The sequence below is a fragment of the Buteo buteo genome, chromosome 5 (genome assembly GCF_964188355.1).
Source record: "Buteo buteo chromosome 5, bButBut1.hap1.1, whole genome shotgun sequence".
Taxonomy (NCBI): domain Eukaryota; kingdom Metazoa; phylum Chordata; class Aves; order Accipitriformes; family Accipitridae; genus Buteo; species Buteo buteo.
Genome location: NC_134175.1, coordinates 45,664,303 through 45,736,391, shown reverse-complemented (window position 1 = coordinate 45,736,391; position 72,089 = coordinate 45,664,303). Strand labels below are relative to the sequence as shown.

At 37.6% G+C, this 72,089-nt stretch overlaps 1 protein-coding gene across 5 annotated transcripts; it reads right to left on the bottom strand.

Annotated features, from left to right (window-relative positions):
- Positions 1-23,995: 23,995 nt before the first annotated feature.
- Positions 23,996-63,605, bottom strand: SLC35F5 (solute carrier family 35 member F5). 5 transcript variants are annotated; one of them, XM_075028886.1, is made up of 17 exons: positions 63,507-63,605; positions 60,631-60,701; positions 58,373-58,459; positions 54,209-54,350; positions 52,914-53,057; positions 49,981-50,043; positions 48,355-48,436; positions 46,856-47,046; positions 45,123-45,204; positions 44,233-44,320; positions 43,600-43,664; positions 43,129-43,212; positions 42,517-42,676; positions 38,859-38,949; positions 33,430-33,584; positions 32,882-32,970; positions 23,996-31,931 (listed from the first exon to the last, which is right to left on the bottom strand). In XM_075028886.1, the coding sequence occupies exons 4-16, from the start codon at positions 54,341-54,343 to the stop codon at positions 32,889-32,891; spliced, it is 1,422 nt and encodes a 473-aa protein (XP_074884987.1). In that variant the 5' UTR covers positions 54,344-54,350; positions 58,373-58,459; positions 60,631-60,701; positions 63,507-63,605; the 3' UTR covers positions 23,996-31,931; positions 32,882-32,888. The 5 variants fall into 5 exon arrangements, with proteins under 5 accessions (XP_074884987.1, XP_074884981.1, XP_074884984.1 ...); XM_075028880.1 differs by having other exon boundaries at positions 43,129-43,233; positions 63,507-63,604; XM_075028883.1 differs by having other exon boundaries at positions 43,129-43,233; positions 60,631-60,698; positions 63,507-63,572.
- Positions 63,606-72,089: the final 8,484 nt, after the last annotated feature.

Here is a 72,089-nt window from a genome sequence, read left to right as displayed (position 1 = left end):
GGCTCAGCAAGGCCCACTGCCTCATGTCAGGGCCCTGTGGGCACAGGGAAACTGCTCCCCACCGGTCCCCAGCAGCTCTCCTGCCCTCCACTTATACTGGGCAATGAATTAACTCCGTGGCAGTGACATACTTCCCTGTCAGCTTGGTATTGACTCATAGGAGGCTTGGATTTTTTCTTCACTGCATTTTAGCTGTCATTGAAATGCAGACGCAAATATTAACAGTGTAATGGGACTATTTGACAATTTAGTACTATATTGGTAAATGTAAGTCAAGCAAAGAAAATATTAAAAAAAAAAGTGAAAGTGAGCTGATCTATGATCTAAATTTAGAGCACACATTTTACCTAGGAGTTAACGTTTGTGTTGCTTGCAATGCTTATTTCCGATGTCCCTGGACAGCGTGTGTGTGGGGTTCCTCATTTGCTTTGGGCATGCAGTTAGGCTTACTTTATCTGTGTAACTTCCTTTACTTCTGAAATTCTTCTACTAAATGTTGACATAAGAAGTGGCTGGTCACTGTCCTACAGATCCAAATCCTGAAACTGAACATGGAAATAAATAGGAAATGGGATCTCAAACTGTTTTTTCAATGGTGTTTTCACCTGCGTTTATGTGGTACCATATTCTGTCCAAGTGGTTGTTAAAGTACAAACAAGACTACTTATCAGTACATATATATGATCAATAAATCGTTATGACCTCCCGTACCAGGTAAGTAGAGCTCTCCTGTTTTCAAAAAATACAGAAACTCCTTTGTCTGGAGCAAACCAACTGCTATTATGTAATTTTTGAAGCATGAATTGTATAAAGTTCATGTGAAAATATTTTAGTTATCACTTTTTTCTCTTTGCTCTCTGAATCTCTAATTCTCTCCCCCTCATTCCCTCCTCTCTTGACAATAGTTTCTATCTTTGTTCCATGGCATACTATTCCTACTAAGAAAATATGTGCTTAAACAGCTATAAATGCCAACCTGCTGCCACAAGGCCTGCTCTGACATCTGACACCGGCACCCCAGGATCACCTGATGTCAGTGAGGATCTTCCTCAGTGGAACCAAGACCTGATTGATGCCATCCTAAAGAAGACATGTAAAATATGCCTGCAGCCCCAGAAGTACCTTTTTCTCTCTGTTGACAAAAAGGGCTCCTAGCACAAATAACAGCTGTAATATCTACAGTGTAGAGACAGCATGTAAAGGCAAGTGAGACAAATCCAATCTTTGTATATATATCAGCTGATATATCCCACATGTTTTGTGAATGTTACTTTGATTGCCCAACTGGTGGGTGACTTTTCTTTGTTATTGTAGCTTCCAGTCTTAACTTCTCTTTAAGAGCTATCAGGAAGAATCATTGCACGCAGAAAAGAGTTAGCAATACAGACTGCTCAAGAGTCATTAGTTTTACAGGACATCCATTCAAATAGATAAAAGTCTTGGCTCTAGGCCAAAGGAAATAATTCTTCCAGGATGGACTTTGCCTGGTTTTCTCCTAAATAAACATTTGATAAGGAATAGAAGTTATCTGGAGACTCTATCCTAGAAAGATAGTCTCTCCAGATATTATCTCCAGATACTACCTGGAAAGAAGGAACTAGAATTTGTAAAAATACAAAGTTTTAACTCAGACTTGTGTACTACCTACAGGAAGAAAAGACTGTCTAGGAAGAAAGAAACCTGGGACTGCAAAACATCAATCAAAATCCTAAAAGGATGCTAAGTCAGGAAGGTGTCCTAGGAAATATTTTGTCTGTAGGAGGCTGCAAGTGTTAGAGTCAGTCTTGGGTTTTGTCTACATGTAAGTGTAAAAAGGCATTTCCAAAATCTGTGTGAGACTTTTACAGAAGTCCCCAAGCAAATGATTTACTCAAGGATTCTGCAGCTGCAGCGCAGCTCTGGAGGCTGTGGAGGACTTAGAAGAAACTGCACTCCAATTTTCAGCATCCATCTCCAAAATAAATGCTTGGTAGAAGATCTGTGCCCAAGACTATGCTTAGAGAGACAGAGCCAAAGACTACTTTTTCACACAGAAAACCTGAAGTGGGTAGGATAGTGCAGTTTCATGAACGTCCTCCTCTCCTAGGTGAGGTGTATGTACACACAGCTTGGTAAAGGAAAGGAAATAAGGAGTGAGCAAATCAAGAGACAGGCTTGAGGCTTGGTGGGTGCCAGAGGATAATGGTTATCTTCCATTTAGACCAGGCTCAACAGACTTGCAGTAAGAGACTCCTACATGCTGAGGTTTCTCTCCTATTTTGGTCCTGAAATGGCAAAGTCTCATGTTACCAACACTGAGGTCAAGCCTGACTGCAGGGGTTGTAGGAAGCCCCAGACTGGAGGTTGTTGCTCTGGAAGTTATGTAGTGCCGCAATAGAAATAAACATCAGTATTAAATGTAAGTACCTTATGTCTTTAACACTACTATGTGATTAATCCAGTGAGAAGGAGCTGAGGAAGCACTAAACATGGTCAAAACAGCCATTTCCTTTTGTTAAGTGAAAATACAAGCACTTTTATTTGCTCACTTTGCTGTTATTGACTGAGATAATTTGCCTCCCACACTGAAACATTTTGGAATATAGTATCACACCTGTACCCTTTCTGTGACTGTGCTGTGTAAAGCATCATTGCTTCATTTCCACTTTGATTGCAGCATCACTCATGGAGACTGCTGTTTCCACGGCGTTGCATCTCTTACTTCTAAGTTGTGAGAAATGACAGATCCAGCTTCTCAAACTGAGGGGAGGCACGTCCTTCCCAGGCAACTTGTGATGTGTCTGAGAAATGCTCCTCTCTACAATGCCTGCCAGAAATGTAGGAAGTGACTCCCATGTACAGGGGGATTTCTCTCTCTCCCTGAGCAGGTGGCCATAAAGCTCTCCCCGCTTTCTCCTGGGATGTGGTATGGGGTAGACAGAGGGGTCAGCTCTGTTTTTAAATGCTGAGAGGAAGCAGGGGAAAAAAGCCCTGCCTCTGCAGTGACATACTGACATGGCTGTATTATTTTTCACGGTGGATCTGGCTTGGTTAGTGCAAACTTGAGGGTTTCTGTTAAGAGCACTCCTGTCTAATATGGCCATAAGCTGACCAAGAGCAACAACTTCATTTGATACCAGTTCGCACAGCTGAAGGCACTACTGTCTTTGCAAGGCCTTCTGTCTGAGGAAGATTGCACCTGTTCCACAGCAAAGAGGTGGCCGTTGCACAAGATGGCAGTGTTTATCTCAGTAGAGAGGTTATCAAAAATCCAGATAGATAATTTCCAAATATTCTAACCTTCCAAATTCTTTTCAAGTATTTAACCTTTGGGAAAGAAGTTATTATGGATTTCAACAGATACGGGAGCTCTAGCAAGCCATTGCTCTTCTTTTCAGTCATAAGATTTTTGAGACCATTTATGTCTCTACTATGTTACAAATTGTTTAATAATTATTTTTGACAGGTTAAACTGCTAGTGAGTATAAAAGAAAATAATCCCAAGATAGTGAGCTGAACAGTTCAGTGATTCTCTGACACATTACAGTACTAGAAAGCCTTATGGAACACAAAAGAGGGGAATCCCATAGACCAAGCATAGATATAACACAGGTTAAAAATGAAAATTACTCCCTAACCCTACAGCACCGATTGAAAACCAAAAGTCTTTAGCAGAATTTTAAATCTGCAACATTAAAAAATAACTGCATTAGAATGCCATGATTTGTATTACTAGTCTATGGAAACACTGTAATTCCTTTTGTCTCCTCTGAGATCCTTCCCATAAGGATTTCTCTAAATTATACCTCCTGTCCTTCAGTGTTGTGGATTAATAATGCTTCACTAATGAGGATTAAATAGCTCAAGAATTCTGTGATGTGTGCAAACAGCAAGACTGTAAGGCAGGATTTGTATTCAGAACCAAGAACTTTGTTCAATTTTCAAAAACCTGGAATTATGCTGCAGTACTTCTCTAGGCAAAATTTAACTGTCTTCAATGAAAGCTGTGCTTTTTCATTCATAGGTTCATTACATTTAAGATCAGAAGTGAACGGGTTAGTTGGATCCCATGACAATTACCCAGTCCCCCTGCAGTGAGTAAATTAGATTCTGTTTGGCTAAAACATCTATACCCTTCTTAACCTGAAGACCTCAAGAGATGAAGACACCAACATTTCTTTTTGTAGTTCCTTAAAAATGTGAGTACAGTTTCTCATGTGAACTTGTTTGATTTTTGCCTCCAGACACTAGTTCTTGTTGTGACTCTAATTTAAGTTAAACAGCTCTTGAAAAAGTATTTATAATCTATTCCAGTCACCTATGTATTGTCACCTAAGCATGGTCTTTCTGATTATTTCTTCCATTTATATCAAGGTACTACCTCTGGCCCTCTAGTCATATTTGTTTGTTTTCTACATGGTATCCAGCTTTTTACATCTTTTAAGTCAGGGTTTCACATCAAAAAACATTATTGCATTTAGTCTCACCAGGATGGTATACCTGGGAGAAACCTTCTTAGTCCTATCAGCTGTTCCTCAGCTTGCACTTCTTTCTTCCTCCTCCTTTCTGCTACAGTATCACATTGGCAAGTTGCACTGAATTTCACTTGATCTCCTAAAACATCTTTAAAGTTGCTGTTTTCCAGGAAATTCTCTCTTCTGCAGGTGTTCTTTATAGCTTGTCTTTTTGCATTGGTTGCATTTTGTGCATGGGCTCAGATTATCAAATAACCTATACAGCAAACTGGGATACCCTACCCTCATCCTGCAACACTGCCCCAGGCATTATTTCACATATTTGCAGCTGGATCATTGATGAAAATGTCCAGTAGTTTCAGATGTTTGAAATACATCCAAGTTTTTCTGTTTCCAAGAGGGGATAACTGGCTCCAGCCCTTGATTAGCCCTAGCTGCTTGATCTATCTGCCACATTGTGTTTAAGGTTCCCTGAACCAAGCTCCCTAGAGCACTTTAAGAGTTCTGTAATAATTGCCAATGATATCTCATTTTTGAGATCTCTCCATTAGGTCATTTCTAATGAATGTTTCACTGATGCTGTAGAACGCAAAATTTTTCACCAGAATTTAAGGAAAATATTATCAAAATCTATACAACCACCATTATCGACACATTTATAATCTCAATCAAAATCAGGTTTGCTGCATAAGCTATATTTTTCAGAAAAACTGTGCTGGTTAGCATTTATTATATTTCTGTGCTCTTAATCTCTATCATTTAAATACCTTATTAACTTTTCCATTATTTTGCCCAGGACTGATATAAGGCTAAGAGTATATTTTCTTACTCACGTCAGGTTTTTTAAGCCTTTGGAATATGTTATTACATTAGCTATTTTACCCCACATTTAATGATTTAAAAAAAAACACATTACAAGGCCAAAGATGCCCTTTTAAAAATACTCTTTTCAGTTTTGTGGAGTGCAAGACATCCAAGTCTGCTGATGTAAACTTGTTTTAGCCATCCTTCTGTGATATCAACCAAGAAACTTCATTGAACATTTCTGAATCAGTACAAGCAATTTTGCTTTCTCGACCTGGAAACAGCCTAACACTTGAGTAGGGTCTGAAAGATTTGGCTGTTATTTGACTGGAATATTCCATTGCATCACATGGCTGTATTTCATTTCTAAGTTCTTCTTTTCTCTGTCTGCATAGTAAAGGGTTGGATACTATAATCCTACCGCAATCAACTGCCATAATTCTTTGACAGGTTTGGGTCCAACCCCACCTGAATTATGAATGAAAAAAGCTGTTGAAATGAACTTTTCCAGCTCCCCCACACCTCCTTACTATTCCTGAACTAACAGGAGGAAGCCAGTATCTGGAAGAGATTAATCACTTCCATTTGCAATTTTAGCAAATTGATATATTAGCTTTGATGTAGGCTTTTTGGTACTTTGGGAGGTGTGTATCTGTGGTTTTTTACTAGGTTTTGGTAGGAATACAAACAGAGAAATGCAGGCTGTGGATGCCAAATTTCTTTATGTTACTAAACTAATTCTAGTTTGACATACATAAATAAACATATACTGAAGTACAAATGGGTAACCTATTACCCAAGAACTGCAGTGACTCTGTGTGGAAGGATTCTTCTCTGTGTTCTGGTTTAGGCTGCTTATAAGGACAGTTGTTTGCTTTTGCAGCAATAAAGGATTAAGACTTTTGCATTCTCCTGAAATAAACCTGCAGACTTTATGCTATAATTTCAGAGCACTTCATCAGAAGGACAGACGTAGCAAAACACATAATAGATGTGTTATCAGTTTTACCTTATCTGAATAGCTAATGTAAGCATGCTGCTAGGAAGTCTGGCTGTTTTTAATGGTACACAGGCTGTGTTTTCTGCACCAGTTTTGATCCTGAAGCACTCAGATTGGACTGGAATGCCCAAAGGATGGCATGTAAGTGTGTCTCATTTATGATAAAGAAGTTGTCAGTGTAAATTCTGAAGCAAAAATTGCAAAGCTGGATTTCATGTCCAACAGTAGATTTCCAAACAATATACTTTGTACCATGGTCATGTTTCAGCAGTGAGCTGTATAACTTATCCTACAGATGTCATTGCACACTCCTAGATTACTGTGAACTTCAGACATTGATATAAACATTTTATTAAGTTGTTCTAATACATTGCTGCCATGACAAAGCTCTGGAAATAGAATTGATTTGGCTGGAATGTTTGAGTAAGATATTTCACAATGACCTCAGAAGTACCTCCACAGTAAAAATACTGTGAAAAAGAAAACTTTCAAAACCTAGACTTTAATGGGAAAGGAAAGATGTTGCATGGAGAGCTTAAACTCAAAGCTGGTCAAGAACTGAAATTCGCTGCCACACTGGGACTCTCAGGGAACTGTATGACACACGATACTGGTCTCAGGGCAGCTCCCTTCTGACAGGGCTGTACCGCAACTCCTGCCCTGTTGCTAAATATCAGAGAGAGACAGGAATTGGAGGCAACCACTCCAAGGCAGGCGAACTTCCCCTTGGACTTAGTGCAGCAAGATGCAGACCAAAAGCTGCTCTTGTCCAAGATTCACTGCAAAGCCAGCTAGGGCAGAAGGAGTCTTCAAGCAATCCTATTGCACAACCTTCTTGCTGTTAAGGCTAGCTCCACACTGCCACAACTTTAACTGCTGTTAAAGTTGATTCTGTCTTTGGCCACACCAACAACTTCCGAGATCCGTAAAGATCCTGTTCCCCAGGCTCCAGTCCCAGCTTGGCCTCTCCTGCCCCTACGCACAGTCTGGACTGGAGGGCTTTAGTTACACGGGATTACAACTAAAATCAACCGCATCCTCTCACTGATGCCAGTTAGCATAGGGAGCAATAAGCATGTTTAACCTTGACTTACATTGGATTAGGTCCTTAGAATAAGGTAGCTACCTAAATGGCAACTGAGCCGTAGCCTTGTAGACGGCTGAAAAACTGGCAGATCTGTGACTAAGCTCATTCTGGGGCACTCCACATTTCTTCCAGCTCCATGAGTCAATCTGGGTAATCCACAGCACTGGGATCTTTCTTTTAAGGTGAAGGTAGAAGAAGGAGGAAGGAAGAGCTGCTGCTGTCTTCTAGGGACATTTGGCTGGTCATGTTAATGCTGACAATTTTAATTACCCTTATCTTTTTTATCCCTCGCTTCCACACTGCAGAAACCCTAGCCAACTCAGTGGAGAAGTGAAAGCAGACTCAGAGCAGCACACACCTGGTTTTCCAGGAGGAGATGAAGAATATGATTTACCTATTGAACAGCAATATGACCTTAAGTAAGACTATGCAGATTCAATTTCATAATCAGCTAGGAAAATACACACTGTCTGAACTTGAAATTGGATCCATACAGCCACTGAACAGTTTAGCGAATTGCTTCTTTCACGTTTGTGTGCATGCGTATCAGTGGTCAGGCATTTGCTAAGACTACTGCTCATTTCAGATAGTTCTTGCCATTTCAGCTCTGGAAAAATCTCACTTTTTGTACCTGTATGAAGTATTATTTAAAAGTCAAAGACTTCTGGTTACCTGGCAACCTATAAATGAAGTCTTTGGAAAAGGAACCTGAAAGGAGGGACCTATTGAATATCAGTCATCTTTCTACATTGTAAATGAAGCTATCTCACAAAAGATGTCAAATATAAATGGTTCTTTCCACTCTGGGACTAGTTTATAGTTAGAAGGATTAGCAAAATACAAAAATATAAATACATTTATATGAATAAATAAAGATGGTAAACCTTTTCACTATCCTGCCCCAGCCTGTAACTTCACCTGAGCTGCAAAAAAGCTTCTGCTTTCTTTGAAATTCTGCAAGTGTTTAAGTAAGTTTAATTCATTTAACTGTATTGGCTAAGAACAGTTAGAGGACTATGCCTGAGTTAACTGGTGCAGGCCAGGCCATTGCAATTTTCTCCATTTCAGGCTTCAACCCTGCATGGAAAAACTGCCCTGACCTCCCATCAGAGATCCATCAGGACCTCAATGCTGGCATCTGTCCAGTTAACAATACATTTAGAAAACATTTTTATTTTAATTGCTTTTGTAATTCTGAAGCATAACCTGACTCCAGATGTGAGCTAGAGAACGTTATGGGTGTTAGAGCAAGCAGGATGAAAACTGAAGAGTGAAATGCCAAACAGACCTTTCTGAATTGGGTGGTGAGCCTGGGCACACAGGCTGCTCTTTCCTCTTGCCATTCCTTGCTAAGCACAGGAGGAAGCTCAGGCTGTTCTCTGCAGGTGCAGCAGCAGCACACTTGCAAGCAGCCAAACACATCTAGCACACAGATGTCTGATTTGGTATTAATATTATTTCAGACGTACATTGGAGGAGCTGATATATAATCTGGGACAACATCCAAATTGTCTTCTAAGGCAGTAAGATAATCAGTAAGAATTTCTTACTTTTTATTGTTGCTCACTCCTCCTCCTCTTCCTGTCCCTTAAAAACTAAAGCAGGGAAAAAGAAGAAAAAAAAACCCAAACCAACCCTTTTTTTAAAAAACAAATCAGCAGACTGAAGCATCACAGTTGATGCAGTTCTATGGCACATCAAAGGCTTGATTATCTGTTGAAGTGCAATGGCTTTTGAAGTAAACAAACATTTAAGCCTGCCATATTGTAAAATGACCTTATTTAACTGAGGATCAGACCCCACTTAACAGCTAGTGCCTATGAAGAAGAGAAGGATCTTAATGTGTTTAAATGTTTCCTTTCACTGTTCCTATCAACAGTTACCCCTCACCCTCCCACAGAGGTGTCTGTTCTCTCTGCACTCGTAGCTGAGAGCACCATAGGAAGGCAGGCATCACACAGGACTTCGTGTTTGTACAGTTACTTCCCATTGATATAAGTAATGAAGCAGAAATGATAAAAGCTAGAGACACTGCTCACCTCCTTGGTAAAATTCAGCAATTCAGAGTAGGGCGGGATGCCAATGATCCTGCATTGTTCCCAAATGCACACATTCTTACAGAAATAACTGTAAAGCCATTAGAGAAATTTTCAAGTATTCCTTTTGAATTATATAGATCACCAGGTGTAAGTGTAGGTAAATAGGTTGGAAGGGGGAAAAAAACCCTGCCTGGCTTAACCCCACCTGTAACAATATTCTTCAGAATGTCTTGGAATAATACAGAATAGATGATTAAAAAAACGAAGCTTCTTCCTGCTACTTCATTTTTACTATACAAACAAGAAGGACAAAAAAGGCTTTGCAGTAGTGCAATCAAAATTCATTCTTCCTGGGGTTTGTTCTTGGAGGCCAGACACAGAAGTTGCTACGCTGGAAGATGCTAACAAGAAAGAGGACTATTGTAAGGTTTGTTATCTGCATTATAACAACAGCAAGTTCATCAGTACAGATGGGAAAAAGATCTGCTAGAGCTACCGTTTGTTACACAGTACTTTCATCCCTGGCACAGAAAGAGAACTACAGAATCTTGTGGTAGAGTAATTACAATAATATCAGACTCTACTTTGTCATCCCTCCAAACCCCAAGCCCCGAACCCAAAGTTGTTTTTCCACAGAAATGTCATATCCCAGAAACATTATAAAGGCTTTTTGATGAATGAGAGCTGTGAAACTGAATTCATGAGAGCAACAGAGTGCTGTCCTGGGTTCCATTATTGGTGAAAAGATGGGAAACAATCAGATCACTCCTGACAACTTGAAAGCTTAGCAGAAGAAAAAACAAAGTACAACAGGATTTCACAAATCACTAGGTCCACAGTGATAAAAATGTTTTACTTACTTATAGAGAAGGAAATAAAATTTTCCTGATCCTGAATCACAGGCTGTTTTCTAGCTGGATGCACTGGTCAGATCCAGCAGACAGAAAATACTCAGGAAAGAAAAATAATCAAATTGGAAACAGCTACAGATTACTGAAGTAACAAGATGAAAGTCCACAAAGTATCATTCAGCCTTAAGAATGCACAGATGAATGTTAAAAAACCCTGAACCCTGTATTATTTAAAGTTACACTCCTAAACCCAAAGACCTTTCATAAGATTCTTGCAGCTGAAATCAGAAATAAGACTCCAGTTAATTTTAGCAGATACCCATAAGTAGCCCATACAGTATAATTAGTCATCTGGAAACTGGGGAAAAAAAAAAAGGAAAAAATATTCTATTGTAATTATTTTCATTTTCCTAAACAAAAAAAGCACGAGCAGATTAAACAAGCATATATCAAATACCATCAGGTACACTTCTTCACAGAGTTCAATAAAAAAATTTAACAGAATGCAGCTGAATGCCTAGAATTTAGTACTTTGCACCACACAGTGCAATAATTATGCACAATTAAAGCCTACTGTGCAATTTTGTTACCATAAAAGCTCACTGACTCACATCAATTGAAAAATCTAAAACAACCTGGTACAGAATCACTTTCCATGATTAAATGCCAATTCACAATTTCATCTCTATGGCCAAAATACGGCTCAATTTGGTCTGATCTTTTCACAGTTGTGGTGTTTAAAGCTCAAGCTCTGGAAAAGTGAACAAGAATTAGCATTAAAATAGCTTAGAGAACACTTCCATGTTTCATTTCTAGGAAATGTGCTTCTTGTTCCACTCTTCGAGGCTCATAATAGGTACTGAATAATTAAGACCATCATGAAGCTTTGTAAAAAAATCTTAGAAATACAGGAAAGCTGTGTTCACACTGTATGAGAACGAATAGTCGATACTCATTTATTTGTATGAAATCCACAGTGTTTAAGTGCATGCTTACGTTTGTTATTTGATGCCTGACAATTCATTTAGCCCACACATTTACTTGGAGTAACGATACTACCAAGGCCAGCTGAACATGGCTCCTTTGCAAAATACATTACAAAAAAGTAAGAAATTTAAGACTTCTAAGTGTTAAATTAAAAATAAAAGTACTTCTAAGAGTCAGAAATTTACACAGATTCCAAAACTTAATAAAGGGGGGAGCTGGAAATGGAGAAATCCCATGAGAATATAACAGCTATTGTAGCCTCTTTTAACAGGTAGCATCTTAGATCTTAAGATGATGTATAAAAAGAGACATAATATATGCATTTATATTTATGGATGTCCAGCATTTCCCAAAATAGTGTTCTTCTACCCCCATCTTTGAAGAAGGTGTTTTCCCACTGGCTTCAGTAAGGTTATAATTTCATTCTTTGTGTCTTTTCACAACTGGGGCTCAAGGGATCTTAAACATCACTGCTCTTGCACAGAAAAAAGCTCATAAAGAGTCAGTTACCAGTGATGACGAATGTTGTCAAATTTTTAGTATAAAAAGATTATTAGGTCTAAATTTATCCAAACAAATATTGCTAATATTACCAAGAACTGTGTTCTGATTAGGAGTAGAAAGCAAAAGGAGGATGAACTAGAAAAGCAGTGGAACAAAGATGGTATGCCAAGATTAAAAATAGAATCTTGAAAAAATATAGTGGTGGTAGTTAGTTATTTACCAATCCCTTTGGGGTAGCTATAAAAGATTTTTGTTAGGCACACATATAAAGACAAACTCAAGCCAATTTGCTGCCTCTCCTGACTTTCATCCTCAAGAGGTCCTGAGATAGTACAACACTATCCAGATCTCATTGACCTATATTTGCAGAAATCCTGACCAGACACAGAATTAAAAATGAAATAATCTGAAATATCTCCATCAGCTTGAGCAACCCACATACTACCAGGTAAATGGATTTTTAATTCCTGATATTGTCCTCTCCCTGATGTGTATCCTTTTCCTTCTGTAAACTACTCTCCTGTTACCCCTTTTCTCTAATGAGAATCTGGCTTAGGCTGCTAAGCCTGTGTCTTTGGCAGCTGTAGGCCAGGAGAGAAGCTTTGAAAAGCAAGAATTTAAAGCAGCCTAGCTCTCATGCAAACTTGCAGTCTCTGAGTGGCTCAGACTATCTGGTCCCTCTGTAATTCTACACCTGTGAGGCTGCAAGCAAGAATTACCTCTAGACAAATTCTTGTTTTGCTGTTCTATTCTATATGTTTGTTTTATTTAGTTTTCAAGAAAGATAATTTTTGGAGCAACAGCAACTCTGGCCATTTGAATTAATTTCCTTTTTTATGCAGAAGAGCAGTTTATACTACTGCTAATCCTATCTGAAAGACTATCATATGTGATGGACACATTCTTGGTAAAAAAAGACTACAGAAAGATGTATGTCATTGCTAAATTATTTTGTATTTAATACTTTATATTTCAGGTCCTTTAGCTCCCCCCTTTGTATCTTCAAAAATTTTTACTGAAGTAAAAACTTGTTGCATTTGAACAAAGAAGCCAATGTCTCTCCTCAGAAAATCATGATCCATGGATCATGGACTCCTTCCACTGGAGCCATTAGGTTTGTTTCACTTTCAGAGTCTACTTATGCAATCAAAAATTACAAAATCCTACCATGTTCAGTCACCTCAGGCCTGGCTTGCAAGACAACACAATGTCCTGCAAGAAAGGATGAGAAAGAAGCTTTGAATTTTAAAATTCCATACACATTTGTACATTAAAGTTCAAATCAGAGAACACAGCAGACAAAAATTCATTTTTTTCTGTTATGAAAAGGCATGGTTTGGGACACTGAGCTCTACCCAGGCAGTCAGAGAACATGAGTAGGAGCAAGTGTGCAGGATGGAGAGAGATCTGTCACCCATTTATCTCTGCTCTTTGAACCTCAGGCTGGATTGCTAGCAAGGGAGTGGACAGGGCATACCTCGTCCAGGGAACGCCTTTCCTCTTACATCCCTGTGCAAGATCTTAACCCAGTGAGGTGCTGTTGACTGAACCCAGATTCAGACTTACGTGTTTAGGGACAGAGGCAATCTCTCTACCTGCAACTTTTAGCCTGAGCCTTAAAATCTTCCCAGCACAGGGCCAAGCTCGATTCTGCCAGCAACCTGCTACCCACCAAACATCTGACCAAGCCGAGTGAATACATTCTGCTGCCACCAGAGTAATAGGTACTGGAGGTGAATTCTCAGGCTTCACAAAGAAAGCACGTACTTGCAAACTCCCCCGTGCAATGAAACCACACCAAGACAAAGGCACCACAGGGCATATGGGAGGAATATAGCTCCCAGTCTATGAAAGCACACACATACTAAGTAAGCAAACTAGTAATTTCTGTAGTGTTTTTCTGAGCTTATTTACATGATCACAGCATGTCAGTTGTGTGGGATGGTATCCTGCTAAAGCCAGTGGTAAAATAAATTTAGTAGGCATTTATGTAGGCCACACTGTAATGTCCAGATGAAACAAAGACAATGTTAAAGCAAGTCTGTAGAGACCGCGTAAGTAGATCAAAATGAAACAGCACCAATATGAGCTTATGTTAATAAGATTATGATTTCAAGGCCGTATTTTGACAGGTCCTTGAGAACCACTTCATGTCATTTGGGCAACAGGCAAAACTCTTTGTCCATGAGAACCCGTGGGTGTGCGGTCGTGACTACAAGGCCACTGAAGGACAAGGTTATGGAAAGACACAGGGAAAGAAGTTTCGTCATGGGGAAAGAATAAACTGGCTGAGCCAGATACCTATTCAATGGCTTAGCCAGCTTCTTAACTGCAAACTGCACCATAAACCCCCCATGCCCCCCCCCACAGGCCCGTGACAGGAGCCTCTGGAGTTTACCTGGCCCTCCTGGTGTCTGGAAGCCGAGGCGCAGCCGCTGGGGCTCCCTCTCCACAGCCCTCAACACCAAAATCCTCCAGAAACGTACCAGACTCGAGACCACAACCCAGAAATCCTGCTGCACTGGGTGTGCATCCCCAGGTGCTGGCTGCGGGAGCTCCTCTGTGAGGAGAGGCCGGGGCTGCCCTGTGCCGGACACAGCCGGTTCCAGCCGGTTCCAGCCAGCTCTGCCACGGCCAGGCCGCAGGGCACAGCTGAGCCCGTCAGCGACGTCCATGGCACCTCCGGGAAAATGTGTTTAAGAAAGGGCAAAACGCCACAGAGGCGGTGAGGAGTGAGGAAAAAAAGTGTGAGAAACAGCCCAGTGAGTGCCCGGGTCTGGGAAGAAGGAGAGAAAGGAGGCGCTCCCAGTGCCTGAGCAGTAAGTTAAATTCATTTTCCCCAAGCTGAGTCTGTTTTGCCTATGAGGGTGACTGGTTAACGATCTCCCTGTCTTTATCATGACCCGTGAGCTTTTTCCTCTTATTTTGTACCCTGGTCCTGTTGAGGAGGGGGAGCAAGAGAGGGTCTGGGTGGGCGCCTGGCCCTCAGCCAAGACCGACCCACCACACCTGCCTTATGATCCACGCAGGCACCTCTGGCTTTACATATGGGCAACAAATTTTCCCTTCATTAGGCAGAACTTAAAACAGTGGTTGTGAACTCCCAGAAGCCTCTCCATCCACACAGGTCACTGGCAATGAACTGCGGCTTCTCACTCACTCGTCTCCCTCTGACATTTAAACCGGGGAGGCTGAGCACAGCCATAAGGATCTTGCTCCCTCCTAAACTTTCTGGAGTGCTGAGTGCGGCACAGCTGGCTTGCCGGTGTGCGCACTCCGCCTACCATCTCCAAGAACACAATAAAAAAAATCAGCCAGGATATGAAAGTGGGGCTAAGATACAAGGACATACATTTATGTAAATTTAGCGAAACAGTCCTCTGAACTCAGTGCTTGAAGTGATTAGAAAAGACGACAGGGTCTAGCAGCAAAGGCTCTTCTTCTCGTTTCTTGATGGAGAGAACACTTGGTGGCACTACTTAGACTAGCACGACAATGGTCAACAAGAGTACCGTGTTAGTACTCCTGCCTGGGTGAGCTCACTTAGTGATAAACTCTACGGCACCGGCACAAACTCTGTGGGCTGGAAACCGTGAGGGCTGTATGGAATACCTAGACAAATATACCTACTTGGGTCTGTCTTTGTCATAGTATTTTTACTTAATTTCTAATACACCATGTAGAATTGCAAATTCTATGCATTTAAGCCCCTCAATGTCAGTCAATATTACATACGATTACTTCGTTATTGCACCTTACATACCTAGACCTGTTTCCTAAAGTGAATTTGAATGACACACTTCAGTATGATGATCCATTAATGCAACACATGCGTCTTCTCCCTTTCTGACTGGCCATGTCTTGCTATCTATAAGGCCAAGGAGGAATACTAAGCAGGTGTTGTGTCAGCTATCAAGCTAGGCTTCCTGCATTTATCTTGAATATTTTAGAAATTGTGCATAATACAATATTACTATTTAGATAAATCAACTCATACACTGTATATTTGATAATGTGATCTCTGGTTGATAACTAAACACCTGAAGAGTGAATCAGCTTCCTAATTCTTGCAGCATACTTCACTACAAGGTGTCTTCACCTTTCTTTCACTTGGGACAAATGATAATTGAACTGAGTGAATAAAACTAGACTCAATACCAGACCAGCCCACTAGCCAGGAAAATCCTGTACTGCTGTCTGAGCAAGATGGACATTTACCAGCCACTGACTGGAGCCAAGGGGTTCATTTAGTTGTATACCTTTCTCTCAAGCAACTGCAGGCATGGAAATTTTGCCAGCCCTGGATTTAAAATAAAAGAACAGACTACCAGTAAGAGATCATCAATAGCCATGAATAAAACTAGCTTTAATTAAGAGTAAATAATGATGCCAGTGTACGCAACTGATTCTTAGAAGAATGCTCTGCAGACAGAAGAGTTAAAATAGTAGCAAGTACCTACCTACTTTACAAAAGGATCGAGACTAGTGACATAAGAACCAGTCCCTACAGCAAAACCAACAATATTAATAACGATAAAGGGCAGTCTCCCCTTCTGCTCTCCTGGCATATTGTGTTAAGCCACATCCAAAAATTTATAACAAGCCTGTAGTCATGAAACTACTAAAACCAAGAAGCTATGCATTTCAGTTACTACATGATTAGCAATAATATAATTACTGTAACATGAATATAATAAAAAACTATTTTTTTGAAACAATATTAAAAGACACCACTCCAAGTACAGTACAGAGAAGAACTGAGGGAGTAATTAAGATAGAAATGGAAGGATAAAATTTCAAACTCTGTTACTTTTGGGGGTGTGGGCAACAAAGAAAACACACTAAGTTAAAGAATTAACTCAAGTGATCCACGTTGCCTCATGCAATCATCAAGGAGGAAGACAAATCTCTGTTCCTCCTCCTACTCTCACTTTGCTGTAACAATGAGCCCCAGGTATATCTCCCTCTTCCAGTCATATAAATTTTAAGTTGCTACAAAAAAAAAATTCTACAGAAAAGTTACAAAATCAAATTAACAGAAAATAAGTACCATAATGGCCACATTTGGAGGCAGTTACTTACCCACTGTAGGGCTTAACTGTGGATTATCCTTTAAAACTGGCTTTTTTAATTGATGTAAATTAGCACAGCTCCATTCAAATAAATGGGGCCATGCCTTTTTGTCCCAGTTGATGATCCAGCCTGTAATGTGGAAGAAGTGGGATTGTGTTCACCTGAACAGAGACTCAGTGGGACGCCTGTGAGCTCAAAGTTGTAAGTCAGTGTTCACAGCAAGCAGAGTTTCACACCACACCTGCTGAGATGTTTCAGCTATTCTGAATTCTCCAAAAGTCCACTTTGTCTGCAAAAGAAAGTAAAAAAACCCTCCCAATACAGCAGCAAATTAAGAAGGGGGGAGGGACACCCTATTTTTAAAGCCCATAAAGTGCAGAGAAATCTCAGCTCGGTGGGAAGGTGAATATGTGGGCGAGGGGTAATTTTTGAGATATATCTTCAGAGAACTACAATTTACATGTAAGTAATTATCCCTTTAGTAAAAGACACACATTTCAGACTCCCCCAACTTCTGGAAGCTAGACTATCTCTGAGGAGCAAGTTTGTGCATACAAAGATGGGGGAGAAGAAAAACACAGTAGGTTTGTGGGACTACCACATGATTAAAAAAGAGACAAAACCCACACCAGGGTACCACTGTAATCAGTCCATTTACCAGCAAAGGAATTTCTCCTACCTAACCTGAGCTTGGTGATTTGCAGAGTGCAGCAGAAGCATTTTTAGAGGCACATGAATAGGTTTAGAGGGAATAAGGTGGCTCAGAGGAAGCAAACATTCAGTCTCAATAGATTGTGGGTGGAGAGTGATGAAATATTATTGCTACCAGGATGTTTTCAAAAGGTTTTTTACTATATGCAGATTTTTCCAAGACAGAAAAATAAATATGCAGACACCTCTTGGGTGTTTTAATACTGCAAGGTGCATCTGAGCTAAGGGGACGCTGACCATAAAAATTACTTCACTGCTTTAAAAAGGAATAGCTCATAGAATAATTAAACATGGAAAACACTGCGTCTAGACTGGGCCTGGTTTTGTCACATTCTCTGTGAGTTATCTCCTGGCTATGAAAGCAGCTAAGTAGGTGGGACTCATACTAGGATAAATCTGTTGTTGAGGTCCAACATTGCAACATTAAAGGCATAGCTGTGCAGAAGGGGATGCTGAGGTGACTCTCCAGAATGAGACATATCTCTGCATGTAGATAAAACCTAAAATCAAAAGTGCCGTGTTCAACACAGTCCAACTGGTATTACAGCATTTGGCTAACTCCAGAACCTGAAGATCAGGCTGTGCTTTACTGCACTTTGATGGGGACTGCTGCTCAGCATACCATGGAGTGCCTTGACTTCATCTAAACATTGCACTATGACCTGTTCAGTTCCTGTGCATTTGATGTAAATGTTATGTCCTCTCCATATATTGATATCTCCACGGATCACCTCATCCAAGTCAAATTAATCTACAGAGATGTCCTGTATGAAGGAGCTGTCAGACTTGGGCTCGATCTGATCCATCTCTTGCAGCTTCAGGAGTTACTGGTAACTACCTTAAGAGGCAGAATTAGAGATAGGCAGATGGAGAGGACTTGCACAGCCTTCACTTTGCATTTGTGCCACCCTATTTACCTCTCTCTCCTCCTTGGCTTATTCCTTTTCCTAGTCTCCTACAGATGTGTTTTTCTGGGAGCCTAGGTCAGTTCCTCAAGCACTGTGAACCTCAGCCATAGTTTCTAACTTTTCTACATCTCCACTACTGTGGCTCTGCTACACTGGTCCCTTTGATACAGGCACAGCTTCTGTAGCAGCAGCAATCGAGATAAACTGGCATTTGTTACATTGAAGAAATAAGTCTTTTAACTGTTTGGAGCAATCCCTACTCTCTTTTTAAACAGCTAAAAGACTTCCTTTAAAAATCTAACAAATAGTAGTTAATCTTCATTGGTGTCTCTCTAGCGGCATCTGTATTAAAGGTCCTGGCCCAGCACTGGCAATAGTACTGATCTATTAGTGTTGGCATCTCTAGTGAGGACTGATTAAGGACTTTGGGAAGTGGACTGACTGCCCAAGTAGCACAGGGCAGGCAGGGCAGGAGGAATTAGGGAGATTTAAGGGAATATGAGAGAAAGATGGCAATGTTGCTGCGGGGCTTGGTCTGCAAGCTGTAGTTATTACTTCCTTAAGAACTGAGGCATTCTTAAGGAAGTATGAACTACAGCTTTCTGCGCAAGCCCTGCAGCAGCATTGCCAACAATTTGTTATCACATTTTTACCTCATAAAAACATAAAATTATAATCACTACCATAATTTTAGGAAGGGGAAAACCCAAACCACTGAAAGGTGAAGGGACTTTGATAGGGAAGGGGAAGAGGTAGTATTGTGTCCACTCTCAACATTCAAAGCATTGCAAAAAAGATCCAGTCCTTGGTACAGGTCACATTCAGAAGGAACACTATGGAGTTGACTGTAAGATGGCAGAGTTTCTTTAGAGTCCATTTTGTTCTGAGTTTACACACAGCAACCTTTACCTTGAAACTATTGTCCTCTACTGGAAACAAAAGTAAACAAAAAGTACAATGTTCTCTAAATGTAGAATAGCAAGCTCCCAAATATTGTTATGCAAAACAAGAAGCTTTGTTAAGAGCTTTCTTGAAGATACACTTCAAGGCCAACATACACTTTCATATTTAAACAGTCTAGTATGTGAGGAGAAATATGCAAAGCCAGTATTCTCAACTCCTCTGTACTTGTGCCTCTTCATTATACTGCTAGGATACCTCTGTTGCCAATTTTGCAAACAATTTAGAATTGAACAGTCTTTTTTTAAACCTGTGAGAGGAAAAAAGAAAAAAGGGAAAAAGGAAGAATTTAAAGGGAGACATAAATGTGCTAGGTTTAGAAATCATCTGCAAAGGGAGGAGGTAGATTGGCAGGTATAATGGCAGACCAGAGCCAGAAAGCAAAGATGCATCATTAAAAGCATTAAGTAGATGTTTTGAGGAAATACTTTGGCAGAGAGCCAGTACGACATTAGTATTATTTTATGACAGACTCTATGTGTCACCAAATGTTTATATCAGTTAGACCCCTAAAAGCAAATTAGTGTTTTTTAAAATAATGAAACACTTCTACCATTTAAGTTCTTGGGTGTTTTGAAACTTTTAATCCATGAGAATTTGAAGCTTATTCATCCACTATTACCAGAACAGTTGAGATTCTCACAAAATTGTTCTGTTTTGAAGCTTTATCAAGAGCTCCACCTCTTACCCTACTCTCAAGTACAAAACAGACAAGGATAGAAATAATTTCAACTCACGCTGACTCCTTTTGCAAGAGCTCAGGTATACCTCATTTACTGGAAATTCATTATGCATCTCCCAGGTCCAAAGGGCTCTCTTCATTCCCTTACCATAGCTCTCCATCAGCTCCTGGCAGATGATCACTTTGTTCTTTTTCTTCTTTAGGTTAGGCTGGTCCTGACTGCCCCTTGGCATCTCAGAAAGGACACTGGCTTAGTCCATAACCATTTCCTTGAGAAAAATACTTTGGTAAGACTCTCTTTTACCCTATTCTAGAACATGTTATTCAGGAGCATCTCTTCCTACACTTGAAATTCAGTATGGCCAACAAAGTCCTGTATGAACAGTAATGAATCCAACTTCATTTTTAAGTACTTCTTGCTTACAAGAATGAGCCACTTCAATTAAACAGCACCAGCTACTTAAGTCAAGACATATTTCCATTCACTGGTGGCTGATCATATGCAAATTATGGGGAAAAAGTCCCATGCAGAAGAGTGACAGATGGAGACAGAGCAGCTTCTAGCCAACAGTGAAGAGGGGAGGCAGAAGTCAGTGTCAACACTTTTGTCAAAATGTGTTTTTAACAAAAGACTTTTGTTAAATTACTAATACACTTCCATAATATTCTTTAAATATTTATACTATGAACTAATGATGTCCTCTCGATTAGTGAAAAGAGTTTTCTGTACATTCCTTTGTGAGTAAGGAAATACATAAAAAGGCAAAGAGGACTTGGGGAAAGGTATGCAGAAAATGAAACTCCATTCATCAGTGGTCCTTGCATCAGACTTCTTCCTCATCTCCCATTCCTCACATCACCACACACCCCATGGTCAGAAACCACTCTTGGGGCATTGCTTGCCTGTTGGCCTGCAACACCACAGCCACAAAAGCCATCTGCTTATAAACTGATTTTTTAAAAATTTTATTATTTTTTCCTTCCAATGGGATTTAAAAAAAAAACCTCAAAACAGATCTACTGGCAGATGAGCTTCTTTCTAAATGGGAACACTGTTACAGATAGACAGAATGCGCCATTATGTTTATGAAGCTTCCTTCGCACTGTGTAAATGCACACTTGCAGTGTAATCATCAGTTTTCCATCGTCATTAGCAGCATGATCCTAGCAGTTAAATCAAAAAAGCCTAGTAAATGACAGAACACTGGAATGTTCCCACAAAGAAGAGCCTATTTAGATAATTAAGGAATCTTTATGGTATGAACATCTTCATGTCACAGCAAATTGTAACACTGTAGATAACACCACCAAAAGAAGTCCTGAAAGCCTGCAAACCCACAAATTAGAACTGGGTTTTCTTTTACATAAGCTTGCAGTAGGGGCTGAGAGCAGAGAAGGGAAAATAAGAGGAAGAAAGGAAGATGAGTTCACATTGAGATAATAAACCATCGTTTCTTTGGAAACCTTAAGCTTTGTCAAGTTTTTTTAAAATCAATATAAATGGGATATACTTGGGTTGCAGATATAAATAAAACCCAAGAATGTCTCCCACATACATACTATTGATAGAAGAAGAATAAGTTTGAAAACAGGGTTTAAATCATCTTTCTCAGAAGCTTTAAACCTCACCTTCTAGCAAGTGACATTGAGCTTCTGGCAAGAGACAGTTTCATGTAGATGTGTCTCCTAAAACTGAGTAGTATACAGAGTAGAATAAGATAATATGCCAACAAATTACATCCTAGAGATTGAAAGCAATCTAGCTAGCCTGCACTAGCTTATCCCATTGTATACAGAAAGAACTAGGTGCCAAGATATCACAGAAAATAGTTTAGATCTTACTAGCCTAACAGAATAAAAATACATTGATCGATATTTTGGATAAGAAAAATAAAAAAAAAAACCAACAAAAACCAAACAACCCCCTTCCAAACCAACAAAACAAACCACAAAACAACTTCTAATCTCAGTCATTTACCCAGTAGCTCCCGTGCTCTCAGGGCTAGTGAACAATGGCAAACCATTGTTGACTCCCAGCATTCTTTATGGGCCTCCACACATCTTTATCAAAGCTTCCACTGAAAAGCCTATTTCATATGGTTTTGCAACCACTTGCCCTGGCCATTTATGCAGGCAGTTGTCCACTTGGCATAACTCATGAAGAACTGATATAGCCTAAGAAAGTGATACATTTTAGGTTAAGTTTATGTTTTAAGGAGAGAGCCTGCCAAAAATAGAAAATTATTCCACATTTTACACATCTCTATGACTTAAAATGGAGGGATCACACAATGACTGGGATTCTAGCCATCAGTTAGGACACTAGAAAGAAGAACAGGCATGTTATTGCCAAGTGGCCTTTGCAAGCATATAGAAATTGTTTAAGCCAAGTTGCTTCAAATTCTTAATTTGAGTTCCAGAATTCCTGTGGCTTGTCAGGGAACACTATGACATGAACTCCATGTTAATTAGTTAAAACATTACCACAAAACTGTAAGTACTGAAATGTACTATAGCCTTGACTAAATTTTACTACATTAAATGTCTCTCTAAGTTCTTTCCCAAGTAAGATAGAACAAAGGCCTTTCCACATTGCAAAAACAGGGGCACATATGATACTTTTCCGTTTGGTGTCAGGAGTAAATTCTTGCATAAGTGACAATTTCAGTGGATTTTTATAAACGCTTTTTAGAGTAGAAATGTTTTTGAAAGCAGTTAAGCAAGCAAGTTTCTTACAATTTATTAGTCTACCGTAAAAAAAAAAAAAAAGTCACAGCCCTATTATTCTTCGATTTTAATAGTTCTTCCCAGTCCTGGAACATTCGCAAGACAGTGCGGTCACTGTAAGAGCAGCTTCAATGAAATAACTGTTTTGATTACATCATCCTTGTTCATTACAAGTTTTCATATTAGACATTAGCACATAGCAGTGGCAGGTAAACCCATGGCTATTCTCAGTGGATTTGTGTAGGTGAAGATGGCTTGGACAGGAATCCTCCCTGCCTTACACCCTCCCAAGTCCTCAGTTAAAATGCCATTTGTTTCATGCACACTCTTGCTTCTCCACATTGTGATTTATATTTGACAGAATGTCTTTATGTCTATGCCTATCATTTTTCTAAAAAACTCTGGTCTAAAACTTAAGATTCATCTATTTGCTACCTGCATTGTCAGTAACATTATATTGCATTTTTGCATATTTTAGATATGGCACAGCAAGTATCCCCTTGTTTCTGTGTAAAAATCTGCTTCTTGCTACAGCTGTGCAGCAACATTGATTATATCAGTAAACAGAATTCAGCTGTAGATAATCCAGAAAACTCAGAAAAGCCTATGAGGAAAACACTTTTTCTAATTTTTCTATTAAGCATTGAGGTAAATGTATATCAGCCCCAAGAGATTTTTAATTATTAAAGACACTGAAAGTTCAGCTGCATGAAGGACGGTCAACATCTAGTTCTGGTTAACTCCAAGAATCAGGGATGATAAACAGATAAGTTAATTGTCTTTTTACTGCTTATATAATTTCTTACACTGGAGTTCAGGAATGCAATAGATAGATGGATACTACAGTAGCTCCCCCTGCTGATGAAACAATCTTCTTGTATATTTTCTAATTCATGTATTCGCAAGTAAAAATCACCTGAAGCCATGAAAATGGATTAAAAATTGGTATTTTACTACTTAAATTACCAGACCAATCTGAGAACAAATTATAACCTTTTGGCATCCTAGCTGACTTCCAGTAAAACGAGACATCCTGAGACTCACTTTTAAGGGTAGAAGAGTGGAATTAAGTGGGTCAATTCAAGACCTTTTTACCACTATGCTATTCTCCCGTGGCAGCCCACCCTTAGTGACCATTCGTTTTTTCTTGATAGTATAAAATACATTAAGCATTAACCCCAACCAAATACTAATTCCTGTTAAGAAAATAAGATTTATAATCTTTATTGTTTACTTACATATAATAAATATAATACAGAACAAAAACATCACACTGATTGATTGTATTACACAGGCTGTTCATCAGAATACATTACATTTTCTTTTCATTAGCCCTTTTATAGGGTTTTGGTATTGGATCTTAAGAATTTCAGTTTATAAACCTATTAACACAAGAACACTCCTCCAATATTCACCTTTACGCATGTTTCAAATTTTCATATATATATATACTTTGTTAAAAATATATAAGCATTGTTCAATATTTGCAATACAGGCCTTTAATTTCCATTCATTAAATCTCTATTAATATAGAGAATTTCAAAACAATTAATAGTTTAAATCTGATTTTAATTAAAAATACTTACTCTATATTTCTCATTTAACTGATCCCCAAAATGAAGTGACAGGAGAAAGACACCCCAGGCAAAAGCCAATGTTCACTTTTAAAAAACAAAGGGTAAAAGTTCTGGTCCTTGCTTCACCTGTATAATTCTGGAATAATGGAGACACCAATTTGGTATAAAGAGGGAAGGAAGAAACTAGAAGCCAGAGTTTCTGAAGAGACATGCATCTTCATTTCAGATTTACTACTGCCATCCTGCTGTTTTCTTGGCTTAAAATCACTGCATCAAGCCATAATTATATGTTTTTCTCTGCATGAATATACTTATCATTAAATGGAAATTAGATAAAAATGCTACATTTCTTTTTTTATCAAAAATAGATCAAGGTTTAACACACTCTGAAATCAGGTATTTAAGTGCAAATGCAATACACATCAGCAATTCACGTTCTGGTCTCACTAAGGAAAATGGTTAAGATTATACATAAAGATGGTTCGTAGAGGATATACCTGGAACTAGCTGTGCACTCAGAACATCTGAATTATCAGCAAACCATACAGACTTCATGCAAACAACAGTTTTCTTCACTTGAAAGTTCTTCAGTTAAAGCAGCTTCTGCTTTAAAAGTGTTATTCAGAATTCACTGAAATTTAGTACAAAATGTAATGCCAAAAAGACCATCAAAACTACTAACTATTGGTTTTGTGCATCTTTTAATGCACACAAGCTTTAGAAGCTTCACAAATCAATCTGTATAAACAACTAAGAAAAAATTTCATAAACCATTTTGTTTTACTAATACCCACTCCAAAGAGAACTTACACAAATTTTAAATCATTACAAGGTCCCCTTTGGCTGTACAATGCTGAAGCTGTATCACATACATTATACTTCTCTAATTCCATTCAGATAATGCCAACTTGAACAAATGGCTAAGCTTTCAATATAGCTTTGTGTAAATATCCTCTCATGATTTTCAATTAATAGAGCATTTATTTGTAACTGGATTGTATGTGGGACTTTTTAACACTTCACAAAAAAAGCCCCTAAAAACCCCAAAACACAGAGGAGAAAACTCCTTAGTATGTAGTCTCCAAATATAATTTTTTCCCAGGTTTTGGTGGGTTTTTTTTCTTACAATCACAGGGCTTAATTTAAGCATTCAGCTTCAATATGAAATGATTATTTAAAATACCTACATTCTATATTGAATCAAGATCAACCAGAGAGAGATCAATCCAATACTTTATTGCCTAAGCAATTCCTATGTATAATTGGGCTATGTAAGAAATTACCCTGATGATTTTACAGCTGATCCTATAAGCTACCCGGTAAGACTGTTTATTTTCAATTAAGTTTTATTTTTTAATTTTTTTTTTCTTCTCCAATAGGAAAGGGATACTATTTGGCTGGAAAGCTCCTGCTGTTCCCCTAGCTAGAGGAAGAAGGTGGCGATTCTAAAAATATTTTAGAAATTACTCATTCTGGTAGACAAACTAGTTTAATTGGCATGCAAAAGGTCAGATTTAGGTAGAAGAGAAGCATCACTTCTAACACAGACAACTGGGCTGGCAACATCAGTAATATATTGAAGGATATCTCTAATGAAAACACAGTAATTTGCATATTATAAAATTAGTTCTATGCTAAATGGCTAATTCCCCTCAGCTTGACAGATGTGGGGTTTTGTTTGGTTTTGGTTGGTTGGTTTTTTTAAAAAACTGTTGAAAAACTTCAGGAACATATGTAAAGAACTATAGAAACACCCCTGAATTATTATTTCTGAGGCCGTTCCAGTATCCAGTCATATTTCTTCTGTGGAACATACACAAAATTTGTGCACCTTCCCTGAAAAAACAGTCAAAAGTTCATTAAAAAATAAAAATAAAATTGGATGCAACTTCATGAACTGAGATGCACTTAAAGAACTCTGCACTTGTAGAACTAAACAGCAGCTTTCTACAAAAATCCTCAGAGAAAAAGTCTTTTATACTTTTAAACAGTAGGAACTGAAAACTAGATGAAATTCTGGATGTGTTCCACATCACAGTAGGCATTCCATAAAAAGTCTGGTTAACTACTAATACCAGATGTAATGATGCAAAACTTTACCTTAGAGGAGAGTGAGAACACAGATAACTAAGCAGAGTCACATTTATATATTAGATTTATGTTAGATTTCTAACAATACAGAGAACTGGGACAGTCAAAATACTATTATTGTAGCTTACCTAGAGAGGAAATGCCCTGTTGCATTCTTTGCAAAGTGAATGTAAATGGAAATGTCAAATCAGAAATCATCAAGAGGAAGTTGATCCTCAAGGCTATGATGACTATGATCACATATTCTCACTATTGACAAAAAATTCTCCTACAAGTATACAACTAAGTGAAGTGGTTAACATTTCTTATACTGCCGATTTTAAAGAAAATTCATGTAGCAAGACAAATTCACCTTCTAAATAATTAAGCTGCATGCTGGCTATAGGGAAATATTTTTGTGACTAGTTACAATAGTATGTTTACCATTTTTACCAGCACTAAAATCCCTCAAATTTATATTACTGAAGTCTTAAAGCAAACCACTCCAAATGTATGCTGCAGACAGAAATACTGCAAAGGCATAAAGGTCAACCTGTGGAGTTTATTTTCAATAAAGTTTTACTTTATTAATGCTGTCTATGACTCCCAAGGGCTTTGGATCAAATCCCAGTGTAGCCAAAGTAACTTTACTAGAAGAACAAACAAAAATCCCCAAAGTGAACAGACTTTGTAAAAATTTAATTATATAAATGAATATATATATATATATGTTAGAAGATTTATACCGGTACTCTACCCCAGAATCAGATTATGTATTACTATAGCATTGCCTAACCCTGAAATTTAATGTCACTGTCATGCCGTAAGTGCAGCTTCGAAATCAGAACTGCAACTATTAATTCATATAGCGCACAGTACAATAAAGTAGATAAAAACATACATAACTTGCAGCATCAGTTTAGAATGGATGTTTGTCCAAAAAGTAAAAAAGTGTTGGGCAGAGTGTATTTTATTGACACCTTTAAATGCTGTTAACATTCTCATCATGATTTACCTGACAAGCCTAAGGAAGTTCAACATGAAAGTTATGTGATGTGAAATGTTTGAAGTGAAACCTTAAAATATTTGTAACAATTTTAAATGCAGGAATTAGTTATCAGCTCTCACAACACATGGTATCATCCGTATTTCCCTGAGAAATCATGCCTTGCAATAATCATGTACAACAAAATACAGCGTTAATGCAATCTTGGATTAGATAGGAAAAAAAAAAATCATGCATAACAACTGTTTATGAGCCAACACTTAAATGCTACTGCAGTTATAACTATTAAATTGCAGACACTACATAAGACATAACAGAAATGGTAACTAACTCGAAACTTAACCCAAATAAAGAAAACTGATTAAAAGTACCATCCTATAGTTAGCCATATAACTCAACGTTGTGATATTAACATTAGTTTCTGTTTCTTGATTTTTGAGTATGCCACTTCTTCATTTACAAACACAAACACTCTGCCTCACCGAAGTCTATTTTCATAAGAAATATGAAAGTGCGTCCATAAACTCAACCTATGCCTAAAATTTAACTTGTTTTCCACCTCCTCCGATAGCTTGGTTTAGCTCAGTAACTTCATTTCCCTAAGACAGGAGAATCTTTTAGTAGGCAATAGGAATGATAACATTCAACACAGAGAGAGATGGAACCAAGAATTACAAAGAAATTGTTTTGCCACCTTATTTAAAGCAATCATAGTTGTGAATAGCAGTACCTAGGCACAATGGGGATTGTGAAAGAGAATGACAATTACAACACCACACACCAAGAAAAGTAATTTGCAGACTCTCCTATTTTTGCTAGTACATTACAAGGAGGTATGCAATGTGTATACCAGCATACCAGGTCAAGTATCACATGCAGCACCATGGTTTGTCACTCCTACAATACCATTACTTAACACCGTATTTCTGCAAAATACTTTAGCATTTGCAACACCACAGTGAGATAATCAAGCAGTGCCTTAGCTTCTGAGTTTCAGTGTGCGGTCCACTTTAGCCCAACTCCATGACAAGCCAAATCAGTCACATACTACAGCTCCCACCCCTTTACATGCAACTCCACAGGCAAAAAGCCAACAAGCAAGATGCAATCCACACTGGGCAACACAAACATCGAGCCCTCAGTGTCTTCAGTGGCATTCACGTACCCCATGCTTTCTAAGTAATTGTTGAGTACTGATGTTGCATGTATTTCAGTCTTTTGCTGAATCAGTGTCACATCTACAGCAGCCCCTTGTAGTGAACACATTTTCACCACAACTGAAACCTAACAGAAAAGTAGCCAGAAAAACTGAAATCCTTTTTCCCCTTTGTTCTGGAGTACAGTACACAGTACATCAAACTACGCAAGACTCACCAAAACCCTGAAAGCAAAGGCATGCTACATGGCATTTGGCAAATTATCATCATTTCCTCCATATATAAAACCCAAACAGCTCCAAAACCTCAATCACATACAGAAGAAATTGTTGGTTGTCTCATAGGATTACAGTAATTAGTTCAACTGTTTGAGAGAGCAACACATGTAGTATTCATTTTCCATTTTGTAGGCATGGGAAATCACTGTTCCTTAAGCATCTAATGACATTCAAAGAAACGCTTGAGATAAAAATTCCGTTATTTTTTTCAAAGTGTATGTGCTTCCTACAAGAAATAAGTTGAAATAAAGGCATTCCTAAATTGAAACAGTAAGAGCAATGACAATTTATGCTAGCACACAGAGGTAAAGCATTTATGAGAGAGCTCCTTCACATTCCAGTTGTGTCATGAGGAAGAAAAACCCAGCATGTCTCCATTACGTCAGAGGTACCTGAGAATCAAAGCTAAATCTCTTGTGCATTTACCAAGCACCCATTAGAGAGCTACGCAATTTACATTTCAAATTAGATAATATATTTATAAAACATTATTGTACTAAAAAATCACATGACTTCATAGAAAAAGCTCATCACATTCTATTAAATGCAGGAACAATGTTACATGTCATAGCTTCTGTAATTAAAACTGTAACACATTTCTTGTAACTACAGAGGCAGCACTGTTTAAAAATCCTTTCAGGAAGGACAGCTTATTCTTTAACGAACTGTAATTTAAAGCAAAAAGACTGCTCAAGCTACCTAGTGTCATGAGACTAAAATATTTAGTATTTGAAAAAAAAAAATTAACACATTTTTTTTAAAAACAAAAACAGTGGGAAGGCCCTAACTTTGAGTTTACCAAACAAAAACATTGTTCAACATTCCTGGGGTTAGAGACAGAAGAATATTCTCCTAGTACCTGGGGACTATGATGATCTTTCGCTTCAAACCACGAACATAAGGGCAAATATGAATAGCAATTGCCCATTATACATTACAGCTCCAATTCTATCAGTATGACCAATTTCAAAAGACAGTATTAGAATATTTCACTAAAAATACTGTAATTGCCCATCCGAAAGCATACTCAGTATTCCCAGGCTTAGTCTGCTGGTTCCACAAGTCTCAACTGATTCAAATTTCTAGTTAATGCCGGTATTATATATTCGGTATGATCTCATTGAAACATATCATTAATTGAAAACAGACATTAGCTTTGTATTGCCAGTAGGCCTTAACATTACTTCTTGGAAAAAAAGTTGAAGCTAACATCCTCTAATTTGTCATAATTTAGAAGAAAGAAAAAAAAAAAAAAAAATCCTTAAAAACCAACTAAGGAAACTCCACTTCCCAAAAAATCCCTGAAAATTCTACCGAAGTCAAATGTAAAATTAGTTCTACATACTGGATTTTCAACCCCTCTACTTGTGGGGTTTGGGAATTGAAATGTGAAGTTTCTCAAAATGTTTATTAAATTTATGTAGGCATTTTGTTTGTTTTGGGTTTGTGGTGGTTTTGGTTTTTTTTAATTCCTATTTCAGGTGTCCAAAGAAGGACTTACTATCTCATCTTAAAGAGATGCCTCAGATCACTGAAACTTGTAGTGTAATCCAGTATTAAAAACTGGAAGGAAAAATTTGAGAAAGGTGCAATATTTGACCAGAATAGCCCCCAGGTTCATTTTTTTTCCTTCTCTACTTACAGATTTTTACATGAAATTCTAGCTGCTGGCTAATCAATCCTTCCAAATGTATAGCTAAGCACGTTGCTTTCCTGCATTCCCTCCCATCTAATAGCTGTATCACCAAACTACCAAAATTTCTTTTGGAAGGATCATTACTGAGTGTCAAAACATGAAAAGGCATTTGTGTTATGTCACCCTTCTGTATTTTTGTGGAAGGATTATTATTAATAAACTTGTTACGTGGAAGAGAATACTGTTGGCCGAAAATCCATCCTACATTTATTATTTAAAAAAAAAAAATCCATCAAAAGCCAAAATTAACTTTAATATAAGTGTCTTATAGCCTAGAAGTTGGAAAATGGCACTGACTAATTTCAAATATTCCTGAATATAATGATTCATAACTTTCAGAATCACATAGGACAGAAGCACTGCACTGGAAGGAAGATACAAGTTATACAGAAAATGATCAATTTTAAGATAAATTTATTAATGCCACTGGAAAAAAAATAATCAATGCAAACACCTTTATCTTTCAGACTGTTTAGCAATTACTGTAGCGCCAACCCATTGACTGAAAACTTTCACAATTAATTTGATCTCTTTTATAACTTGGCAGCTATACATGTGAAAATTTTCAAATTCAGTTTTCCATGTGAGATAACTGGGAATAAGAATGGGTTACAGAATCAGTCTGTTTAAAACAAATATTGATTTTGAGAATGTACACCCGAATGTACTGTAATTAGAAATATTTTGCCATTCACTAAAATTTTAAACATTCCAGATTGTTAGGTAACAAAAGATTTTTAAACATTGGCACCCATTACAAGGCTTCTCAAAATGGCATAAGACAATATATATGTAGTGTTCCAGGACCATACAAAGATCCTGCCTCAATAATTACAAGAATGTACTTAATAAATTATTTTTCAATTTTCTTCTATTAATATGCAAATAGTTTATACAACATAAAAAAGTTAACTTGTACCTATTACAGGTAACATATCTATTTAGCTTTTCATCTGAAAGCCTGTAAGACTTGATGACCTGCAAACTTATTTACATAACTCATTTGGAAGTATTTTTAAAAAATAATATTTTCCAGCATTTAACAAAATTGTGAGTTCGAAAAAGAAAGAAATCACTTAACAGCATTTGTTTTGTTGATTTTGTCAAGTAACTTCACAAGCTCAGTGTTATAAGGCAGGTTGGTTGCTCAGATGGGCTAAGACTCCCAATGGTGATAGGCATGTAGTAAATTTGTTCATTTATAAAACCAGATGAAAGCAAGAAAGAGGAAAAGTTTAGAGTTTCAAAAGAACTGAAACTTCTTATTTCTACTACAAATTCAGAATAGGCACTGAAACATGATTCCTTAGGGACTTTTCCAGAAGATTGCCTCTTCGCTGGGCATTATTCCATTTTTAAACTAAGAAGAAAAAAAAAAAAATTATCAGGGCTACATAATTAAAGATTACAAAAAAGGAATCACCGTATGTATTGCTTCCATCTTATTAATAAAGGAAATAACTTGTGTCTCTTAAGCTTAAGACATCACAATTACTGTTTTGTTTAGAATATTTTTAATTTCATTATTAGATTTAGGCAACATTGGGAAATAAAAATATACTTCTCATCATGTAATTCTGCATGCATTATTTGAAAACTAAGCCCCGAAGCATAGGGCTAAGAAAGTCCTAAACTATGTCTATCTTTATGCTCCAAGACAGTATCAACAAACCATGTAATCTTCCTATTAGATGTTTGTGTAACCTCCTCTTATAGAGGGATATTTTGCAAACAGCCTAGCTATTCTATTCTAGTTTCCCTATCCTCACCATGAGAAATATTTTCCCTAATATTTAATGCAACTTAATAATGTAATTCTTGTCAACCACAAACACAAGGACTCCTTTGCATTTTCTAGACCCATAATGATAAAGTCTGGTCATGTCCCCTACTTCCTTAAATGGTCGATGTTTTTCATGAACTGCAGTAGCCCAAACTAAGACTTCAGTAGCATTAAAAAGAGTGAAATAATTACTTCAGATCTCTTCCACACATATCATACATACCAAGAAGTTGTATGCCTCTTCTGGTTTATTGACTTATGTCCAATTTTTGATGAACGTTCTAATAGTCCTAAGTAAAAAACTACTCTACATTTCAAAACCACTGACCAAGAACTGTATCAAGGTGAGAATAATGCTTGGTCATGAATAATAATAATTTTGAAGGTACCCTTCAAAACTCTACCCATCAATACAGAACAAGATTAATTGTACGCTCTATAAAAATGTGTGCTTATACAACCACAAATGCCATCACGAAAACCAGTCCTCACTTTTCTCTGTATTGTTTGAAGTTTATTAAGCATACCTTTTGTCTACGAACAGCAACTGTCTCCATCTTGTGAAACACTATGCATAGGAATGAGACTTTCACACTGCTCACTTTCTTCTGGCATTCTTAAAAGAAACAAATTTATTTATTTAAAGTTATACAGTAATACTAAATTGGTTGTTATGAAGCCAACATAAGCACTAAGTATACTAGTTGTTTGAACTGCAGCCATTAAAAACATACAAAGACCTCTTAACTTCAGAAAGTATACTCCAGTTTGCACAATCTTCACTGAATGTTCTAGGTACAGCAACTATCATAGAGGCATTAAAGGAAGAAAAAGAAAACTGTGACAGCCACTAAGAAACATTTTTTAAAAGGTAAACAGACTTCACATCTTTCCATTTTCTGAGCATTACATAGGTTAATAAATGGATTGGCAACTACTACTATTAAGAAATTAGTACACCTGAATATAAAATTCGATTAGAATAAACACAGTATGAGTATTGTGGCTTATAATAGAGTATAGGATATTGGAAAGGCTAAAGAAGAGACAGGATAAGACTCTGTGACTGCCCTACCTCTGAATTCGATGTTTTCTACAAATAAAGGCAAAAATTCTTCTGATTCCCACCATCACTGGATCCCAGTTGTTATAGTGACATAAGAGAGTTGCAATGAAAAAAGAAAAAAATACAGGGACTGCCCCTGCAAAAAATAACCAGGAAAACTGCACCTGGAATTAAAACACAAACATCATTCACTCATGAGAAAAAAAAAAAAAAGGCATACTGTATATTTGTAATAATTATTTTAAATTTGAGATGAAGTTTCAGTTCTTTTAAATTGGGTGAAATATTACAAATATTTTTGTTATTTGGTACAATTTCTATAGCCACTGCTACCACTGATCCGTTCTTTACAATGGCACATACTGATTGCGTGGTGGTGTGGATGAAGACTGCTATTTCCAAATAGTCTCATTTTCAGGTTTTAGATGTCTGACTACTACCAGTGAGAAAGTGCCCTAGACACTTCAAAAATTCCTAGTAAAAGATCTCACCTGAAAGATTTGTGCACCTGTTTATTCACTATGAATATACTGTCACTGAATGGTAACTGCTGAAATCAATGCAAACAAAAAGACTATGCTACAGGGAATTTGCAATAATTCTCTTTTCCATTTAAAAAAAGACAGGGTGCATTATTTGCTCAATTTAAACTAAATTCTACTTGTATCTGTACTACTACTTGTATCTATCTACTACTACCCTCAGAAGCGATCATCTGAGGCTGTTTAAAACTTAAAATTACAGAAGGTTAGAGAAACCAAGGGTGCAAGAACAAGAACTGGACTCCGAACTGCCTGCAAGGCTAACAGAGCCATGGACCGTGAGCGCGGCTCCCCCTTGTGGAGAAAACTCCCAAAGTTCAAGACTTGGGAGAAAAAAGGTAGTTCTGGTACCTAGCACTGAGGTTCACTCTCAAAAATCTAGTAAAATGCAAATGTTAGAGCCTCATGTAATCCTTACTGATTTCTAATGGAAATTCATAAACACCTAAGTTACCAAAAGGAGCATTTCACTAGTGTTAAAAATTTGGTTGTAATTTCTTAAGAATCAGATTTATGTCAGATTATTATAGAATAATAAAGACCCAGGAAGCCAGTAATTACACATATTGTATAGTTAACATACCATTTGACAGTCATATGAAGACTGCATATAGTCATATTTTAATATTTACATTATTAGCCATGCCAGTGGCATTGTTACGTAGGTTCCTTTTAAGAAAACTGAAATGTGGTGTAAAGACAAGGCTGGCCAGAAGCACCAACTGGAAAGCTTGAAGTTGGAAGCTTAAATTTCTATCAGCCTAACTTGGACACCTGAGGCTTCTGTGAGCATACGGCTTGGCTTGGGATATTTTGATGTTTGTATTACAGAGACATACTTGCACAAATCACAGAATCATAGAATGCCAGGTTGGAAGAGACCTCAAGGATCAGCCGGTCCAACCTTCCTCAGCAAAAGCACAGTCTAGACAAGATGGCCCAGCACCCCGTCCAACTGAATCTTCAAAGTGTCCAATGTTGGGGACTCCACCACTTCCCTGGGGAGATTGTTCCAATGGCCGATTGTTCTCACTGTGAAAAATTTTCCTCTTGTGTCCCATCAGAATCTCCCCAGGAGTAACTTGTACCCATTAACCTTCATCTTTTCCACGTGACACCTTGTAAAAAGGGAGTATCCATCTTTGCAGCCACTCTTTAAATACTGGAACGTGGTGATAGGGCCTTCTTTTCTCAAGGCTGAACAAACCCAGTATGCTCAGACTTCCTCATATGGCAGTCTACCCAGTCCACTGATCGTCTTTGTAGCCCCTCTTCAGCCTGTCCACATCTTTTTTGCATAGCAGGGACCAAAACTGAACACGATATTCCAGGTGTGGCCTAACAAGTGCTAAGTAGAGTGAGATAATGACTTCTTTATCTCTGCTGGTGATGCCCTTGTTGATGCAAACCAGCATCCTGTTGGCTTTCTTTGCCACAGCAGCACACTGTTCACTCATATTGAGCTTGTCCACTAGGATCCCCATGTCCCTTTCCAAAGAGCTGCTCCCCATCCGGGTAGATCCCAGCACGTGCTGCACTCCTGGATTATGTTTTCCAAGGTGCAAGACCTTATACTTGTCCTCGTTGAACTTCATAAAGTTCTGGTTAGTCCACTCTTTCAGCTTATCCAGGTCTTCCTGCAGGGTGGCTCTCCCTTCTGAAGTGTCTGCTTCCCCATGCAATTTTGTATCATCAGCAAACTTCATCATGGTACACTTGATCCCATCATCCAGATCACTTGCGAAGATATTGAACAGGGTTGGGCCCAATATCAATCCCTGGGGGACCACACTTGTGACAGGTTGCCAGGTTGAAAAGGAGCTATTTACCACCACCTTCTGGGTGCAGCCTGTCAGCCCGCCCCCCACCCACCACACAGACCACTTATCTAGACTCTAACACATCAGTTTCTCTAGGACGAGGCTGTGGGAAACGGTTATCGAAAGCCTTGGAGAAATCCAGGTGGGCCATGTCCACTGCTCACCCCACCTTAACCAAGCAGGTTACTTTGTATACTTGTACAACCAACCTCAAAGTCTACAGGAGGTTGCCTTTAATTAGGGTCACTCATCCATGCTTCTAATACTAGCAATTTATTTTAAAAAAATAAGAGACATGTAGCTTGCTCTTGTGTTACCAACACCAACTGCAAGTCATCCAATAGAACCTTAAAGATGTTTCTGCTTTTTTGAATGCCTCAATATTGCATGAGTACATGAAGAATAAACTAATTTTAAAGATCTGGACTCTGTGTTTACTCAGATTAAATAGCCTAGAGATGAAGTTGTTTACTGAGAATTAGAAAAGCATATTCCATTTTTCAAGGTATTCCAGAAGAAAGTTTAGATGAATCACTTCAGAAGACAACCTAAGCTTTTCATACATTGATAGATGTAACTATATATATATACACAAATATCTAAAAATGTATTTGCACACACACATAAAATATGTATAGATGCACCCATATATACATACAAAATTTTTATTTTTTGCTACCAGCATTAGCTCACATACAAACCTAATTCCCCCTCACTAAAGTGAATTTTTGGGGGAGAAATCTACAGATTTGTTTTCCTTGTTTACTTAATAGCTATCATTAGTTATTTACTTTCTTGTTACAATTTATGTCCCAAGTGTATACTGCAGATACTTTAAGAGCAACAGAAACACAGTTATCTTACCAACGAATGCTTCATTATTGTTGGAATCACTGCAAGGTTTTGCTGTATTTCCATGTTGAAATATTCAGCTAATACTAATATGAAACATACTGTATCTCACATGTTCGTTACACAAGTATTTATTCAGGGTCCGACTCTCCTTTTATTTTCCAATTTGACTTCCCTTTTTTTATTTTTATCCTTTTATTTTTCCACTTTATTTTCCAAAATCCACACTGACATCAAGTAAAAGTGAAATACAAGTTGGTTTTTTTCCCCATTTTGACATGCCTGCCAGCTAATTTCAGAAGTCAAAAGGTTCTCATTAAAATTTACACTTTGCTTGTGAAAACACTGAGCAGTAAAGTTTATTTTTGGCAGGAAACATTCTAAGTGCAAGACTCCACTGATTTCTTGTACATAAGCCAGTCTTACACAAACAAGTACAAGCCTCAAAAGAAAAACACAAATGTAATGACTGAAAACAAGTCATAAATTGAAAAACCACAGATAATGCACAAACCCCACCTGCTGCAGGGAATCAACTACTCAGAGACTGCTCAATTTAAGCTATGTTCCAGCCATAATCAGAATTTTTCTCTTCTCATACTTTCACATTTCATTTGCACAGAGCTTACAAACTAAACATAACTGCATTTGCTACAAGGCTCAAAAGAACATGAAAGCAGTGTAAGTAGCAGCAGCTAGCAGAGCAAGACTGAGTCTATTCAAAATTTCAGAAGTAGTGTTGGATAGTTCTAAGTTTGGTAAGTTTTGCCCACTTTTATTGATATCATTTTCAGCTAAACTATTACATGACTAAACTGCTTCCTAATTCACATAAAGATTTATCATCTCAGTAGAGAACTTCTTGTATTTCAGTAACAAACTATATTTAGGCCAAGGTGCTCAAATGCTGACTAATTCACTGTTTTCAGCCCAGATGAAACGTAATTTTACTCCCTGCTTTCTACAAAAAAAACTCCTGCAGCCTCTCCATACCACATGACTATACGCACTTTTAACATCAATGAAATACAAGTGTCACCAATTGTCAAAATGCACACAAGCACATGATGGGAAATGCTTATACTTTAGCCAAGTGACAAATACACCTGTGTCTACACTGAGAGGTGTCAAAAGGCATAGCCATAGTGGACTATGTGGGGATGCCCTGGCAAAAAAGAAGGCCATTATCACTGTAAGAAAAATTAAGCTTGCTTTAACAATAGATGCATTATAAAATCAGGTTGAAAACTATTTCAAAGAGTTAAACAGGTGGTTTAACTTTCAAATTAAAATTTTAGCAGTAGGGATTATTTCAATCCAAAATAAAGAGCAGAAACAAGTGATCCTGCCTTCAGGAAATAGGAACAGTTATGTGACTTTGATTTAAAGAAAAAAAAAACCCAACCCAAACCCAAAAAAACCAATAATTGCATGCTTGCAGTATATGCTAAATAACCATTATTCACATGAAATTAAGAGTTTGATATTCCTTGCCACTGATTAAATATTAAATTCAAATATTCAAAGTTAGAGTTGAAGTTCATAGATAATTAAATATTTAAAACTGAGAATTCTACCCCACCAGCATGAAAAGTATCTATACAGCTTGAAGAGTAATATAAACTAGCTTCATATAGTTTCTATTCTAAACTCATCAGATTCTTTTCTTTCTTTATATGCAAGGTTTTTCCACAGCTATCAGGGAAACTAGACTAACTTAAAGGAAGACAGTTAAATGGAAGTCTAACGTCCACATGAAGCTAATAATGTACAATTAAGCCTTGTAGCTGCTACATTCCTTTGCGGTAAACCTGCAGGTTTTTGGTTTTGTCACTAATTGAGTATTTTCAAGACAGGCAGTCTGTAACAATTCTATAATTGTAAAGATATTAATTTAAGGTGTGCTGTACTTGCAGTTGTTCTTTAATTCTGGAAAGTGCCTGTTCAAGCTAAAGCATTTGACCAGGCACTGCTGATGACTTTGGGTACTTTTCATACAAGCTGCATCTTAATCAAATATACTTAAGTGTGCAAGTGCACACTTGCAAGTGCAAAATTACTGTAACTGTCAATATCAAGAGAGGATTAATTACGACACAGTTCAACAATTATTGACAAGTGACAGAAGTAAAATACTGTTCATTGTATACATTGTTAAAAATAACACTGCCATTTAATTCAAAGAAACGCTGTTAATAATGCTCAAAACTTAGTAGTACATTACCTTTTGCATGCACATGTCAGCTATTATAGACAGAGGTATTGTAAGGCTTAGCGCAAGTGTGCCTATCAGTGATGAGGTAAGAAAGCAGCCCCTAAAAATAACAAATAATAATAATAGTAATTAATAATAATAATTAATAATAATAATAAAGAGGGCTTATTTAGATGTTAAAAGACAACTAACATAATACATCAAACTGCAGAAGACATTTGATCAAGCTTAACCGTTAGTCATTGTTTGTTTTAATAACAAAAAATTGAGATACCCACAATCGGTCATAAATCTATTTCAGAATTTTATGCAGTTTTACAGACTATTGATGTCTTCTGGAGTGGGGTTTGATTCCCATACTAACCTTTTGAGATGACAGAAAATTCACTACATCCCATGTAGTGACTTCACCTAGAAAAATCTGCATTTTGTTTCCATTTTGAAATAGTTTAATACCAGCTTATAGCAATTAAATGTGTTTTGCCCCAGTCTGGTTAATTAAAAAAGAAAGGTTACCGATGTCTAGAAATCGTACCCAAAAAGAGAATATTTTTTACAAACAGACAATTCTTAAATTAACAGACTCTGCTTTTTAAACCTCACTCTAAAACACACCCTTGAAATCATTCTTTGCAGTCTCAGTAAGACTTCTCTGCGTTCTACAAGTGGTCTCATCATATTTCCTAAGCAGGAACAGTCGTTAGACTTCTCTAAATCATTGAGTCAGAGAAAGCCATTACAATTTATATAAGTGGCAGAACAACGAAACTACATGCATGTCAGAGTAGTACTCATTAACAGCCACAGAAAACTCTTTTTCCCCAAATTCCTTTGCAAGCCATATTTAGTTTGCAAATGACTGATTCACCGAATTAAGTTTTTTTAAAAAATAGTAATAATAAGAGAACCTTAAAGTATATATAAAGACAGACCTAAGAGAACACATAAGCTCTTGAGATCTTTGGCATTTCAATAGAAATATAAGGCTCTATAAATAAAACATGACTAACCTGAGCCATTTTGATACCAAGTGAAGTGCATAACATCCAATATATGCAATTCCCATTTTATGATCAACCAAGACAAAAGTTACCAAGCATAGTGAGGCTTGTTAGCAAATACTCCTCTATGAAATAGCCTATTCTGCCATATGAAGAAAAGAAATACAAAAGGGGTATCTACCCAATTCAAATCAGTAATGCCCACTACTGAGTCAGCCTCCTGTTTCAAAGGCACCCAGAATTTATTTATTAAGAAAAAGGCAATTCTCATCCTTGGCAAGTACTGAAAACGGTACCAGCTATGCCTTTTTGTGGAACTGCAATCAGTTCCACACACAACTAATTTTAAAGAAGGAAAAATCTTACAAGTGCAATTTTTGTTAAGAATTCTGAAATTTGTTTTGTACTTACTCAATCTTTATTCTGATTACTGTAAAAATTAAACAGATGCAGCATCACTGAAACTATATTAATGAAATGTGATTCAGTGAAGAAAATGCTATTCTAATTCACCTCACAGAAGTTTGTTAACACCTTTTAAACACAAAGATTTGAACACACATTTGGAAAACATTTTCTAGAACGTGACTTCATGCATGTATTTCTCTAATTAAACTAGAAGAGTACTCCCAAACCAAGCCATTAGGTCCTCCCATAAGACTGACTTTCAGCCAAGCTAAAATGACCAGCTTGGATATTTGTAATCACCTTCTGTTGTTCCGTGTCTTTAAAACAAAGAAAAATGTATGCAGATGAGACAGGAACAGAAAGGAAACAAAGCATTTTAGATACTCTGCATTTTTGCAAACTTCCTCCCCAGTATTCTAAATCCCCTTCTATACCATAAGAGAATACTTCTGTATCTCTGCACTGACTACTTCTGAATTAGAACCAATCTGTCCACCAGCACACCATAAATGAGTAAATGGTACAGAATCCAATGAAAACTTTTCAGCAGGTTTAGGAAAAAAAAAAAAAAAAAAAAAATTAAGAGTCACATCTACCACTACATTATTTAGTTGGCATTATGTGGTTGGGTGGAATAAACAAGTAGGTTAAATGATATTATTTACTTCCAAAGAAAGAGTAGAGGACCACACTAGTGGCACGCTGGACAGGTAAAAGGATGATGTCAGCACAAACTCTGAAATTAGTCCTACTCCAAAAATCTAGGGAAAAGGAACTGGAAATAAAAATAGCTCTTTAATTGACTGGATTATCATGCTGAGTAATTCCACAAATAGCGTGTGTATAAAAAAGTCTGTGCACACCCTGTACTTAACCCTATGCTAGTACTTGATTTTGGGACAAGAGACAAGTTTGGGGGTTTTCTGGGTTTTGTTTTGGGTTTTTTTTTTTTTATTATTTTGCCTATGCTGAAATTGCACTTAACCTTTTTACCAGCTGATACTGAACTGTAGTCTAATCTTACAAGATGGCATTAACATCACAAAACTATTCCACCAATAAACAAATTAAATTACAAAGGAACATATGCTGCAATGCATTTGTAACTAGGACTGGTCTAAGAGTTTGCCAATAAACAAAAAAATGTCATGATTAAATTTCCTAAATAACTTTAAACTTGTCTGAAAACAAACAACAACAAAACCAAACCAAACCAAACAAACGAACAAAAAACACCAAAAAATGTTTTCATGGAACTTCACCTAGATCTTTTGTCATACTATTGTCACAGAACTTAGGTCCTAGGATTACAGACATCTCCATTTCAGAGTAGCTATCCCATGAGGTTTTCCAGTCTCTCTACCATAGAGTTGAGAGGCTGAACACCAAGGGTTCTCAGGCAAAAACTCACTAACTGCCACACCTATTCAAAATATTGCACCAAAGCTGACATCATTCACTGAGCAACTGTATGGCATTGGAAGCATGTCTCTTTTTGGAAACTCTTCCTCAGTGTTTCCAGAATAAAATAGGACTTCTCAACTTGTAGAATTTTCTGTTACACCCCTATTTTAACCTAATGCTGGCCCAGAAGAAACTCAGACTCCCTGAATTCTCTCAAGCTGGGAACCCTGACTTACCAAACAGTTCTCTAATAACCCTGGCCTTCTAACAGCTACACAAAGGTTTAAGTCTGCTACAGGTTTTGAGCCATTCATGTAGAAGTCGCATGTTCAATCCTCTGTTGCCAGACTATCATAAAATTAAATTACTAAACAAAAGCTAGGCTAATTTATGAATTGCTGTATCTTCATGATTAATGCGTTCTGACGAGATTTAGCTCGTTAAGTCTCTGAAGATTTAAACAAAAGTCAACTATAGAATACTGGATTCTGACTCATATATATCCAACATGCACAAGGCCTTGGAAATTGAAGAACTGTTAATTACTACTGCAATTCTGTATCACAAAGTCTTTCATCTCAAAATGTTAACTCTAGAATGAGCTAAGCACACAGTATCTTAATGAATATTACAAGATCACATCACCTGCTTTTTAAAGTTACCTGTTGCTCTTAAACAGGACATTATGACGTGATGGATAACTTCCTCCAACACAAACTGCATATGTGGACGGGAGAAGGGGGGGGGTGGGGGCAAAAGGCAAAACCCCCTACCTGGACAATTTGACATCTCAACATTTGAGAACACAGGTAAGACAATTTATGTGAAATATATACAAAGCATGTAGTACATACCACAGCCAGAGGAACTCTGACAGAACTGTTCCGATAAGGCCATTAATGACAATGCACATCCATATCAGTTTATTGGGAAACTCAAATGCTTCAAACCCAGTATAGTGAAGCAGGAAAAACCCTGGCCACAGCAGCAACAGATTAAACAGCCCTACAAAACCTGAGTATAAAAACAGTATTAAGTAAATCACAATAAATATCCTTCAACATAACTAGAATCTCAGCTAAACTCTGCTATTTTGACAATATACATAGATAAAAGCAGCAACAAAGCCATATTTTACATCTTTCAGAGGAAAGGAATATAAGAAACTACCTGAAATTCACAAACAATTACATCAGATATTTACAGGTTTGGAAAAAAAAAAAATCCATTGAGTCAAAGGGGCTGTCTGCATTGGAACAGGTAGTGTTATCTTTCACTGTTAAGACTGTAAACAGGAAACAATTCACACAACCAGTCTCTAAAGTACTCATAACCACGGGAACAATAGGCTTTCTCTACTTCCTTAGCTTTTCTGAGCCCCTTTACCACTCATACACAATTCAGTGCCTGAAAGAAAACAATTTAATCACACACTGAATTAAAACTTTCAATATTTTTAGTCTTACCAAAGAACATTGGTATGTCAAGTTTATCTTCTCTATCTACTTTCCTTTTTATCATCACTATGTACACAGCATACAGCATTGCTCCTACAAGAGACCAAAGGGAACCTGTAAAGATGAAAAAACCACTCACTTAAGACATGCCAAACATGTCATGCACACTAGGATCAACTCTCCTAAACATACACCTATTATAAAACTGTCAGAGGTAAATTGTTTATTACAGAATCCATTACTGTATGAAAATGCAAAAAGCTCAAAAATGTAAATAGTTTACCAATTAAGCTATATACCTGGGGGGAAAAAAGCATCATAAATGTCCAGTTTCAGAAGTTGAAACTAAAAAGCCAGACTGTGAAATGTTACATGAGTAAGAAATATATAGCTTGCTAGATGACCTACTGAGTATTGTCAAAAGACCAAAAGATAATACTCATCATTGCGTGTTCTAGGATTAAAAAAACAAGTAAATACCTATTGTATCTTTTCCAGCAGATTTCTCAGATCCAGAAAGGTTAACAAGTACCACACCACCAATGCTAGCAAAAAAAGAAGAAATGCAAAACACTACTTGAACCCAAGAATGTTTTTACAAAGGCAGAAAAAAGGGGGAGAAAAATACAAAAATACAGTTCTATCTTTAGGTATCTTTAGTTAATCAAAACCCACTTTTGGAGTTCTCTATTGCTAAGGCCTGATCCTAAGCTAAAAACAAACAAACAAACAAACACCACTTTTAACTTCCCTGAACAATGCACAAAGCATTTAATGAAACAGGCCAACACCACTGAATGTCAAGTCTTCCTTTTTCCCATCTACACAAAAATAAATAAACCGTAAGTAAATAACAAGAAAATAAGTTCACATATTTCCAACAGAAACCTGACTAATCTGATTTCCTACAGGAGCATGAGATTAGGTAATTGTTCATGATATGAAGTATTTTAAAAGACTTAATTCACTTGCTCAATTTATCTGTGAAACAAGGATTTTTGAAAAAGTGAAGCCTATCATATATTGTCACAGATACCATAGGTATAGTAGGTATAGTTGTCCTCTCACTGTATCAGGGAGTTTTTGAACAAATGTTCCATCCCATTACCTTACCTTAAAATAACAGCTAATAATTTCGACAGGGTAAACCTATCTCCACTGTTACTGGGAAAGACTGCAGCTAAGATTAAAGTAAAAAGCCCTGCAAGAGAAATTAAGAAGAGTTTATACAATCAAGTTTTGCTACTAGTTTGTTCAGAAAACTGCACAGACATTTCCTTCTTTATATTTCACATACTTGTTTTAACTACTTGATCTTAGCATCCCTAATATTAATCAGAACTATTATGAAATTATCACCTTGAGATGTAAATCCTCAGATCAGCAAATACATGTTCAACTTCGAGAAAGGCTAGCCATACTAACAAAATAAACTGCAATAAGCCTGAAAAGTCAGTGAAAAATCATGTAATTGTGCTTTTTAAACTGATTTTATAGAACAACAAAAGTTATTCCTCAAAACATGGACTGTCACATAATTTATATACTTTAAAGCTCATATTACAGCCTTGCATAAAACCTGTAAAGCAAGTGATATGCATAATATTTAGGTGGTTTAAGTTCTTTACCCCTAAAAGCATTTTTTTAAAAAATGGTACTTAGCAAGAAGACTTTACTCTGAATTGTATCTATTTTGATAAAAAGTTATACCACCTTTCCTTCAAAAGCACTACACTCCCAATATATCTCTTTAATACACAGACATAACCGTAGAAGTACACACACACAAACTTGAAAAGCAAAAAGCAGGGGAAGCATGAAGATAGCCTAAACCCCTACAAATACATAATGAAATTTTTAAATGCATATATTCAGTGGCTTTAAGCCCTACTGTTCCCCCCAAACCACAGGTAAATCATTACACAAGTCCATTGTAACAAAAAAAGATTTTTATATTATAAACAGCCTTATAATGCACACCTGGTGCTGTAAATAAAACTTACCAGAGGTTGATGACAAAATATTAACTATAGCAACTTGGGTATCTGACAGAGCTTCTTGGTAAGAAAAATTTGCCAAGAACCACTGGGGGAAAAGAAAAATAATTTTGTGATCACATGGATAGCAATGACAGAGTTTAAGTTTCTCAGTGCAATAAAAACATACTTAAAGGAAAAAAAACCCACAACTATTTATCCAAAAATAAAATCATAAGACTTTTACCTCAAATATATTCCTAACTTCCATTAAAGTGGCAGATACATTAAAAGACAGGCAAAATTAGAACTGGCCCAAACCAACCACATTCAACTACGTGTTTAATAATGAAATAACACTTCAGAACTTAAAAATAATTAAATAATTAAAATGACATTATAATAGCTATTCTATAGTAACTAAAGGTACTTTTAACTTGTTTTGCAAGTGCTTCAAGACCCTAACTGCACAAGGGCTGCAAAGAAATTTCAGAGATAGAAATACATGGGACATTAGTCAGCCTAATGAGTTTTTTTTAGAGTACTTAAAACTGGCACACATCTCTACCCTAAAAAACAAGCATCACTGACATTCAATACCTCAAAAATATTCTGCAAGGATTCATGTCTGTTAATTCCTCCATAAAGGAATCAAATGGCAAGTGTTTTATCATTTCTTGATTGAGATCTCATTAATAAGATCTCAAATATATCCTCAGGGAAGTTACCACTCTCTAAACTCTTAGGTGGAAGTATTTATACAGTCCAAGAAGAAATACATATACATGCCAGTAGTAGCAGCATCCATGAAAAGCATAAACAGGACTTGTTTTGAACATCAAGAGTCTAGCCTAAAAATCCACATGTGCATATATAAATACTCAGACACACAGAATTTTAAATAATTTTGAAAAAAGCTATTTCGTCTGTCCAAAAATCACTAATGAGTGCCTTATTATTCTCTTGCTGCTGTGTGCACGTTCTTTATGTATACCCACAGAAAATTACATCACTGTTTTCTGGCCCATGCATCAACAATACTAATACTTCTTCTTATTATTATTATTTTAAATGTTCAAAGAGCACTACTTCCCGAGGAAAAGCTGTGCTGGGTCCACATTACATATAACGTATTCGGCAGTATCAGTGAAGCTACTTCTGGGAAAGATATCACTGACCTGCTCTCTACATTTTTACTGTCTCTCAAAAATCATGCTACCGTTACATCTCTCTCCCCGTAGAACAGAGGCATGATGCAGAAACACCAGCAATCAACAAATTAATAAGTAAATCTTGCAGCCCTCAATGGAGCTGAAGGACAATCAACTATCTCCTCTCCATACTACTGGAGGGCACAATGCTACGGTAAGGCATAAGATGGCACTCTGTGGTAGCCCAGAAAGAAGTCATAGTGATATTTACCCATTTCATGCCATCTCACTGCAGCTATTAACAGCCTGTATACATCCGATCCCAGATTTTGCTGTACCAAACATACCCAACACTGGACAACATGGCACAGAAGCATGGCATACCTTACAACTGACCTCACAGTTAATTACACACACAGGATCTCTTTTTATTACCCTCCCTTTAAAAAGTTGCACCTTCATGTCCAGCATGAGGAAAGTTTTACTTCTTATAGTATATTTATAAAATGAGGCATAAAGAATACAAGTCATCTTGATACTGTTTCACTACTATTATACAAGTTTTAATTGCATCTATACTTAAGTTTTCTGAAAGAATGGAGAACATACCACAAAGCAAAAGAAAAAGCTAATTTTTGCTACTTGAGTTGCAGTGAGTTTTCCTACAGTTTTTAATATTGATTCCTGCTCCTTAACCGTTGGATATGACATGCGAGACAACTTTGCTTCCAATGCATGGCTTGATGGGAGTTGTCGAATCTCCATAATATTACTGAACCTTACACGAGGCTTTTTGGGAGCTTAAGAAGAAAAGAGAAGAAAAGAAAGAAAGAAAGAAAAAAAAAAGCTGCATATTATCATGAAACTTTTCAAGCCAACACAATATGCAAATAAAACTATGATGATTATGCTGTTCTAATACAGCATTGATTATAATACTTCACAAATAACAGGTTTTTATACAAACAGAAGACATGCCATTATTTTTATTTATTAAACTAGTATTTTGTTATTTGATAGGCCACTAACAAGACAAAGCACAATTACTGTTTTCAAGCAGTACAGTTGTCTACCCACAAAAACCTCACTGAAAAGCACCATCCCCCTTCCGTGACAAAAAAATCCACACAAGGCAACAACAAATTTTTAGGTAGGAATTAGTCTGTATTGATAAATATTACATGTAAGATTTTATTTAATTGTTTAATAGTCAAACAGCCAAAAACTGCACACAACTATACCTAACTGCAAGGACAGTGGTTCATTCGGAGGATGAGTGTCCAACAGACCTCAAAGCTTAGCAGAGATCATAAGGTCACTTGCTCATTTGAAATCCACCCTCTAACTAATCTCACAAACCAGGATCAGATTTTTTTAAATTATTATTTTATTTATGAGTCTAAGTCAATATGAAACAATACCTAAGTTCCTAAAAAAAGTGAAGGGAAAAGCTACAGCTCAAACAACCCTGAAGGGATTGGTGCATGTTATCACAGGACAGCAGAGCCTACCAAAGTGGTTCTTAACATGTGTCAGCTAGAAATCAGCAGAGACTTTCCCTTTTATAAGCAGGGACTCTTTTGCTGAGGATCAGATAACTGGATTCTTTGACAGTCAACTTTTCTATAATTGTCTGGGACAGCTAGGCCTGTTCCAGCTACTATCACAAGATAGTAAGGCTTAAATAAAATCAGAATGCACATAGACTGTTAAAATTCTTACTTTGACTGCTTTGCTCCTGCTCTAAAAAGGACAATAGCTTGTTTTTCCAGAGGCTGACTCACTGCTGCTGGTCATACAAGCCCAGAAGGAAAGAATCACAAGTACTGAACCCAGTTGGTCCCTTGAGATAAACATAGGCTGGATCTGTAGTGACCAAGAAAGGTAAACTGAACGATAGGCCTATGTTTTCTCCACTTGAAAGTAAATACATGAAACTGCAATTCATGCAATAAGAGATTTAAAGAAGGAAAAAAAAAAAAGAAAAAAAGGGGGGGGCGGGGATAAAAGGCAAGTCCTGCAACATGACAGCAGTTATACCAACAAAGAGGAAAGTAATTCCTTCACGAAAGAACTAGTATTTCAGCATTCCAAAAGTCTTTACTCACTTTTCTCTGCATCACTATTATTACTGCCATTTTTTTCAGTTGGCAAATCGTGAAACTTTACAGGAACATATAAAGGTTCACTCTGAAATGAATCAGTATAAGTAAAAATATAGTTAAACAGGATATTTAAATTATAAGCAGTAGAATTAATTTAGCGAATTACAAAACTAAATAAAGAAAAGCTTGGTGAATATTAAAAGAATCAAACAAAGTGGTTTTGCACACAGTGGATAGGCTTGTCAAAAATGCTCATACATAATCTATATTTTATGTTAAACATATTGGTAAAATGCAGTACTCAAAAATAACTGTGCGCTTTTTTGTATATCCTCATGAACACAAAACTCATCCCCAGAAAATTCAAACCTACTGATCCAGAATTAAAAAATAACTTATCAAAATCACAGACATTTCATTAGATCTGTAACTTCTGTCCAAATGAAAAACTAGAAACATAAAATACAGAATATATATACAAAAATGAATACATACTCATTTTCCTCTCATGACCCTAAAAGCTTGTGAACTAGAACTAAAAGTCAAAAAACTTTGGGAAAGGAACTCCAATATATACATAAAGCACTTAGCAGAAGTTTTAATTGCTTAAAATACTTCTAACAAGACAAGTTTTCAGCTGCTTGTTTAAATTAAATTAATAAACTGTAAGAGTGAAGTAATGAAAAAGATCTGGTAGCTGCATTTTCATTAGGCTCCTTGTTTAGGACCAGATTTTTTGTGGATGTTTAAATTAGTGAAAAATTGTCCAAGTTTAACAATGAATCCTGATTCTAGAGTCAGATGACCTTAATGAATTGAGCAGACTAAGATTTATTCTTAAATGTAGATAAATAAAAGTTGGAAAAACCCCGAAGAATGAAATGAAGACTACTTCTGAAAAATCTCTCTTCAACTCCCTATTCAGTATAAAATACCCATATGGTACTTCATCAACAATCAGTTGCCTCCCCCTACTCTATTCCAGAGATGGCGCAAACCTTCAAAAGTTTTGTGTTTTGGATACATTTCTGTGTGACCTCTGATTTAGGTATGCAGATTAAGCAGCAATCTGTGATCAACAGGGGCAAAACAAACTGTCATTTATGGATTATGAAAATCACTACAAAAAAGCCATCTGAAATGCAGCTTATCAGCAGAATACCAGTACTGATATTTGATTCAGTAAACAGTAGTTACTCCACCCACTGGAAGAAGGCAGTCCATTTCTCTGTCAAAATGCAATGCAGGATCACAGTACACGAGATACTCAACTAACTGAATGATTCCATTGTGGATTTTAGTCTTGAAAACTGTTTGGCTTTACCACTAGCTCTCCACATTTTGCTTTGGCAACTACTGAGCTGAATATGTAAAGGTTTCCTTTGTACGACATAAATATTTATTTCACAAACTACTACAGAAACTTTCAAGTTTTTTATTGAGCTGAGAACCTGTATTTTTCATAATAAGCAATGTCATTATTTGCAGCACTTATTAGCAACATACAAGTTACTAATCCCTTTTGGAAAAACTATTGCATTTAAGACCACCATATTTTAAAAACAGTAAGTCAGGATAATGGTGTCATGTTACTGTAAAGTATTGACCTTCACAAATTAAGGCACTTACCAGAGAACTGTTTACAGTGTTATCTGTTGTACAAGGAGCAAAATAACCTTCAGCATCTGCAAACTAATTACAGAACCTTAAATGTAATAAACTATCAAGGCAGAGTTATTAATAACTGAAATTTATTTAGAATAAGTTTTTTAATGCCTTTTCCCATAATTCTATCACAATTCCCTCCCTCCCTCCAGCCCTTCTCCCCAATAAACAAGAGGGCTTACAAGTTCAGTAAATAATTTCAGTAATTCTTTGTACCTCTTGGAGAACCCCACTGAACTCAACTACCCAGATATCAATGCAGGATCAGGCTGTTAGAATGCCAAAACCTGTGAAGTTCAGGCTTCACTAAATTATCATGCACGTATTAACAACAAACCTCGTTTCTTCATTTTATTGAGGCAAAGTTCCTTTGCATAAAAACCTGGAACTCTGCCTTAGTTTTAACAAGGCTTAAATTAGGATGAGGTCAAGTATCATTTTTCCTCTTTCTTTCTGCATCTCAGCAAGCACCACTACCCCTGCTCCCTGACCTGGAGCTTGCTGTTCTACCATGCTGGTAAGAAGTCTATTAACCAAAGCTTCTAACGTGGAAGCGGGCCTAAAAGTAAGGTATGAGTGTTCACCTAAGCAATCATTATAAAAAAAAAAATCTATAGATGTGTAATTTTTATTCCAGATTAATAAACACAAGACTTTTAAAGACATTTGTAATAATTATACAGTTGAATATTTAACTAAACTCCTTGGGGGGTGGGTGGGCGGTATCCTCTACCTGTACACTACAGTCCTGTCTCTGCACTGTTCTTTTGAAATATGCTGTGCTAGTTTTGGCTGGGATGGAGTTAATTTCTTCATAGTAGCTAGCATGGGGCTATGTTTTGGATTTGTGCTGTAAACAGTGTTGATAATTCAGGGATGTTTTCCTTACTGCTGAGCAGTGCTTACCCAGAGCCAAGGGCTTTTCTGCTTCTCACCCCACCCACCAGCGAGGAGGCTGGGGGGGCACAAGAAGTTGGGAGGGGACACAGCCGGGACAGCTGACCCCAACTGACCCAAGGGATATTCCAGACCATAGGATGTCATTCTCAGCATATAAAGCTGGGGGAAGAAGGAGGAAGGGGGGACGTTCAGAGTGATGGCATTTGTCTTCCCAAGTCACCGTCAGGCATGATGGAGCCCTGCTGTCCTGGAGATGGCTGAACACCTGCCTGCCCATGGGAAGTGCTGAATGAATTCCTTGGTTTGTTTTGCTTGCATTTGCGGCTTTTGCTTTACCTATTCAACTGTCTTTACCTCAACCCATGATTTTTCTCATTTTTACTCTTCAGATTCTCTCCCCCATCCCACTGTGTGGGAACTGAGCAAGTGGCTGTGTGCTGCTTACCTGCCAGCTGGGGTTAAACCAAGACACATGTTAATATCAAAAGTAATGGCTATTTCCTACAAATAACTGTAAAAATTACTTTTTGTAGGGTTAAAAAGAAAAAACAATGAGATTCCAGTAGTGGTGCCAGAGTGCCACACACAAAATGTGACAGACTGAGCAGTCTTACTCTTTGCTGTCCAGTTCATATGAGTTCATATTATCTCTTTCTTTGACATAGCACTGCACAAGATTCAGTTGGTCAATATAACCACCACAATTCACACTAATAGCCCCTTATTCTACTCATCTGCTCAGATTAATACATCTGGTCAGTACAATTGCTCTATACAGCTAATCATCCTTTAGTACTTTCATCATCTTTATTTGTCATTACTGCCAGTAAAGAATCTGTAAATACTGTTTATTTCCCGATTATCTTATGAAGATCCTGAATGGCATCAAGTCTAACATGTGCCATACTATGCACAGACACTTGGTATTAAAGGCTGATCTAGCAAAAATTATTTCAAGATATCAGCCAACTCTAAATGTTTTATGTGTTTAACACAATTATTTTTTTTTTTTAAACAAAAGGTTTAGTTGTTTGGGTTTTGGCTTTTGGGGGCTTTTTTGTGGCGTTTTGGTTTTTTTTAAAATAAAAATAATTTGGCTTGATGTCATGTAACACTTCAATTCCAGTATGTTACGCCTACAACTGTCGCTATCAGTGAAGTCTAATATATCCAGAAGAACTGAAGTCAGTTCCTTTCATACAAGCTATTTTCTATAAAGACATGTTGATTAACAGCATGTTCTTGGATCACATTTTCTGTTATTTTAATGTGAGATTAATATCAGGCCACATGCCTTACTGCTTCCTGAGTCCTGCTGTTCAGCATTCTGAAACACTGGCACAGAACAAGCGCTCTTCCCAGCATCTCTTAATTTCCTTGGAAAAAAGTACATATTTCTGTAATACGACAATAATTTTAGACTCTAGCACAAACTATGCCTAGTTCTAGAATGGGCAACAGAAGGTCACTCATGCATAAAGGCTGTAAGAATACAGTATTAACAACAACAAAAACATAATTCTACCATCTTTCCTAAATGTAACTTTAAAAATCTCAAAACCTCTTAGCAAACAGCTCACAGTTCTACCAGAGACAAAAAGAGCCAGTAATAAAAATCAACTACAATACTGATTCCATTGGTTACAGGGAACTAACAGCCAACTGTGGTGAGGCTCATAAGCTCTTCTTAGAAAGAATTATCCTCTGCAACTCTCCAAGATAAAATACCAGGCTAGATGTGCCAATGGTCTGGCTCATTAGAGCATTTCTTATGATTCCTGATACATTTCATATTGCTTTTTCCTTTCTTTTCTTCCCCTCACAAGGCCACTATTATGATTGCCATGTCTTCTTGTGCCATGAATCAGTTTATACTTGCTTTTCTGAAAGCACTACTTCACAAATATGTAAACTTTGCTTTTCTCTAGTCCCTATTTTAAGTTTTTCTATACAAACTTCCACAAATACCAAAACATTTACAGAGTTAAAATACTTACAAAAGTTGCATGCCTTCCACGAAACCCACGAGTACACTGTTGCCTCCATGGTTTCCAAACAATAAATCCCAAGAGGTATAGAACAAACATGGATGTTTTTGCAAACGTACTGAAAAAAGGTTTGTTGTACTTTGTAAAAACATACTGTGGAAAGAAAATAATTGCAGTATCCAAAATTACCAATTAGGTGAGAATTCACAAAAAGAATGAACAGGTTTAAGTATATAGTCCAGAACAGTCAGGTTCACAAAATGACAGTGCTGCAAGTATTGGCATGTATGACCAAAAGACACAAGTGGCTATATCTATTCTGGGGGTACCCTCTCCTAAGCTATCCTAAATGCCAGCAAGAAGGCACTGAGCCATTTTGTAAGATACAATGGCACCGGAGAAAAGCTAGTTATTACTTGTATCTAACCAAGCAACGTATTGATATGCCACTGACCTCAAGTAGGACTGAAAATACATTTATATACAAATATTTCCTAAATGAAAGACCCATTTTAAAAGCAATAGCAGAGTTATCACAAATTAGAGAAGATTGCTTTGTTTAAGTAACATTCCAGTATCAACAGTGATCCCACCAGCTCACTGGAAAAAACGTTTTAATAATATAATAGCATGTTAAGCACAAACATTTTTATATGCTTAGTTTTGAAACTGATATAGAACATAACAACTTAATGACAGTTCAGAAACGTGAACTTGACAAGAATTTATTAAAAATTCTATTGCCACTGCTAAAGCTCTGCTCTAAATCCTAAAACTTAAGATGAAGTAAATACCAGATGAGTTTCAAGATGGTGAATATATGAACTAGATTATGACCAACTTGTATGCAATTATAGGGCTTAAACTCCATGACCTGAGTCCTTTGATCCCAGACTTCTAGATGTTCTGAACTATAAAATCTATCCTACCACCTAGCCTGCAATGTTACAGCTCATTTACTGCTTCTTGGGAAATACATGGGCATTATTTTAATCAATATGGCAATAAACAAAATGAACTCCCTAATTACAGTACATAGTTAAGAGCTTTTGTTGTTTAATTTGAAAGTCATCTGTAATACCTTCTGTCTTGAAAGCAAGAGTCACCAAGTAGAGCTTGTTTGTAACTTTTAGTGGATGCAGGTTAGTTCACTAACCCAAAGGGTATCATCTTCCCCGTACTGAAAAGGTGGTTAAATATTATACCAGAACACTCACCAAGTGTTTGAGTGACTATGTTTCTGCTGCATCTTTCTCTTACATAGGTTTTTATTTTCCTTTTAAGATGCATGGAACAATACTTACAGAAGTGAGTTCTGAAGAGGCAACCCATATCACGTCAACGAGGAGAAGAATGACAATTCCTAGAGCCATTCGCCTACGCTGAGTGGATGAACTGCTCTGGGAGCTCATTCGGTTCATGATAAAAACCCACACCATTTGTAACCTATTCAAGATTGATAAAGACATAAACCCCAAAAGATTACAAACAGTGACAAAAAAAAAAACAAAACAAAAAGCAGCCCAAAACCAAACCAAACAGTGAGGACAAGTGTTTCATGTATATGAAATGGACGCAATATGCCAGGGAACACGTGCTTGTCTGTTAAAAAGCAGATCTTTGACAGACCTGGCACGAGATTTTCCAAGACATTAGGGGCAATTAGAAAGTAAATATTGACTTTCCAAGAATTTATCAACTTTTCTACCATTGAAGTAAGCAAAAGTAGGTAAAACATACAATACCTTTTTGGAATTTCTATGCTACGAATTATGCAAAATTTGAAACCACTATGTTTTGGTAAATTCAGGTACTCTAAGCCAACAGCAGAAATTAGTTTGATGTGTTGCGTCAAATACAATTCTACTAAAGGTAGTCAGAAACATGTTTAAACTTAAGCATTCAGCAAACATTTCCAAAGACATAGCAACACATTTGGGTAAATCATGATCCCTTAATGCATAAAGTGATTCAAGAAAAAAACGCAAAGAGTAGGTAATTGTGAACTTTCAAAATCAGATTATACATGCACTTGAACTCTAAAGATTTATATAACTATTTGGTAATTTATGAAATACAGGCATGCACCAATTCTAGTGAAAACCTATCAAACTAAGAGTAAGTATACAATGTACGCAACAGAAAGCTTTGCCTATTGCAAAAAAACCAAAACATTGATAATGATTTTGACTGTGGCCTGGTATGTTATGCATCAGAATAATAAATTCAGAACACTTCATATTCTGAGAAATCAAAACTACAGCAGTAAGCTAGCTTTAAGCTTGCCATCTAGTACAAAAGTCATGCAGACTTGCCAGAAATTACAGCATAAACAAGTTCAGATTTTGACACATACAAACCTATTTTCCTTTTCCTATACACACCTCACAGCTCCTAGAAGTCTTTGTTCAAGGTAATAATAGAAAGGTGTCAATTTAAGCAATTCTAGTGAATTATCAGAAAAGCACTGCTGGGTTTAATGCTTATAGCCAACTGCTTTTACATACTGGAAGAGTAGAGTACACGGCTCAACAGAAAATTCTGAAGATATGGCTTGAGCTGCAAAAATTAATATTAGGAAGGAGACTATCTGCAGTTAAAACATTAACATTTATGCAGGAGATGAGTGCTACAGCAGTGTAAAAATAGATCATGACCAACCATCTTTCCTTTTCCTTCAGTAGGCAGAGTACTTCTGCTTTATTCAATCCACAGAGCAAACACAAGAGAACAGAACTGATATTGTTTGGGTTGGCCAAAAAAGTGGTACATTGTGATTTTTAGAGGGCTCGACTTTGCACAACTTGCACAGTATTAACATTACTGAAAACACTAAAGTTATGTTAAAAGCTCACTAAAGTACTTTCCAAAAAATAAGAAAGCAAGGCAAACAAGCTTTTTAAAAATGTTTCTTGTGTTTTAACTCAAAAAAATTACAAGATCCACTGGACCTACTGCAAACAAGTGCTAATCATGAGCATACCAGACCTACATGGTCTTATATCCACTAGTGCTACTAGAAGGGGATTCAGATTTGTGATACAGCTTTATGACTGCCCATTAGAAGACCTAAATTTAAGAAAACCTTCAATTTTATTATTAAAAAGCTTCAAATACAAGTGACAGAGACTGATGTCTCATTCATCGGTCTACTTGTATTAAAATTTTTTACATACTCTAATGAACCTCAGTAAGATATGTATATGGTAGTTCTATGATTAACACTAACTTATTTATGTAGGTATTTTAAGAAACAATTTATTAAGAGTTAATTCGCTACGGATTACATAACATACCTTGGTATTTATCATCATAAACTCAAACACTCACTATATTTGAGAGAACTCCTCAAGGAACTGAAATCTAATTCACCTTTATGGAGCAACTCCTGACTCTCCCATTAAATAGAGGTGATATGCTTTGCTAATACAGTTCAGTAAATTTAAATTATACTTTGTCTTTCCCACACGGGTCAACATACAAACATGTACTGTCTTTTAATTATTTACAAATTATTTATGAAAGAGACAGTGCCACAATGTCTTCAGTGGCTACATGTGTTTTTTCCAGACTAGCCTATTCGTCAGATTAATGATTTAAACGCCTCGATATGTACAAGTGCATTTGAGATCACTACACCATTTCCTGCCTTTGACTCATGCATCTCCTTTGCAATACAGCCTCTGCCATGTTCAGATCTTGACAATTCTTCCTTCATTTCTCAAGGGGCTTCTTTCCAAAGAAAAATCAACAGGCAGAGTTCCTGAAGTATAATTATACCACTAGATCTATGCTGATGTATTCCATGTGTGGGCATCAGTTCAGGATAATTATTCTGCTTTTCTGATAAAACGGTGGCATTGACAAAAGAAAGTAGAAGTCTGTAAGTAAGGAGGGGCAAAGTTATGGAAGACTCAGCAAGGAATTGCAGTTCTTATTTGATATGGAATAAAGGAGAAAACATTTGTTCTCAAAAAGAGAATAAATAGGGATATTATCTTAAACTTGAGTTAAGCTAACAGAAAGGTTTTCATGCTTGAAAGCCTATAAGTGTTTTTCCATTTTTTTTATGAATTGGTCTAATAGATACTACATATTATACTCTACCAACTTTGTCTTCATTTTATTATGACTAATAGCCTACAAGCCATTATATTAAGTTACATTATATACAGCCTACAAATTGCTCATGTGTTTGCACAACATGCAGCAAAAATGGAAGCTGGGCATAAAAGAGTTCCAAAGGAGCTAGAAAGAGGAAATCTCATTCCTTGTCAGGCTACTGCACAGCACATTGTCAGGTACTGGAACAGGCTGCCCAGGGAAGTGGTTGAGTCACCATCCCTGGAAGTATTCAAAAAGCATGTAGACAAGGCACTTCAGGACGTGGTTTAGTGGGCATGGTTGGACTCGATGATCTTAAAGGTCTTTTCCAACCTAAATGATTCTATGATTCTATTCTATGATTCTATGAACAGTGGTAAGGTATACCAGAAACAGAAGCCACTCCAGCCTTCCACCAGTTACATGCTGCAGGTAGGAGGGGGAAAGGCAGCTGGAGACAGAAAGGAATTGCAGTAGCCTGATCAATTTGACATCTCTACATCAGATGCTCACATCCCTAGCTCTTCCGTCCTCAGCATGAACTGCTTCAAAGCATATAGCACATACACACTGTGTGTAGAGATCATGCAGATATTGTGCACATTCTGTAGTTGCTTAATATTGTACTGAACTTGTCTACATTAGGCTTGTACAAATCCCTTGCTTTAAGATCCCTCAGCAGGATGGAAGTAAAGGATGATAGAATATCTACTACTTCTTAGATAAGAGGTTACATATGAAGTTATTCAGAGTGTAAGTACACATTGTACCATTTCTTTTCTACCTATGATAAGTAGATTTTAAAATTCTAATTAAGGACCCAATACTTAAGTCTTGAAGTTAAAGTTTTTTATATGTTACAGTAATAGCAGCTATTACTTTCTCATCTGACTACAAAGTGTCTGTTTAACATTTCTGTGTGCCTAATATAGCCCTTTGCTTGGTTCTTCCATAACAAGGAAAAAAAACTTAACAAGAAAGGGTGACAACAAAGTCTTCATCATGCAGCATGATACACCTTCAAGCTAGTAGTTGAGTAGAAAAATTACAAAGCGGCAATACTAAAATGCCTATAACATTCAGCAGAAAAACAGAACCCTATTGAAACTCATATATTAAGTTTTAGGACAGAAATAAAGCCTGTAAAACTTCACATAGAATGCAAAGACAGATAGAAACTACTACTTTGAGAAGTTTTAGACATGACACATTATCCCATTTATTAACAAAGTACCAGTATTCATGAACTTGTAATGAGATACAATTCCACACATTTCTTTATATTTGGCTTCTGTACATTGATGGCAATATGCTCTGATAAAAATGAACACAGAAAGAACAAGATTTACTTTTCTCATACATACCTTCCACAATAACTGTAAAAAAAAAAAACAAAAAAAACCCCGCTGACTAACAAACTTCACACATCATGTCAAAGTGAAGATAATCTCCTAAAAAGAAAAAAAAAAAAAGCAAAGTTTGAAAAATTGTCCATGTGTGTATACTATGCACTTATCTTTGCAAAACATTTTCTAAAATTCCAAGTTCCACAAGTGTCTGCCGCAGCTCAAATCCTAAATGTTGGGGACATACAGATATAGAACCTTAAGAATTGGTCCACATCAAAAATGCTAGCCGGACAGCACTGATATTTCAAAGAACATGATCCCTTCCTTATTAATTGAATGTAAGAGGTTCACATGAGGAAGAAGAACCCGATGATGTTAAGTTCTAACTTTTTAAGCTATGCAGAGAAAGGCCCTGTTTCTTAACCCAACATTCCTAGGGATAGAATTTAAACATTAGAATTAGGAAGATAGTGGAAAAGCATATAAGCTTTCGGACCTTAAAATAATCTAGAAAGATAAGACACCTCCATGCTATTTCTTATGGAAGCTCAGTATCTTTCCTTAATTTGATACAGCATTATTACTGTATCAAAAAAAAGAAAACCACAACACCTTTACAGAAAACTTTTTTTTTTTATTTTAAACTCAGATCCTATAAAGACATTCAATAAAATCCACTTTAGAATTGTTATATAGGGAAAGAAACATTATACATAAAGGACTTTGGAAAAAATGTTATATTAGACCCATCAGAAGCCCATCTAATCTGCAACTCTGCAAATCCAGATGTTGGCAAGTATATGGCGCTCCAAGAGAAGGCACAACAAAACTGGAACTGACAACCAAGAATAATAAAGCCTTAAGTTTTATTGCCTGGAAGCGCTGGAGTTTTTTCTTTTCTTATTCACGTGAAACCTTGCTAAGCTCTGTTTTACAGATATCCTGTATCAACAGGAGCCATACCCTATAATAATGAGTCACAAATTAGCACGCAGAACAGAGGTAACAGTAAGGACAAAACTAAATGTTTACCCTAAATTTTGCCTTTGATTACCTGTCAATCATGGCTGAAAGTTTATAAACTGTGAATAGGAGGCAAAAGTTAAACTGATGCTTTTCATCTACTGCAAATTAGATTAAGAGGTAGACTATAAAGACGGACCACACAAGCCTGTGATTCAGCCCTCACTGAACTCATCAAGACTTACACACTGCTTAGCATCCAGCAAGTTCAAGCCCTTTACTACACAGTTTACCAAATCACTCTAGCTGGTTAAAAAAAAATAAAAAATTGAAGATGTAGTTTTAAGACACAGGCATGTGGTTGTCCATCTTCTCTACCACAAAGCCTATGCTCGCTGTAGAACCTGAACACCTATTTAGTTCAGTACCCTCACATACAAACAGTAGCTGCTGGTCACATTTTTCTTACACTACCAACCTAATTAGAGATTAAGATCAGTATCTCAGATAACCAAAACTTAAACCAGAAGACTTTTATCCATACAAAGCTCAAACAGTTTGTGCATGCCTAATTTATGCACCCAAAAGAACTGAATATAACAATAACAAATACAATTAGAAAGCAAAAAAGATGCTTAAAAATTCTTACCTCCATGCACACTAAACCAAGTATCACTAAGAGAAAGATACTATTCAGTTGCTTACTTTCAGCCCCCACTTAATCCATATTAGCTATACTCAAGTAACCAGGTGCAGAATTTGCACCTAAATTCAGTTATTACGCAAGACATATACCTCAACCTCTATCAGCATGCAAGATCTGGTGTGGGCTGTAATCCTGACTGAGGCTGATCACAGAGAACCCTGTTTAATGCTTATTACCAATAATTAACCCATTTCAGAAGAAGGATAAAAGTTTAGCATATTAATATAACATCTGACACCTCAAATGAGAACTGTACAAGACACTTCTCTCTAAGAACATGGTTTTATCCTTAAAAAACATTTAATTCATCAAGTACACAGAGTTATGATAAATTCAAGACAAACAGGCTGAAACAGAAATTATGGTTTAAAAGTAAATGCCATTTTCTACTCTATTAAATACAGTAGAAAGTTCAGCATATGTTTGCCTTTTGCTTCCATTATTAGGAAATAAATATGCTTTCCACATGGTGTAACTTTAAATATTCCAGTTGAAATATAACATTTGAAGGAATATTCATTTAAAAGGCACTTCTTAATATCATTATAATTTTCAGCAAATAGCATGGAGATCTTTTTAAGTCTTTTTTTTTAATTTTATTTACCATTTTAACAGTGTTAGAGTTGGTGCTGTCATCTTGCAGAACCATTTTTCAGCCAGTTACATGAAGATCTTCTGAAAAAAACCATGAAAAAATATACTTAACTTTTCTTGTCATGACACTATTTTGTTTTTAAAATGTTATGGTATCCTAGATCACTTAAGCTGAGTCACCACTTTAATTTATGATATAGAAAAAAGATAAAAATTGGTCTCACTATGTAGTCTACAGTGTATATTCATGTAGCTGATTACACTAAAGTCAACAGGCTCAATAGCCTGTCCAACTCTAGTGTTCTGAACATGCAATAAGTGACTTCTGAGGACAGGATGTATAACTCCACCATTGATACTTAATGCACAGTCTTATTTCTATTAGCACTAAGTGTTTCTCTGTGCAGATTATCACTTTTTTCATATTAAAAGTTCCACCCTAAAAGAGGAAATCATATGAAGTTTGCAAAATATGAAATAGCTTTTATTGTGTTGACAGTTAGGGAAGAGAACATTAAAAGAACTGCCAAACCATTGCAAAACAGGAGTATTCCTTCTAGCTGCTCTATGAAGAACATACACACACTCCAAAAAAAAGTATGTAATAACAAGAATAACAAGAGACCCAGAACAGCACCTCAGTCACAAACCATGGTGCAAGCAACTCAACTTGAAATTCTTCCTAGTATTTACTCAAGATTATTTCATACACAATTTGAAAGACAACATACCAAGATAAGGTTTGCACACAGAAGAAATGGTTTTAGTTTTTCCAGTTATACCGGCTGCTCCAATAATACAAGTTCTGGGATACAACCCCTCCCCCCCTTAATATGTAATGTCATCAGGTGACTCTCTTTTCATATTTGATTACTTTCGAGATAAGATAAAGAGAGACACTGATTCGACTCTAACAAGAAAAAAGCCGAAAGTAAGCTGACAGACATTTTACACCCATCCTTCTAAATCTGGAAATGTGCATTAAAGACACGTTAATTTAACACAACTTTGACCTCCACTCAACTTCCAAGGGTCATCATAGGATAAGAGCAAAAGCAAGAATCTTCAGAAGACTTGGAAAGGTGAGCCCTATGCAACATGACAATGATATTCACTACAGCCCTGTAATCTTTACTCAGGGAAAGTTTCCTGTAGAATCTGTAGAATATAGTGAAGCAAACGACACAAAAAAAGAAACTGAGATGAAGCTTTTCAAGCCAGTACTGAGTACTGCAAGTAGAGATGACTGTTCCTAGCCAAATAAAAAGTTATACAAGACCAAAGTTTGCACAGAAAACACATTAATTTTAGTACCAAAATAAGATAATTTAGCTTAGCATAAAGGGATGTTTTAGGGATCCGTCAGCGCACAATATAAATCATACTAACACACTTGAAAAAGTTTCCTATTCAGCACTTACTCAAAATTCATGAAACAAGGTTTCAAACAAAGTTTCTTATATAGGAGTAGTAATGCAGAATATTAATCTATTGCATACTTCAGAGTCTTTACCAGCTACCACAGTAACCACATACTTCTCAGGTCCATTCACACAGCACCCCAGCATGAGTACCTTGTTGGACATGAACATCTATGACCACATCCAGCTAGAAACATAGTCGTTTCAGGTTAGCAAAGTGAAAGTTGACAAGTGGAACTGACATTGACCTCCTTCTTGTGCTCTCCCAATAGGATTAGAAGAAAGAACTTCATGTCAAGCTGCCAATGCCTCTAAGCGTTACCATGTACACAGCAATCTCTTAGCCACTAGTAGCTATACATTTAATATTAGCTAAGAATTACAAGTGACATCCTACATCCACATGCTACCCATCTGATCTTGTCTAGTGCAAGATCTAAACATATCATGCTTTGTCACAGGATAAACAGCCCCAGATCTCTGATAAGAACAAGCACAGCAGCCTTCAAAACTATGAGTCACTCTTGCATCTGAAAGCCGAGCCTTCCAGGCACGCTAGAAATCGGCAAAATCACCGCATTCAGAAACGTGCTTTCAGAGTGCATGGGGTCTTCTCCTTCCTTCTCGCCGACAGGTATCTTTGGGGAAAAGCAGCAGCGACACAGAAGAGAAGGTAATCAGTAAATCTCCTTAACACACTCAGAAAAAAGTGGATGCCTGAGGAGAAAGAAATATGGCTCAAGCCCTGGGGATGACAGAGGAAGAAGAACGAGTACCCGTCCTGCACTCGCACGTGAAACAAACACTGGAGATCGGGGGGTGACGGGGGGGGGGGACGCAGACAGACGCGGCCCAAGCCGGGGGAAGCACGAACCTCCTCGCACCGCAGGCGGGACACGACAGAGAACTCGTCACCTGCCAGCTCGCTCCCGGGAAAGCGGAATCCCTCCACACACATCCCCTCCTTCCCCGGGCAGGGCGGGCACCCTCGGCTGACAGGCGGGGAGAGGAAAGCGCTCTCTCCGACACCGCCGGCACGAACGTGTGTGGGACGGGGCCGAGGTCCGGCAGAGGGAGCGGAGGGGAGGACACACGCTGCCTCTGACCACCGCCAGACGCCGGCAAGGGCCGGCGGGAGACGGGTCACACGCACGGGCGCACGGCCGCGGCACTCCCCGGCCCGCCACGGGCAGGCGCGGCCCACCCGCCCACGCGCGACGTGAGGGGGGCAAAGTTCCCTTCCCGAAGCGAGGCGGGGCCCGGTCTCGTCCCTCGTCCTCCCCACCTCAGCCCTGCGGGCCGGGGACGGGGCGGGCGAGGCCTCCTGCCCGCGACACCCCCGGCGACAGCTGACAGGCGCGGCGGGGCTGAGGGGGCAGCAGCCGGCGGAACCCGCGGCCCGCCTCCCGCCGCGCACAGCCGCCTGGGGCTCGCCGCAGCCCCGTCCCCGCGACGGCGGCGGTACCTGAGGCCGCGAAGGGGCCCGGAGCTCCGTCCGGCGGCGGCACCGCCCGCTTCGCTTCGCTTCCCCTCCCCTCCCTCCCCGCCCGCCCTCTAAGATGGTGGCGTGCGCGAGCGGCGGCGGCTGCTGCGCCGAGAATCCATCCCCGAGGCCGCGAGCGAGCGCCGGCCCCGCCCCGCCCGCAGGTCGGGCCCATCGAGCCGCTCGGCCAGCCGCTCGCCACCCCTGCCGGCCGCCCCCCGTCCCTCAGCGGGCGAGCGCTGGGCGGGAGGGCGGCGGGTGTTCCCGCTCGGCGGCCTGGCAACGGAGAGCGGGGTCGTTTGGGGTTTTTTTTTTTGGGGGGGGGGGGGGCTGCCTCCCCCTACCCATCCCTTCTGTCCGTTCAGACGCGGAGCCGAAAGGTTTCGGCGCGCAAAGGCCTGAGGTGCCGGTGCCCGCGCTGCGGCGTAGCCGGCCGCCGGCCCCTCGGGGACGGGCGGCGGGCAGGGCCGCGGGACGCAGCTCTCCTTCGGGGCTGACTGTCTTCAAAAGCCGGAGCGTTCGCGCCGGAGCCGGGCTCGGCTCCGGAGGGGTGGCAGCGGACGGCCCCGCCCGGCAGAGGCGGCCGCAGGGTCCTGCCCGGAGGCGGCGGGCGCTCTCCTGAGCGGCGGGAGCGAGGAACGCGGAGCCGCTGCTTCTGAGAAGGGCGAGAAGGCGCCAGCGGGCTGGGCGTAAAGAAGGGTGGCGAACGCGGGGTTTTGCTCGTGTCGTCAGAAGCACGGGTGGGTCATCGCCCTGCGGCCGGGGAGTTCCGCCTCGGCTGCGGGGAGCGGTGCTGCTGCTGTTCTGTCCGTCTTGAACGAGAGGACGGGTAGAGTCGGTCTGACGGAGGAGAGCTGCCTTCGGACAGGCGAGCCGTCACCCAGCATTTGTACAGGCTTTTTCAAAGCCGCGAGGTCAAGCGGGTCAAAAAAAGAAACCAAAAGATGGAGGAACAGAGAAGGCAGAGGAAGGGAGCCCGAACTGAAGAACTGGAGATGGAGAAGTGGGATGGAGCTTGAAACTAGTTGGTCAAAAAGAAGGAAGGAGTAAAAACCAAAGTGAGCAAGACCCTTGAGAAATGTCCTAAAATGCACTAGACGGTGGAATCTTTTGTTTCACGGTTACCGTAATCTTTACACTCTGTGATACAAAATCTCACGGGACCGGGAGTTAGTGGCAACTAATTAAATTCTCAGGTGTCTGCTTTGCTTTCAACACACTTTTAATAGCATAAAAAAAAGTGAAATTGTATAGACGTGATAGCTACATTAAAGCAAAGTTACCTTAAATTTAATTTTGAGATGCATAAGTTATTGACTAACCAAGCTGTAAAAGGAAATATTAGGCAAAGTTAAAATCTACAAAAAAATAGTGGGTAAAATAAACTAGCATAGGCTTAGATGAAATGACAAAATCAGGTTCTGGTCTTGTTTGTGTTGGTTTTGTTGTCCACTTTACCTCCTTGTAGTCTGTGTTGATTAGTATTTATGAATTGAGCTCATAATACCAACCTAAAGATAACCAATGGTCTTGTAATGTGTTGCAGATTATTCAGTAAATGCATCTTTTTGCAAAATTCAACTCTTAACATATTTTGGGAATTTTAGAGTAAAAACTGCTAGGAAATAATAGTAAGTGATCTATACAGATGAGTGGAAAGGTAAATGATATTTAATTGTAATTAGGTGATACATACGATATAGCTGTGAAATTAAGTGCTATTCACACTTGCAAACTGTTGAAATAAAACATGATACTTAACCCTTCCTACAAGTTAGTGACTGAAGAGATCCATTATCTCTCATATAAAAATGTTATGTCTTATCATCATATGTCTGGATGAGTGTTACTGTTGGACTTGAATTATTTCCTGTATATAAATAAAAGTTACTTCTTGAAAAGAAAAACTGTTTAAGAACTTTTAGCCTGAAACTGGTTTGGGTTTTTTTTGTGAGCCTTCATTGCTTGATGTAGCTGTATTTTTATTTGCATATAGTAGCACTAAAAGACTTCCAACAAGCTTGATGCCTCATAAAACTGGTTGTTAGAAGTAGTAAGATACAATCCCTACCCTGAAGCATTTATAGTCTAAACGACACAAGGAGATGTGGTGAATTATGGTCTTGGTTCAAACTGTCTTTTTTCATGTATTCTGAGTATATATTATAAATGATACTGTATTGATTTGTTGTGCTTCTGTCCTCACTGTCTTCTGCCTTGAAGCCAAAATTGCGAAAATATGCAATGCATACTTTATACTTTACTTTTTTTTTTAATTTTTACTTTACAACTTTGGAAAGAGATTTTAGGTAAAATTAATTTCTTAGACAAAACTGCTGGAAAATAGCAGTCCTCTTGAAATGGTGCTTTCTGTGGAATTTGGAGGAGCTGAAAATTATATAAAATGTAATTACAAAAATGTGTATAAATCTCACAGCATTTAATTTTCTTAGATCTTGCACATCTAGGTATTTATACTGAGATTCAGTAAACTTACATGGCTTATCCAAGATCAGTTAGTTAATAAGCAGCAAAACATGAGAAGACAACCAAAGAGTTACGACTACAGTACTCTGACAGAGAAACTAAACATAATACATTTTATAGCTAATAGTGCTTTTACTAACTAATATCTTGAAAATAATTATGCATAATTTATATTAAAATGGAGTGAATGTTTTATATTTTAAAAAAAGCTGCATGTGTTCTTGTGAACAGGGAGAATAAATAAGGCAACAGGGAAGGTGCAGATTCTCAGCTGCTTCTGTTTTACCTGATCACACAGTGATAGAAAAGCTCTGGAAAAGGAGAATTCACCTCTGAGACCTAGCATAATAAAGCTCAGCTTGGTTTGCTGCCCCTGCCAAGTGCTGTCCCACAGTGAGTGGCAGTAGCTGGTGCTAGGGATAGCAAAATACCTGGAGATGCACAGATTTTTATATCTTTTTTTTTTCCCTTTAGTCTCCTTTGACAGTGGAAAGCACATGAAATCCCAACTGTGAATTAAAACCATCTTTCTGAGTGTAGCTCCACGAGTCCTCTCTTGCATGTGAGTTTTCTTCTTTATTTTTTTATAAGGCTGTGCAGCTCGCATCTCAGTGCGGTCACACAGCTAAATCCAACTTGTTAATGCTTTGATTTTAAACATTTTGACTGAGGCAGGCAAATGGGAGAAAACTCCAGTTCTTGAGGGGGAGTGCTAAGCTTCTCTTTGTCACAGGATGAGGCACTTATGCAGTGATTCCTGAGGCATTTGAAGAAAAATGGGTCAACATTGTCAGAAGCCCAGAAGTTTGTACTTTTCACACTTAGAAATATCACAGGACTCCTGTATTTTTAGCTCTTGACTAAGTAATTTACTTCCTATTGTAAAAGTTCACATTATGATCTCGTGTCTTCTCCGAAAGAAACTATTATAAGAAAGATTTCTTTTCCCCTTTTTTTTACTGTTCCTTTTTTAGGAATTAGAATTTCAGTAATCATGTGTAATAAAACTATATCTATCTTGCAATTATACACATATTGTATATTTCTTTTTCTTGCTGTGAATATTTTAGTTACATGAATAGCACTTCTATAGGCAAAGCGAAATTATATCTACTTCCCAGCAGCACTGTAATATTTTCATAAGAGAAAACATCCTCAATTTTATTTTACACACCTGCTACATTGCACTTATAAAGAAAATCTGAATTTAGTTTCTGCTCATGTATGTTCTACTTAGGAGGACATAATAGCTGATTTGGATGAAATAGATCAGATCCCAAGAAGGAAATTAAATACTCTTTAGGTCCCATAATAGATCTCTACAAAGGAATCGAATCTACTTATTTTAGAGAAATGCTTCCTTCGGAAGGATTTGGATCAGATCTTTGATGAACAAGGTACTCATGTTGATGAACAAGACAAAGCAGCAGAAGAAACTCTTAAAATTTAAACTGACAAACTCAAGTTTTGATCAACTTCTGTCCTCCTTAGGGGAAGGATTGTAGTCTAACTGTTCAGGACTAGACTTGGCATAGGATGCATGACAGCACAGTTTTCCCCTGTTCTGTTAGGTTAGATCAAAAGTTCATATAGCTCAGAATTGTGTTTCCACAATGACTCACAATGGATGCCTGGGAAAAGGGTAGTGGAAACGAGGCACTTAGAGGGTAGTTGTTTCCATGGTTCATCCTTGTTTTTAGAAATAAATGGTTTACAGGATCCTTATCTGGAATTCAGCCAATATATTTAATAGCTCTTGATGGACCTATGGACTTGTCTAACCCCACCTGTGAACCCAGTTGTACTGTAAAACATTAGCCGTTAAGGATTTATTTAGGTAGAGTCTTGTGGTGTAAAAGAAAATACTTTGCCCACTGGTTAATAATCTTATCACATAACTTGTAATAGTTATTCCACTTCACCTTCTTTGCACCATTTGAGTTTTAATGTGTCTTATAGTTGTCTTCAATTGCCCTTGGATGGTCCTTGCATCCCAAGTCCCACTTTGCATGAAGCCGTTTGTGATGGAAGGGACAGTTCTATTGCTCAACTATCTTCACTGCTTTCCCCTGCTCACAATCCAATTCTTGAGATGCTGAAATGAAAACATCAAAATTTGGGTATATTATGACTTAGACTGTGATTGATAGTTACAATTTCCGTTTTGTTCTCAGTCCTCTTTTGTGTATTTACAAACATTTTGTATTTTTGACCCTTGCTGAGCTGTTACATGGCTGTTTTCTTCACTGTTTTACCTTATGACAAGGCTCTAAGAAACTCGAATGCTTAAAACTGTATTATTTTGAATAAAATTTATGCTGATTACTATGAAAACTACCAGTACTTACAGAAAAAAATGTTATGCTGAAGATGTATTAGAAGCAAAAACCACAAATATTTTTGCCATGTAGCTTTTTATCAACTACTACTTTTAATAGCTGTAGAAAATGAACTAGAATCAAGAGGTTTTTCTGCTTCCTACTGAACATTACTTGCAAATTTTAGCTAGTAATAAGATTACAGATTAGTAAAAACAACTCATTTGAGAAACTTGTCATCACGCATTTCAGTCTTTTTATTTTTCTGGTTTATAATAGTAAAGAAAACAGGAATCTTAATTGGCAATGGGATTTCCCAGACTGGAAATGACTAAATTGCTATCACTAAATTATTTTCAGTAGATTAACTATGATCATAATTTGTTAAAAAAAGACAATTTAAAAAACCATTTGGAAGCCTATCCAAGCAAAACAAAAAGTAAATGGAAAGTAAACCTTCAGAAGTGTTCCAAATTACAAAATTACCATGCCACTGAGAAAAACCATATGCAGGAGGGGGCCACATGCATAACCTTCATGCATGTTGACAAGTAGAGAGTCATTTGAATGCTGTAGCTAGCAGAAATGCGTGTGTGAGCACAAGTACCTGTACTGTCTGGAGATGCAATCCAAAAAAACAAATAGGCCTTAACATAGAGTCAAATGTAATTTTTACTTACACTGAATATTACCATAAAAGCAACTTTCTAAAGGTCCAGTCAGGCAGTTTTCCCAGCACAAGGCTGAACAGTTGGAACTGCATGTAATCTGACCCTGTATGTTCAGGAGAACACAGAACAGATTTTGATATTTGTGCTTTTTGCACATTCCTGTATGAATAATCCCAATGATTCACTAAGGCTCGTTGCAACATAAGGTACTATTCAAAGTTAATTGCAGTATTGCCCAATATGGTAATAGTTAACTGATCCCTTGCTGGGCATGCGTAATATTCAAGATAAGTCAGGTATACTCATAAGAAGGGCCTAAATCAAAGGAACAAATGACCCCTATGATGAGAAGCATACTGTGTATATATAGGTTCTACACATAGAGCACACAACTGGATTAAACTGGAAGTTATTCTACAGGGAAATACAAGAGGGAAAGTTTCTGGTTTTTACGTCTTGTAATGTTAACAAGTACCTTGTTACAATGTTAACAAGTCTTTTCAATGCAGATGCTTTAAAACTGCACCAAAAAATGAAAGTTTAGCAGATGAAAAATTGCACTGGCAGAGTTACTGATTTGGGGCTTTGCCAGTGCATTGTTTTTCAGATAGTAAGGTTTCAAAATATATTGTCCTTAAGGGTCAAGTTAGTTGTCTTGTTAGGATGGGACCCCAACTTGAAAAGGCATGTAGTGCTCCAAATAGGTATTTAAATGCCCCTATTCTTACAATAAGGGCTAACATAATTCATGTAATCTGTTTGTCTATAAGATTTTGCCTGATTTACATATTCATTAGCATTGTTTGCCACAGTGTTTGCTTTTAGTAGTTTGTCAAAGAGGTAGAGTGAATGAAACGCTTGGATAAAATGTTTCTGTTAGTTTTAATATATTTCTGATACTAGATATGTGAGGAGCACATTCTTACAAATTGACTGTAGTCTTATTCAAAGATATGCATATAACCCTTACAGTGGCTGACACAGCACTCTAGAATTGCAAATCAGCTTTTATACTTTTTGATGATCCATTAAGGTATTATTTCAAGAAAATTTCCTACAGTCTTTCAGCAGGACAAGCAAGAAACCCCAACTTTACAGAAATGAGTTAACAGTTTCTTTCTCTATATATTATCAAACAGACTGAATAAACCTAGTGTGAAGGTACCCAGCATTCAGAAATAGTGTTTTGAAATTGTTTCCATTTTTTATGCATGCAGCATTGTCACTAGGAAGACATATATATATTTACTTATCTATTAAGGAACACAGTATTTTTTCCTACTGTTGACTAATTTGACTATTATTTTTCATTGTTTCTAATAATTCATGCATTTTAACAAGGAACTTGGGCTCCAGATAGCTGTGATAATTGAAAAAGATACTGCACAAGCTGTTCATTGCTATCCCCCAGCACTGCTGGAGGAAGCATGTTCCTTATTCAGCTAGAGAGAACATTCCTCATCCTGCTAGAAAGAAGGCAGCCAAATTATTTAACCCATCAGAGAGGATATTTTTAGTTATGTCTCATTTTGTCTGGAGACAATTAGGGAGCGCTTATTCATGCTTCTGCCAATAGAACTGTGGATGCTATAATATCCAGCTGATTGGAAAGGCTGGTACCATTTTCAAGCAGCACACTGCTGCTTCCAGAGAAGGACATCTGTCTATGTGAGTTCCAATTTCTCCTCCTAGTTCTCCTCTCCTTCCTGCATTATCTTGAAGTAAGTACAATAAGAGTAATATGGCACAATGACCGTAGTTGTGATATAGTAGCCTTTAACATTGTCTTCTAAAAGCTAATCCGAGGAATCAACAGTTTGGATCAACGGAAGAGAATGTATTTTTTTCAAAAGTCACAAAACAAGGAAAAACCCCAACAGGTATAATACACGTGTTTCTAAACAATCCTCTTATGAAAAGCCATTTAGAGTGAGAGGTCAAATATTAGCAGCAAAACCCTCTCAAATGTTGGTTAACATCTGTTAAAGACTGAACAAGTGTCTCAGAACAGAAGCTAATTTGTTTACCTGTCATACATTCATTGCTTGCAGTTTCAAATGTTTGAATAGCTCAAAAATCCATGGTGCCGTTGCATGCTCTATGACTCTTCATGCTACTACTTTTGTGAAATGACCCACTTAGGGTCATCTTGATCCTCTGTTCTAAGTGTTGATGATCTGGCACTTTTCTTGCTCTTATACTTGCCACTTTTTTAAGGCTCGGTTTTACCCCAGTGAGCTTCAGCGCTCTGCTGGAAGCCTCACCGGTTACAGATACCTGCAATGGCTGCTAAACTGCAAACTAGTGACATACTGATTTGATTTAGCACATGGATGACATCTTTGAATAAAAAATAAAAGATCACTAAAATAAAAATGGTGGGTTTACATATGTTTGCAAGTTATCTTGGGTTTTACTCAAATTAATGGTGCATGACATGGTGAACATGAAAGTTGATGCCTAAAGTACAACTGCTAAGGCAGGTCAGATACTTACAGCTGTGATTGATTTAGGTTCTCAGTTCTGTTGAAGTATACAATAAGTCATACAAAAAAGGTAGCAATACACATTTGTTCCAGCCAAGAAAGTAAAAAGGTACAACTGAGAACACATAATACTGTTTCAATTACACAAGAAAGCACAGATTTTCTGATCATGGCCAAGCTATGTATTACTGTTACTTCGCTCCCAGGTGTGACCATGTGGAGCCTGTGCAGTACGGATACAACACAAAGGCAGAGGTTTGTATCCTGCTTTGCTGTTATAGGAATCCTGCTGCCATCGTCCTGCTAATTCACTACAGAAGCTTTATAAAGGAACAAGATGTATTTGTTATGAGAAAGCACAGAATAGCAACATAAAGATAAACAAATTTAAATGGAAAAGCAAGCTGTGAATAGGAATGCAATGCTTCTCTGGACAGCATGACTTTTGCAGATTTTGTCTCTGCCCAGAACATCAAGTTCCTATTTAAGTCATCACATTTTTAGTCAAATTCTTCCTTTATATTCTCTAGATTTATCTTTTGACACACATTTTGCCATTATTCCTAGCAAATATAATGGGCAATGGTGGTGATATCATCGTAA

Excerpts from the sequence above, each read along its gene's own strand:
- SLC35F5 (XM_075028880.1), bottom strand. The coding sequence starts at position 54,343 with ATGGTGTGGGTTTTTATCATGAACCGAATGAGCTCCCAGAGCAGTTCA. Across the intron at positions 50,044-52,913 it reads GTGGAAGGCATGCAACTTTT|TTTGCAGATGCTGAAGGTTA; the intron begins GTAAGTATTTTA and ends TTCTGTAATTAG. Across the intron at positions 43,665-44,232 it reads TTATTAGCTGTTATTTTAAG|CATTGGTGGTGTGGTACTTG; the intron begins GTAAGGTAATGG and ends TTTTTTTGCTAG.